The 72,089-nt window shown below is 37.6% G+C and overlaps 2 protein-coding genes across 7 annotated transcripts; one reads left to right on the forward strand and one right to left on the reverse strand.

Annotated features, from left to right (window-relative positions):
* Positions 1-34,687: 34,687 nt before the first annotated feature.
* LOC104243691 (uncharacterized) lies at positions 34,688-41,857 on the forward strand. 3 transcript variants are annotated; one of them, XM_070168277.1, is made up of 10 exons: positions 34,688-34,936; positions 37,847-38,462; positions 38,632-39,051; positions 39,205-39,450; positions 39,628-39,795; positions 39,918-40,085; positions 40,207-40,374; positions 40,498-40,929; positions 41,076-41,203; positions 41,371-41,857. In XM_070168277.1, exons 1-10 carry the CDS (start codon positions 34,847-34,849, stop codon positions 41,677-41,679), a joined length of 2,745 nt encoding a protein of 914 aa, XP_070024378.1. In that variant the 5' UTR covers positions 34,688-34,846; the 3' UTR covers positions 41,680-41,857. The 3 variants fall into 3 exon arrangements, with proteins under 3 accessions (XP_070024378.1, XP_070024379.1, XP_070024380.1); XM_070168278.1 differs by having other exon boundaries at positions 38,635-39,051; XM_070168279.1 differs by having other exon boundaries at positions 34,773-34,936; positions 37,706-38,462.
* Positions 41,858-42,806: 949 nt separating this feature from the next.
* Positions 42,807-51,855, reverse strand: LOC104243704 (protein WHAT'S THIS FACTOR 9, mitochondrial). Of its 4 annotated transcripts, none has more exons than XM_070168283.1 (4): positions 51,193-51,855; positions 44,816-46,590; positions 44,453-44,681; positions 42,807-43,334 (listed from the first exon to the last, which is right to left on the reverse strand). In XM_070168283.1, the coding sequence occupies exon 2, from the start codon at positions 46,189-46,191 to the stop codon at positions 45,049-45,051; it is 1,143 nt and encodes a 380-aa protein (XP_070024384.1). In that variant the 5' UTR covers positions 46,192-46,590; positions 51,193-51,855; the 3' UTR covers positions 42,807-43,334; positions 44,453-44,681; positions 44,816-45,048. The 4 variants fall into 4 exon arrangements, with proteins under 4 accessions (XP_070024384.1, XP_070024382.1, XP_070024383.1 ...); XM_070168281.1 differs by having other exon boundaries at positions 42,807-43,342; XM_070168282.1 differs by having other exon boundaries at positions 42,807-44,190.
* Between the last annotated feature and the right edge of the window lie 20,234 nt (positions 51,856-72,089).

The raw sequence follows: 72,089 nt of genomic DNA on the forward strand, positions 1-72,089 counted from the left end.
CAAAGCATCGATAAAATGACCATCTTGGCCATAGCCTCCTGAAACACTAGTGTGATAATAACTCTCTGGATGCTGAGCTGGCACTAGAGACTGAACATGATCATAAATAATATAATCCTCCTCCTGATTTTGCATGTGGGTGCACCGATACTCCGTTGGCGTGCCTACAACTACAGTAGGTAGTCTACCTCTTGTCACAATTGTGCATCCCCAGGTAGGAGCATTGGCCCTACCTCAGCCTTTGCCTTTGCAGGCTACAATCAGTGGTACTGCCTCTTTGTCACCAGCTGCTGATGCTAAAATACGAGTTCTCACCATCTGAGAGAGACTAGAAGAGAATGATTCAGATTTAGACAATAATCACCACACGATAAGGAAAGTCCAACCTTACAAAATCGCCTTTGTTTTAGAAATCACCTCCAACCAGCTCAAATTTAACCAAATAATACTCAATAATGCTAAATAACATCATAATAATCAATTCCAAAAATAAAACTTCAATCTTTAATCAATTCCCAAAACTTCAACAAAAGTCAATCAACGCTCATATGATCAAAACTCGAATCTACGGTTAGATACCGTTTAGCCATAACCCCACAAGTCCAAATATGTGTTTAGTTTTCAAATCCAAGTCCAAACCATAACTCAAAACCTCAATTTTCATTATCTCAAGTTGTAGACAAAAACCCCAAATTTTATCTCAAATTCTATATTTTAGGTGATAATAATCCATGTAAATTCATGAAATAATACCATAAAAAAGTATAAATCACTTACCCCTTAGTCTTGTGTGAAAATCTTCTTGAAAAATCGCCCATCTCCAAGTCTAGGGTCCAAAATATGAGAGAATGAACTAAAATCCCGAAATGACAACTTAATATACTCTGGCACTCTTCCCACATGCGGCCCATGCCTCGCATTCGCGAAGCACAAAATGCTTTTGTCAGAAATTCCTCATTTGCGATCGGGAAGTACCCTAGTGATCGTGATCCATTGCCTACCACACCTACGCGAACACTATATAACCCATGTTAGTGCAGTGCCTTCAACCCAGCCTCCTTCACGAACACAACACTGCCTTCACAAACGCGAAGGCCAAACTCCTAGCTCCCAGCTCCTTCTTCACGAGCACGACCACACCAGCACAAATATGAAGAGCAAATCTTCCTCAACTCCAAATAACACTCCGCAATCGTAATACCTACTCAGCGATCATGAAGCACACTAGACATTAACAAAATTTGCCCACTTCAAACATGTCAGGGTGACCTGAAACTCACCCGAGCCATACGGGACACCGTACAATCATATCAAGAATTCCATAAATATTATTCAGACCTATCTAAAGCTTCCAAATACATACGATATCATCATGTCTACGAATCAAGGATCAAACTACGAGTTGAACTTCTAAACAGTCAACCAAGTTTCTGGTTCATGCCTAAGTATTTCGGATCATAACCAAACTTTGAACACAACTTCCATAACATAAAGCAAAAATATTCCAAGTGTTGGACCAGCATTCAGAGCCCGGTATCATTAAAGCCAACTATCAACCAAACTTAAAAACTCATTAATTCTTCAAACTGACAACTTTCAGCAAATAGGCTCAAAATCCTCTAGGAACATCCAAAACTAAATTAGAATATGTGCATAAGCCCAAAATCACCATACGAACCTATTGGAACCATCAAATCACCAATCTAATATTGTTTACATAAAAGCCAAACCTTGGTTAACTCTTCCAACTTAAGGCTTTCAAAATGAACCTAAGTGTTTCCATTCATTTTCGAATCCTATAAAAAATCAAACCACCTATCCCTACAAATCTTAAAACATCAAATACATATACAGAAAGTATCAAATAGGAGAACGGGGTTCAAATAATCAAAACAGTCGGTGAATCATTACATAAATATTCCTACGTCTTTTGTAGCCATTAACTTTTAACTATCGTAGAGTCAGGTTACTAAAGAAAACAAAATTCATAAATAAAACCTAATAAATGTATGTTTAGATAAATAGTTAATGATACAGACCACACAATTACCTGCGAAAAGAGCGAATTAGATATTCAATAAGAAGAGCGCAAAAGGTCATCTCGGTATACTAAGCTTCCGCAATATGCGGGGTCCAGGGAAGAGCCGGACCATAATTGTCTATTGTACGCAACCTTACCCTGCATTTATACAAGAGGTTATTTTCACAGCTCGAACCCTTGAAGAAGAAGAGAGAGTTAATATATATATATATATATAGGACATCTCGATGAACTAAGCTTCCGCAATATGCGGGGTTTAGGGAAGGGCCGGACCACATTGTCTATTGTACGCAACCTTACCCTGCAGTTATACAAGAGGTTATTTTCACGGCTCGAACCCTTGAAGAAGAAGAAGAGAGAGTTATATATATATATATATATATATATATATATATATATATATATATATATATATATATGTGTGTGTGTGTGTGTGTGTGTGTGTGTGTGTGTGTGTGTGTGTGTGTATCGAAATGTCTTTCATCTTTTTTATCCTTTTAAAATTGATTTTACATGGCATAAAATTATAACTTAAATTATTTTCCTTACCACGACCCAAAATCCACAATAGGTCGTGATGGCGCCCAACGTCACCGTTAGGCCGGCCTGCGTCGTATAATGAGCTATATATATATATATATATATATATATATATATATACACGTGTGTGTGTGTGTGTGTTAAAAGCACGACGCATCTTAGCAAAATGTCTTTTATCTTTTTTATCCTTTTAAAATTGATTTTACATTGTATAAAATTATAACTTAAATTATTTTCCTTATCACGACCCAAAATCCACAATAGGTCGTGATGGCGCTCAACGTCACCGTTAGGCAAGCCAACTTGAACTATCAGCTTAATTATTTATTTTATTGTGTTTTGAAATTATGAATCTTATTGTCACGACCTAATTCCGTACTAGGTCGAGACTGCACCTAACGCCATCGTTAGGCAAGCCCACAAGTGAAACTACCCTTTATCTATCCTTTTTTAACATATTTTTAATTACACTAAATTTCATGCAACGGTGATAAGTCTTTTTTAAAGAAAATATCAACATAATAAGTACATAGTCTGTTGTGATAGAAGTGACAAGTACAACAGTACAAAAATGCTATGTATCTCTAAAACCAGCGTCACCAGTACATGAGCAATCTAGGGAATATACAAAACTACTAAGACTATTGTCTGAATATAATAGACAGAAATAGTAAATAAGATGGAAGGAGACTCCGGTGTTGGGGATCGTAGCAAGGCAAGCAGCTCACCCCTAAGTCTCCATAAAAGATCGACTATGTGCTCGCGTGACCACTGGTGGAACCTGTCACAGTACCTCACGATGAAAGTCAAAAACCCCGTCGAAGAGAGCTCCTCAATCGACCACTCCAAGTGAAAATTAGATAAAAACCCACCTAAGTCTGATATAAATGCACCTTACAGCCCCAGCGATTTTCGCACCTGCGACCAAAATAGTCACACTTGCGGCTCTGCTTCTGCGAAAATATCATTGCAGGTGCGGTCCTTGCCCAAGCCGTCTCTCTTTGCTTCTACGGACAGGATCTCGCTTCTACGGACCTGCTTCTACGAAAAGGTTATCACACTTGCGACCTAAGCCTAGTTGGCCTTCCTTCGCATCTGCGGCCCATTCCTCGCAGAAGCGAGTTCCCTTCTGTGGAACTTCTTCGCTTATGCGGACCACTGGCCACCCACTGCCAGGCCGCTTCTGCGATCACACGCTCGCTTCTGCAAGCTCAGACCTGCGGCCCAAAACCATGCAGAACGCACCATATAAAAAGCACCAGCAGTCCCCCAAGTCAAATTCCGAATCCTATTCCAATCCATCTTGCACCCGGGTCACCCAGGACCCCATCCAATTTCACTCACACATCCGACAGCATAATACGGACCCGCTCGTGCAATCAAAACACCGAAATAACATCTAGAATCATGAATCGGGCGCCAAAATGCATAAATCAAATCATGAAACTCAAAAACTTCTAAAACACTTCCGCGCGTCCGATTCCTATCAAATCAACTCGAGATGATGCCAAAATTTGCGTGCAAGTCTTAAATAACCATACAGAACTATTAACAGGCTGAGAATCCCAAGCGGATCTCAATAACACCAAAGGGTACTCCACACTAAACTTAAAGAACTTGAAAACCTTCAATGCACTAACTTCCAATATTAAACGTCGAAACGTTCCCGGGTCATTGTTGCACCCCCTTTTTCCCACTTTATGCAATCGGGAGATCGGGTTTGTGATATTTGGTATGGGACAACTCATTCCTTTTGGGAACTGGGTTTTGCATTTTTGAAGAGTCGCCACCAAATGATTTAAGGTGCATTTAGACACCTATAAGATCTACTCCTAAGCTTGTTTGATAACCAAAGATCGGGTAAGGGCTTGAAATTATCTTAAGGGGAAAGAGGCACCCCTCAGGATCCACTAGTGTGGTTCTCAGCCAGATAGTTTATCGTAAATTTGTACAATTTAGCAAATAGACAAATATAGGCTCAAATAGTAGGGGATTTAAGTTTAAACACATAAGAGTTTGAAAACAATTAAAGGTGAATTTTGAGAAGAAAGGGTTATAATTTCTACAAATACTTGAAGATATAAAAGAGGAAAAGGTGGGGTCCTAGGTTTATTTATAATATGGATCACATCAATGCGATACCCGGTATGACACTCCTCAGAAGAGGGGATACACATGGCATTAGCGTACCGGTCATCATATCCATATCTACCATTCCCGCCCCGTTAAGGTATTAAAGCCCGGATTGGTCTCGATGTCTATTGCATGATACTACCCGTCCCTTCCTATCAGTCCCGAAGGATTTTTAGGACTACTACTCCTAAAGGGGAGGGATATTAGGCTGATTTTAGGTTTTAAAGGTGAAAAAGCTAATGCGACATAAAAAACATATAAGGGCTGCACATTAGGGGAAACATATAACAAATAAGAGGCTCATGTATACCTCATCAAACAAAGCACATAAATAGCATGACTTAAACATACATCTAAGGTCTGACTTTAACATACTAAAGTAAGGGAAATTTCAATTGTTGAGGCAGACCAGTTTATTACATAACTCAGATAAGAAGTCCGAATCAGGTCTGCATGCTAGTTGTAGCAATTAACAAAGGCAGATTCAATTCATTGGTTGTTATCACCTAAGGCTTGCCTAAGCATTTAGGAGAGGTCCTATAGACATGGTATCTATTCAGAGTGAACCGAAACAGTAACAATTGAAGACGAACGATTTGGATCCTATAGCCATGCTTTCTAAACCGCGTTAAAGTAAAGAGTAAGGTTGTTTAAAACTAATTCAGAGTCAAACTGATCTTAAATTGGCTTCAGATCCTATAGGCAGGATATCTAGTGTTGCTCATTTTAATTCCTATAGACATGATATCTAGTCGAGCGTGAATTGAAGCATGCAGTATCCCTATAGGCATGATTTATACGAAAGGGGGTACTGAAAATGATATCTAATTTTTAGCCCGTTAGTTCCTAAGCATGGTGTTTAAGTTTGGTAATACAGAAATTAAGACAAGTCCTATAGACAGGTTCTCTAAATGCGGAATTCAATATGCAGAATTTAGGTCCTATAGGCATATTCTCTAAATGTAGAACATTCAGGAATTTAATGAAATTGGATCTTATAGGCATGGTATCTAGATGCAAAATTAAACATGCAGAACAACAGATGAATCTAAACTGAAGAATTGAACATGCGGAATTTTAGATCCTATAGACGTGATATCTACCCTTGAGCATGCATAATTACCCAGCCCCTTTCACTAGCCAAGCCCCCAAATATTTATTACAAAATTATTACAGACTAGATAATACATTATATTAAGGAAGCACAAAAGAAAAGTTACAACCAGAGGAAGCCTGATTCTTGACTTCCTCTCTAAGTTATGGAATAAACCACCTCAAATGCCATTGTTTCAAAGCCTTTCTCAGACTTGAGTGTGTCAAAGTTCTCTAAGGGTCTCAAGAGGACCCCGGACAGTGCTCACCCCAAGATGCATAACCAAATAGAGATGAGTGCAGTGTGGAAGGGCCAGCCATTATGTGTCCAAGTTTAGAGGGAGGCAAGGCTCACACAAGAGGGGCAGAACTTAAGTCTAAGAATATGGTGGAAGTGCAGGCATAGATATTTAGAATTGAGTGGAGAATGGAGAGAGGAAAGGGGTGAGTTGAAAACAATAGTAATAAAGGTAAAATCACAGAATCAGCAATTGCACAAAGGGGTCAGAGATTTGGGAAATACATTGCAAGGAGCATATATCCTTAGGCAAGGACTGGGTTTGGGCACGGACAACAATAGATGGTGTTTTCATGCCTATAAACCAACCATAACACACAACATATAGAGGGGATATGGAGGTTATGATCCTAGGGAATCAGGTTTGGGTCATGCATAGCAATGTTCAATGTTGTCATGCCCCAAACCAACCAAAGATACCAAACACATAGGGGGTGTGGAACATATGACCCAGGAAGGGTCAGGTTTAGGTCATGCACAATACTGTATGATGCTGACATGCCCTCAAACCAATACACAAACACATAGGGGATATGGGGAATTGGGGTTCATACATGAGAAAACATTATTTCAGAAAAAAGAAAGGCAGATCATAGCATGCTTGATAATGAAACTCAATTAAACATAAGTAGGAAACATGTAATAGTGAAGGAATTAGTAAAGAAACATGTTGTTGATGATGCTGGAAGAGTAATTAGGACATACTAGTAAATAAAGCAAATGTAGAAAGAAAAAGTAGGCAAGTTTCCCACAGCCTAGCATTGGATTTCAGTCGGCTAGACAAGGTAGCAACACAAGTAGTAACAGAGAAAAGAGAGAGAGATTGAGTGAAGTGTGTATTTTTGAACTCAGTTGGTTCGTGTCTTTAAAAGAAGGGGGTGCAGGGTATTTATAATTTTTTTTGAAAACGAGTGAAGGAAAAGTAATAAGATACAAACATGGAAACAATCATAGGTCACAATCAATTACATGGGTGATTCCCTTTAATTAAGGAATCACTGTTTAACAAATTCAAATAAGGAAAGAGATCAGTTTAGATACAAACTGATTATTGCCATAAAAGAAGTAGTACAAGCATTCATTAAGTAATCAAGTCTAAGTATAGAATATACTTATTTTGGAAATATATTCAGCAAGTTAAATATTACAATAAAGGGAAAAGAATCAATCAATTTTGAACGGGCGAGTGAAATCAGGGTTCATAAAAGGGAAAATTTAGAAATCAGACACAAGGTGAAGATTAATCAAGGAAAAAATTTCAGCATATAAATAAAGTGAAGAGGGTCATCAGACATGCGAGGCCAAACAAAAGAGATAACCACAAACATGCAATAGTGGCAGAAATAAGCTAGTAGTAAAGCAAACATTCGAAGCATATCAATCAAGTAGGTCAAGTCACATTGAATCGATAGTGAAGAAAAAAATAGAGTATCAGAAGCATGCAAAGGTCTCACAGTAACAGATGAGAAACCTTTTGAAAAGTTAGGGTTTCACGCATAGTCAAGTTTTAAAGATAGTGGAAACCCAGAGTCAAAGGAATCACATAAAGGAAAAGGGATTCTGAAACAAGGAACTTCAAATCAAGTTAGGCATTTAAACGAACAGTTTCAGACCTAAAGCCACAGGGTTTTCAACAATAGTCGAGCCCTAAAAATAGATCAAACAAAACTTAACCAAACAAACACTCATCTAACAAAGAGCTTTTAGAACCCGATTGAGACCCACAAGAATTTAGGGTTTTCAACAACGAGTTCAAAAGATGGTAAACATATGAGTCAAGCAAGATTTCAAACAAACAAACGCACATCTAAACATATTAAAAGTCAGAGAACAGATTTTGAAATAACTTAACAGGAAAAACCCTAATCGGGAAAAGACAAAGAGTCGTTTTTGAAAGCAAAATTGAAGAAACTTCGAGAAGATGCTTAAAAGTTCAGAGCAAGCATAGATCTAAAGTGGATCTGAAAAAAATCAAAAGATCTTAGAGATTAGGGTTTCAGAAAACCCAGAAAAGATGAGAAAGGCTTTGAAAGTTACCGATCTAACCAGAAGAGTCAAGGGTCTGACTCGAATGACCATGGTCGGCCGGAGAAAGGTCAAAAATGACCGGAGAAGGGCCATAAACTAAAATCGAACGAAGAGTGGACCGGAGCTCTTCATAGTCTAGCCTTGAAACCATAAGGACAAACACATAGGAGCCAGGGAAGGCTGGTACAGGTCTCCGATGACCTCGGTAGGCCATGGATTAAGGCGGATTAGGGTGGCGGCGGCTAAGATTTGACTGGTGTTGCAGAGAGTGTTTGAGAGGAAGGTAAGTGAGAAATGATAGGATTTTGGGTTCGTTTGGAATTAATTAAGGCAAGGGCGACTATTGGCCGTTGATCTGAGTGATCAATTGCCTGGATTAAAACGGGTAAGTGGGGCGGTTATGAAAATGGGTTTGGTCCTTGTCCGATGGGTTCAATTGGGTCGAGAATTGGGTTAAAATTGGGGTAGGATTTAGGCTATGATTGAAATGAATTTGGGCTATTATTTAAATAGTCAATTTCCACTTTTAAAATAATAAAAAATAATAAATTGATTTTTGAAAATAAATTAAAAGTAATAAAATGATTTATAACACATAATTATCAATTTAAAATTACTGGCTTACTTTTTATAAATGTAAACGCAATTAAATCTTAAAAGGGGCTAATATTGCAACTATATGCAATTTAGCTTTAAAAATGCTAAATAAATTTGTAAAAATATTCAAAAATATATTAGATATATTTTAGTACAAATATGAGAATCCAGTAAATGAATAACCAAAAAATAATAATTTTGGGAATTATTATTGGGTTTTTTATGAATAAAAATAGGGGAATAAATTGGTTAAAACCCTTTAAAAAATAAGAAAAAATAATAAAACATTTGGACACACTTATACATGCATACACATGCTGCTATGAAAGTATCTTGCATATTAAAAAATATATAGGGAAAAATTGGGTTTCAACAACTGCCCATCTTTACCCGGGAAGGATGAAAGAGTTGTCGGGTAAAGATATGATGGCCAATTTTGACCGAGCGGAACGGTTCGGAGAGGTTTAGGTCATGCCCTAGCTTCTGAGTTTCCTACATATCCTTGGTTTTACAGGAATCAGGCCAGATGTAGTTCAGGATCCGTTGGCGGAGTATGCCGATGGAGACTTTTTAAGAACGGACTCAATATCCAGGACGTGGTGAATGGTTAAGGTCTGATAGGGTTGCGGGAACTGGAGCGGGATCAGTCCTGCCGAGTTGGCCGTTGCTCGCTGGTTTACCTGCAAATAGGCAATACAAGCATATATTGTGCGTAAATTTAAACATGATGCACATTCCCGTCAGACCATGAATGTTGTCTTCGGATGATGAGAATGATGTCCTTAGACCATGATGTCCTGGGCCATGAAGTGTGCAATAAAGGATTCACATACCATGAAATGATGCTCTCGGGCTGTGAGGATGGTGCCTCCGAACCATGATGCCTTTGAATAATGATATGCAAAAAACTAAAAGGGATCCTCAGGCCATGACATGGTGTTCTCGGGCTATGAAAATGGTACCTCCGAACGATGACGCATTTGGATAATTTGGCGATCTTTCAGCCTATGAAGTGTAGTGTGTGGAGATCTTTCATCTCATGAGATGCAATAAGTGGCGATCTTTCAGCCATGCGGCGATCTTTTAGCCATGCAATACGGTAGGTAGCGATCTTTCAGCCCATGAGATGTAGATATAGCAATCTTTCAACCATGCAATGCAGTTGGTGGCGATCTTTCAGCCATGTAGATGCAGATTGAGTTAGAGCTTAACCTCGGAAGGTATAATAGTAGCCTTATGTAATGTGAAAATGCAGATGGAGACAGCGTTTAGTCTCGGAAGGTAGAATAGTAGCCTTATGCAATGCGAAAATGCATATGGAGACAGCGTTTAGTCTCGGAAGGCAGAATAGTAGCCTTATGCAATGCGGAAATGCAGATGGAGACAGCATTTAGTCTCGGAAGGCAGAATAGTAGCCTTATGCAATGCGAAAATGCAGATGGAGACATCGTTTAATCTTGGAAGGCAGAATAGTAGCCTTATGCAAGAAATAAAATGGCAAATGGTAATAAGCTTTCTTAGCTGATAGCAAATTGCAATATTGTGACTGCTGGGGACATTGTTCCTGCTGGGGACACTATTGTGTGTGGATAGCAAATGTGAATAAATGCAACGGTTCTAAGAGTTGTATTCCTGAACAACGTTTATCTCGTGAGTGTATAGTATGTTTGATGGTTTTGCAATCCAAGTGCCTGCATCCAAAGAAAAATTGTGAGTTTTGCAAAAGGATGGAGTTAGTTCGTATCCCCGTTGGCTTTGCTTGACCTGTTTGGCTTTGATCCGGTGATACTGCATGTATCGTTGGGGTAGCGTTGCTAAACAAAGCAATTTCAATAATAAACATGCATGATTTTGTGAAAGTATGACATAAGTGTATAATTAAAATAATTTTTAGATGAACCGACGACTGCGACGTAGTTCAGGACATTGAAACCTCTCCTGCTACGGAATTTTGAGGGTCCTCCTCAAAATTCTGCCCCAGTTTGATGAGTTGACACTTCTGACGGTTGCTTGTGGCGATTGGCCCCCTCAAAATTCTGCCCCAGTTTCCAATTGTGGGGGGGGGGAATGAACTTTTTATTGAATTGTGACCGAACCAATAGGGTTGCCTACGTATCCCCTCTTAAACGGGAATCAGGTCAAGCACTAGCTCAATTACATCGATGAGGAAAGCATGAAAATTACACATAGTAATGCTTGACTGCATCTGAATTGATCGATTTTGGCCAAACTTCTCCGTCTATTTCTGCGAGTATGAGGGCTTCTCCTGTCAGAACCCAGTGAACCATGTATGGACCCTGCCAGTTGGGAGAGAACTTCCCTTTGGCTTCATCTTGATGCGGGAAAATTTTCTTTAACACCAGTTGCCCCGGTGCGAACCGTCTCGGCTTGACTCTTTTGTTGAAGGCTCTGGACATTCTATTCTGATAAAGTTGACCATGGCAAACTGCATTTATTCTTTTTCCGTCTATAAGGGCTAGTTGTTCATTACGACTTTTTACCCATTCTGCGTCGTCGAGCTCGGCTTCTTGTATAATCCTTAGGGAAGGGATTTCTATGACAGCCTCTGTACCATAAACCAACATATAGGGGGTTGCCCCGGTTGATGTGCGGACTGTGGTGCGATACCCCAATACTGCAAATGATAACTTCTCGTGCCAATGTTTGTGCTTCTCTATCATTTTCCTCTAAATCCATGTCTGTTTGTTGCGCTGTCTCATTGCATGTCATAGTCATTGGTTCATCAAGATAAGTAATAGTAATGCTGTATAAGTAAAGTAATGAGAGAAAATGATAATGAGTGTTAATTTATAAGAAAAGTCAAAATGCTTTGATAAATTGCATAACTGTTTTGAACATTTGGAGATCTTATTGCGGAAATTGAGAGAATGCTAAAAGAAAATCATTTAGTAAATAAAATAGTGCATGATGCTTGTTTAGCCTTGCTACCTCGAGGCTCACTGGGCTCTAGTTGTCCTGATGGTCCAGTTATTAAGGCGTGCCCCTCTGCTCATAGTCTGTATGGAAGGGCCTTCCTCCTCCTCCTCCTCGAGAACAACACAACAGTCCTTGTTATTGTCTTCTAGGAAAAAGTTCTTCACCGTTGCCAGTGCTTCTTCTTCGTCTGATCCATAAATGATGTCAGCCTGTTGGAAGGTCTGCTCCAAATGCGGTATTGGCTGCTCTAGTGGATAGTAAGGACCGCGCCATGGTGGCGACCAGTTGTTGAATTCTTCCCAGGTGTAATCATATGCTAGACCGAAAGTAGTGCCATACTTCTTGAGTTTTATGGGCTTAGCAATTCCTTGGAGGTTCTTGCCGAGCCCCTTTCCAGGTTCGTACCTACTCCAATTCAGTATACTCTCGATCTTGTTATCCCACCACATGTCTTTGTCAACAGCATTTACCCGTTCAATGTGATGGTAAGTCTCTCCGTCTAGCTTCATTCTCCCTTCGATTGTCGGAATGGTCTGGCAACTGTTGGGTTACTCTTGTCGCCGTGAATGATCACCTCTTGATGATTCCATTAGAATTTTACTACCTGATGCAGTGTCGATGCTACGTCCCTAGTGCCATGGATCCATAGCCGACCCAACAGCAAATTGTAAGATGATGGCACATCTATCACCTGGAAATCAACGTCGAACCATGTTGGCCCCATTTGCAAGCATAGACTAATCTCCCCAATGGTGGACCTTTGAGAACTATCGAAAGCTTTCACATTGATGGCTCCGTCCTTTATCTCGTGCAGTCCCTTACCCAACTTATTGAGTGTTACCAGTGGACAAATGTTAAGACTGGAACCCCCGTCGATCAGGATCCTGGTGATGAAGTAGTCCTCGCATTGCATAGTGATGTGCAGTGCTTTGTTGTGTCCCGACCCTTCAGGTGGTAGCTCATCCTCGTGAAAAGTGATCTTATGGCTCTCCAACACTTGTCTTACCATGTTAGCCATTTCTCCTCCAGTGATGTTTCTTGGTACGTATTCCTCACTTAGTACATTTAGCAGAGCATTTGTGTGTGCCTCGGAGTTTTATAGTAAAGCAAGAATAGAGATTTGCGTCCGCGTTTTGTTCAATTGGTCAATGACAGAGTATTCTTTGGCTTGTATCTTTCTCCAAAGATCGTCTGAACCTGTCTCAATAATGGATGGCCAATTGGAGGCCTGCTTGCTTGACTCGGCTAGGTGTTCCGAGGTATAAACCCCACCAGTTCTCATCATACCCTATGCGATAATAATCTCTTCGAACCTGACCTTGCCTTTCCTCCTTGCCTCAACTATATAGTACCAGGGTACAACCTTTGTATGGAATGGTATCATGGTTGACATCGCCACTGGGATCAGCGTGGCTATCCTTACTCTGAACGGAGCATATGCCTTGGGCGGCAAGACTGCAACTTCAAACGGTGTAGGTGCATTTGCCAGAGATACGAATTCAACCTCAATTGGCATTAGTGTCTTTGTGGATGACGTTGCTTCAAATTCAAGCAACACAGACATATTTACCTTAGCGTCCCCAGATGGCTGAATCTGGATTATGATCGGATTAAGAGTAACTATTGGCTTCTTTGGGTCATCTTCTTCAGCGATCAACCTGATTGATCCCTCGGGATCCCAATAATCCTCTATTTCAATCATGTGAATACCTCCACCCTTATGGTCTGGTAGAGGGTTATTGCGGACATTTGGAGTGGGTTCTTTTGCCACAATAATCTTGTTATAGATCAAAGGCTGGATCTTATCTTTTAGAGAACGACATTTATTGATGGTGTGCCCCTTCATGCCAGAGTGGTAGGCATATGATTTGTTTGGGTTAACCCACTGGGAAGGGTTCTTAGGGGTTGCAACAAGGATGGGGGTAACATAACCAGCAACTTTAAGTCTCTCGTATAACTGGTCAATAGGTTCAGCAATGGCTCTATATTGTTTTGGGGGTCTGCGATCAAAATTTGGTCGATGTTTAGGGAAATTTTGGCGTGCAAGAGGTGATTGATAGTGGGATGGTTAAGTATTGTAGGTTTGGTTGACATGTGCGGGCTGGGAATATCTGGGCCAAAAGTGGGCTGGTATGTGGGAGGCAGAGGTGATTGATAAGTGGGTGGTGGATCTTGGTATGCGGGTGATGGTGCTTGGTAGTTTGGAGTTGGTTGATATGTGAGTGGAGGTATTGGGTAAGTTTGGTATTTGATAGGAGATTTGGTTCTCTATGCAACCATTACGGCCCCTACGTCCCTTTTCTTGGACACACCATCGAACTGTAAGACTTATTTGTAGCTTGCAAGGCCTCGAAGTTTGTAACCATACCGCTTTTTAAGCCCTCTTCGATCATTTCTCCCAGTTTGATAATGTCGGAAAATTTGTGGCTCTCAATCATCATTAATCTTTCATAATATTGCGGGTCCTGAGCCCGGACAAAGAATTTGTTCATCTATTCCTCTTCTAAGGCAGGTCTGACCTTAGAAGCTTCGGACCTCCAGCGAGTAGCATACTCGCGAAATGTTTCTGTGGGCTTCTTCTTTAGATTTTGAATATAGAACACGTCAAGAGCATTCTCTGTATTAAACTTGAACCTGTTCATAAAGTCGGATGTCATGCCTACCCAGTTTGACCACTTCTTTGGATCTTGGCTAATGTACCAAGATAAAGCATCTCCCTTTAAACTCCTCATGAAAAGCTTCATGCAGATTCGCTCGTCTTTCCCTACTCCAACCAGCTTGTCACAGTACATTCTCAAATGGACCCTTGGATCCCATGTACCATCAAACATTTCGAACTTCGAAGGTTTGTACCCCTCGGGAAGTTCGACGCCGGGCTGTATGCAAAGATCTTCATAGTTTAGCCCTTTAATTCTCTTACTTCCTTCGACGCCTTGAATCTAGCTAGTCAATTTCTTAAGTTCTTCGACCAGGTTCCTGATGAGCAAGTCCTTATCATCAGACTCGGGTGTGCTTGAGATGGGTTGGGTGGAGTGTCGCATGGTCTCCACGTAGATAGGGGTGTTATTGTGGGTGTGAAAGTGGTCATTTGTGGAGTTTTGGAGTTCTGGTATGAGTAACGGGGTATTGTTTGAGGTATGGCAGGTGTTGTAGTGATGGTGAGGAGTAGGATGGTTCTGTTGCTTTGGGATATTCTGTGGAGGTATAGGGTTCTGAGCATTTGGAAAATTGATATCTGGAGTGGTAAGGGAAAATCACAGACTTGCCAGATTCCGAACCTGATCAAGTTCTTCTTGGAATTTCAACAGTTTTTGTTCAAGTTGGGATGCATTTTCCTTAGGAACCTGAGTACCATGACCATTGGTGGCCTCTACCCATTTAGTTGCATTCTCCCTTCTGACGTTGTTCAAATCTTCCATCTTCCCTTTGTTCTTATTTGTGACAGGACTAAGAGAAGGAGTGGGTGGAGGGCCCTTGGATCTCGTGGAATAGGATAATGTTGCCAGAGGGCACGAACTAACCTTTGGGGAGGGGAATAATAAAACAAAGAGTAAAAAAAAAAAGGTAACAAGTTAATGAGGATCATAATAAGGGTTGCAATATTTAAACACATAGTGCGGAATGTAAGACGTGTCCTAATTTGGGAATCTCTTTGTGCCCGAGGTAAGCCTAGCGACAAATTGATTTGGAGAATTTAGGATGCTAAATGTCTCATTTCATTGGTAAAAAGTAGACGAATCCCAAATTGACACTAAATAAATAGGAAATGAAAATCACTAATGGTCATTGGCCTTAGTACAATTTATAAAGCGAAAAGATAAACTCCTATCTATTTCGTCCCATAAGGACCTTCCTCAGGTTGAATGCTCTCGTTAATCAAATCCTCCAGATCCCGTAGGTTCACCAGTAAAAATGCCTTTTCCAGGTGTTCTCCTTTGTTTCCCTTAGTGTTTTGGCAGTCGATAACTCTCTTCCTCACTTTTCCTTCCAACTCAGCAGACTGTATTCCAGATATTCCAACTTTTCGCTAGCTTTGGCGGCCCTCTCCTTCCACTCATTGATTTTGTCATTCGATGGAAGACTCTTCCACCATTTTATCAAGAGTGAGGGTGTGCTAACCATACCGATGTTGGGGACCTCGTTCATTTTCTACAAAACAAAAGGGTTAAGACCATACCCCTACCGGACTCGACTATTTAATATCAACAATTAGCATGAAGCATTTAGTTCTCCAAATAAATGCACAGAACGTGGTGATGTCCGTTTGGGTTTAGGAAACCCAGTGGACTTTGGTCAAGGCTATCCTAAAGGGTCATTATGTGTACAATATAACTGACCCGGCTAGGTTTGACCATGATGCATGCATAACTTGAATAGAGTAAGGTTTCTATGGGGTTTTAGACTGGTACCCTTGAGTGGACAACTCAAAGGGGGAAAGGCACGGAACCGTCGACTACACTGTTGATCGACTGGTTTTACCGCAAATATGCCTTTTCCAGATTTAGGGGTAATAATATAGGAAGAGCGCAACCACTCATTATAAGCGTGGCTATGGTATTTTGTTTGGCACGAGTGGAGTGTGATGTTGAGCATGGTTATGCAATAATTAAAAGCATGTTGACATGTATTTGCACATTAAGAAAGCAGTAAATACAACAGTTTCATAATTTAAAGCAATAGTAAAGGAAAGAAACAAAGAAGACAAGTCGGTTTTGCAGTTGAAAAGGAAATTGAATGCTTAAAGCAATTAAACAAGTAATTGCACATAAAGAGGAATAAATTCACAATAACAGCCTGAAATGGTAAAAGCCTAAATATCCCCGGCAAAGTCGCCATGTTGTCGCACCCCCTTTTTTCCTTCTTTATGCAATCAGGAGATCGGGTTTATGACATTTGGTCTGGGACAACTCATTCCTTTTGGGAACTGGGTTTTGCATTTTTGAAGAGTCGACACCTAATGATTTAAGGTGCATTAGGACACCTATAAGATCTACTCCTAAGATTGTTTGATAACTAGAGATCAGGTAAGGGCTTGAAATTATCCTAAGGGGAAGGTGTTAGGCACCCCTCAGGATCCACTAGTGTGGTTCCCGACCAGATAGTTTATTATGAATTTGTACAATTTAGCAAATTGACAAATATAGGCTCAAATAGTAGCGGATTTAAGTTTAAACACATAAGAGTTTGAAAACAATTAAAGGCGAATTTTGAGAAGAAAGGGTTATAATTTCTACAAATACTTGAAGATATAAAAGAGGAAAAGGGGGGGTCCTAGGTTTATTTATAATATGGATCACATCAATGCGATACTCGGTATGACACTCCTCAGAAGAGGGGATACACGTGGCATTGGCGCACCTGTCATCATATCCATATCTACCCTTCCCACCCCGTTAAGGTATTAAAGCGCAGATTGATCTCGATGTCTATTGCATGCTACTACCCGTCCTTTCCTATTAGTCCCGGAGGATTTTTAGGACTACTACTCCTAAAGGGGAGGGATTTAGGCTGATTTTAGGTTTTAAAGGTGAAAAAGCTAAGGTGACATACAAAACATATAGGGGCTGCACATTAGGGGAAACATATAACAAATAAGAGGCTCATTTATACCTCCTCAAACAAAGCACATAAATAGCATGACTTAAACATACATCTAAGGTCTGACTTAACATACTAAAGTAAGGGAAATTTCAATTGTTGAGGAAGACCAATTTATTAAATAACTCAGATAAGAAGTCTGAATCAGGCCTGCCTACTGGTTGTAGCAATTAACAAAGATGGATTCAATTCTTTGGTTGTTATCACCTAAGGTTTGCCTAAGCGTTTAGGAGAGGTCCTATAGACATGGTATCTATTCAGAGTGAAGAGAAATAGTAACAATTGAAGACGAACGATTTGGATCTTATAGGCATGCTTTCTAAATCGCGTTAAAGTAAAGAGTAAGGTTGTTTAAAACTTATTCAGAGTCAAACTGATCTTAAATTGGTTTCAGATCCTATAGGCAGGATATCTAGTGTTGCTCATTTTAATTCCTATAGACATGATATCTAGTCGAGCGTGAATTGAAGCATGCAGTATCCCTATAGGCATGATTTCTACGAAATGGGGTACTGAAAATGATATCTGATTTTTAGCCCGTTAGTTCCTAAGCATGGTGTTCAAGTGTGGTAATGCAGAAATTAAGACAAGTCCTATAGACAGGTTCTCTAAATACGGAATTCAATTTGTAGAATTTAGGTCCTATAGGCATATTCTCTAAATGTAGAACATTCGGGAATTTAATGAAATTGGATCTTATAGTCATGGTATCTAGATGCACAATTAAACATGCAGAACAACAGATGATATCTAAATTACAGAATTGAACATGCGGAATTTTAGATCTTATAGACGTGATATCTACCCTTGAGCATGCATAATTACCCATCCCCTTTCACTAGCCAAGCTCCCAAATGTTTATTACAAAATTATTATAGACTAGATAATGCATTACATCAAGGAAGCACAAAAGAAAAGTTACAACCAGAGGAAACGTGATTCTTGACTTCCTCTCTGAGTTATGGAATAAACCACCTCAAATGTCATTGTTTCAGAACCTTTCTCAAACTTGAGTGTGTTAAAGTTCCCTAAGGGTCTCAAGAGGACCCCGGGCAGTGCTCACACCCAAGTTGCATAACCAACTAGAGATGAGTGCAGTGTAGAAAGGCCAGCCCTTATGTGTCCAAGTTTAGAGGGAGGCAAGGCTCACACAAGAGGGGCAGAACTTAAGTCTAAGAATATGGTGGAAGTGCAGGAATCGAGATTTAGAACTGAGTGGAGAATGGAGAGGAGAGAGGGGAGAGGGGTGAGTTGAAAACAGTAGCAGTAAAGGTAAAATTACAGAATCAACAATTGCACAAAGGGGTCAGGGGTTTGGGAAATACATTGCAAGAAGCATATGTCCTTAGGCAGGGACCGGGTTTGGGCACACACAGTAATAGATGGTGTTGTCATGCCTATAAACCAACCAGAACACAAAACATATAGAGGGGATATGGAGGTTATGATCCCAGGGAATCATGTTTGGGTCATGCACAACAATGTTCAATATTGCCATGCCCCAAACCAACCAAAGATACCAAACACATAGGGGATGTGGAACATATGACCCAGAGAGGGTCAGGTTTAGGTCATGCACAACACTGTATGATGCTGACATGCCCTCAAACCAATATACAAACACATAGGGGATATGGGTATTGGGGTTCATACATGAGAAAACATTATTTCAGAAAAAAGAAAGGCAGATCATAGCATGTTTGATAATGAAATTCGATTAAACATAAGCAAAAAACAGGTAAGAGTAAAGGAATTAGTAAAGAAATATGTTGTTGTTGATGCTGGAAGAGTAATTAGGACATACCAGTAAAGAAAGAAAATGCAGAAAGAAAAAGTAGGCAAGTTTCCCACAGCCTAGCCTTGGCTTTTAGCCGGCTAGACAAGGTAGCAACACAAGTAGTAACAGAGAAAAGAGAGAGAGTTTGAGTGAAGTGTGTGTTTTTGAACTCAATTGGTTCGTGTCTTTGAAAGAAAGGGGTGCAGGGTATTTATAGTTTTTTTTTGGAAAACGAGTGAAGGAAAAGTAATAAGATACAAACATGGAAACAATCATAGGTCAGAGTTAATTACACGGGTGATTCCCTTTAATTAAGGAATCATTATTTAATAGATTCAAATAAGGAAAGAGGTCAATTTAGATACAGACTGATTATTGCCATAAAAGAAGTAGTACAAGCATTCAGTAAGTAATCAAGTCTAAGTACAGAATATACTTATTTTGGAAATAGATTCAGCAAGATAAATATTACAATAAAGGGAAAAGAATCAATCAATTTTGAACGGGCGAGTGAAATCAGGGTTCATAAAAGGGAAACTTTAGAAATCAGACACAAGGTGAAGATTAATCAAGGAAGAAATTTTAGCATATAAATAAAGTGAAGAGGGTCATTAGACATGCGAGGCCAAACAAAAGAGATAATCACAAACATGCAACAGTGGCAGAAATAAGCTAGTAGTAAAGCAAACATTCGAAGCATATCAATCAAGTAGGCCAAGTCCCATTGAATCAATAGTGAAGAAAAAAATAGAGTATCAGAAGCATGCAAAGGTCTCACAATAACAAATGAGAAACTTTTGAAAAGTTAGGGTTTCAGGCATAGTCAAGTTTTAAAGATAGTAGAAACCCAGAGTCAGAGGAATCACATAAAGGAAAAGGGATTCTGAAACAAGGAACTTCAAATCGAGTTAGGCATTTAAACGAATAGTTTCAGACCGAAAGCCACAGGGTTTTCAACAATAGTTGAGCCCTAAAAATAGATCAAACAAAACTTAACCAAACAAACACCCATCTAACAAACAACTTTTAGAACCCGACTGAGACCCACAAGAATTTAGGGTTTTCAACAACAACGAGTTCGAAAGATGGTAAACAGACGGGTCAAGCAAGATTTTAAACAAACAAACGCACATATTAAACATATTAAAAGTCAGAGAGGAGATTTTGAAATAACTTAACAGGAAAAACCCTAATCAGAAAAAGACAAAGAGTCGTTTTTGAAAACAAAATTGAAGAAACTTCGAGAAGATGCTTAAAAGTTCAGAGCAAGCATAGATCTAAAGTGGATCTAAAAGAAATCGAAAGACCTTAGAGATTAGGGTTTCATAAAACCCAAAAAAGATGAGAAAGGCTTCGAAAGTTACTAATCTAACCAGGAGAGTCAAGGGTCTAACTCGAATGAACATGGTCGGCCGGAGAAAGGTCAAAGATGACCGGAGAAGGGACATGAACTAAAATCGAATGAATACTGGACCAGAGCTCTTCATAGTCTGGCCTTGAAACCATAAGGACAAACACATAGGAGTCAGTGAAGGCCGGTACAGGTCTCCGAGAACCTCGGAAGGCCATGGATTAGGGCGGATTAGGGTGGCGGCGGTTAGGGTTTGAGTGGTGTTGCAGAGAGTGTTTGAGAGGAAGGGGATTCTAAGGCAGAAGTAAGTGAGAAATGATAGGGTTTTGGGGTCGTTTGGAATTAATTAAGGCAAGGGCGACTATTGGCCGTTGATCTGAGTGATCAACGGCCTGGATTAAAACGAGTAAGTGGGGCAGTTTATGAAACTGGGTTTGGGCCTTGTCCAATGGGTTCAATTGGGTTGAGAATTGGGTTAAAATTGGGGTAGGATTTAGGCTATGATTGAAATGAATTTGGGCTATTATTTAAATAGCCAATTTCCCCTTTTAAAATTATAAAAAATAGCAAATTGATTTTTGGAAATAAATTAAAGGTACTAAAATGATTTATAACACATAATTATCAATTTAAAAATACTGGACTTAATTTTTATAAATGTAAACGTAATTAAATCTTAAAAGGGGCTAATATTGCAATTATATGCAATTTAGCTTTAAAAAATGCTAAATAAATTTGTAAAAATATGCAAAAATATATTAGCTATATTTTAGTACAAATATGAGAATCCAATAAATGAATCACCAAAAATGATAATTTTGGGAATTATTATTGTTTTTTTATGAATAAAAATAGGGAAATAAATTGGATAAAAACCCTTTAAAAAAATAAGTAAAAATAATAAAACATTTGGACACTTTTATACATGCATACACATGTTGTTTTGAAAGTATCTTGCATATTAAAAAATATATAGGAAAAAATTGGGTATCAACAGTCATCCGAAACCTAAGCATACCTCCAAGTCCAAAATTATCGTACGAACTTATTGGGACCGTCAAATCCCGGTTCTGAGATCGTTTACTCAAAATATTGACTCAAGTCCTAACCATTTTAAGCTATTATTAAGGAACTAAGTGTTCCGATTTCAACCCGAACCCTTCCAAACCCGGACTAACCATCCCCGCAAATCATAAAATAGCAAAAGCATATACGGAAAGTCTTAATTAGGAGAACGGGGATTTAGAAAGCAAAATAACCAGTCGGTTTGTTATACTTATTAGATAGGAAGATCAATGCATTAAAAAATACTTGTAGGTATGTATAATTTAAATGAAATATAAAATAAAAATGTGTCAATGTAAAGCAACTATACACAAATTTTAGAACACCCCAAAATCCGATATCACAAGTACATGATCATCTACTAGGAAGTACAATAACAATACATCATCTGTCTGGAATACAAGGTATACATGATAAAGTAAATAATTATGATGGAAACTATGTGTGCTGCAAATCGTAGCATGGAATACAGCTCACCATAGAGTCCCCTCAGCAGTTGTGTCTACGTGACCAAATGACCACCAAATAAATCTGTTAAATCCTGCATATTTAGTGCATAAGTACAGTATGAGTACGTAAATTAACACATACCCGATAAGTATCTAGCCCAGCCCCGAAGAGGTAGTGATGAGGGGTTGACATTGACACTTACAAGAGGTCCAGCAAATCAAATATAATAAAGTAAGCAAGTATGAAACATGATAAGTAAGCAATGAGTACAAATTTAGGAAAATATTATGCTCTACAGCTAAACATTGAACACAAATTCCTCAATTATCGGATATGTCCTCAAATGGAATAAGTAACGGTCAATACCAAATCAATGGTCACATCTCAAGTCAGGAAAATTCATGAGTATGTGGATTCCTTATCAAGTATTTTGCACGATTCTGCTGAGGCGAGCGGCCCGATCCCATAAAAATGTGCTACAATATCCTATCGAGGCAAACGACCCGATCACATAAGAGTGTGATACATAATCCTGCGAGGCGAACGGCCCAATTCCATTAGAATAAGAAGCTTTAATGTGTCTGTGACCCCACTACTTGATACTACCGAGGCGAACAACCCGATCCCATAAGAGTGTGTTACAATATCCTACCGAGGCGAATGGACGGATCCTATAAGAGTGTGATATATAATCCTGCCGAGGCGAATATTCCGATCCCATTAGAATAAGAAGCTTTAACGGGTCCTTGACCCTACTCATAAATATACGTGTGAGTTATGAAATTTAAGGAAATGTTTCGATGAATAAGCACTACGTGAAAGAAATTCGTAAGGGAAGCACAACTTCTACGGCTAATCAAGTAGCCCGTCAAATTTCTAAAATAACGAGTCCATTACTCTACGCAAGTCTAGTCTCAGGTCGTAACGAGAAATAAAGTAATTAAGCTGGCAAGAATAACTCAATTAGTACAATTAAAGCATGGCATGAATCTAAGTCGACCCGGACATAATCAGGAACTCTAGTATACACACGGAAACTTGTCACCTCATACATGTGTAGCTCTCATGACATGTAGCATATAATAAGTATAGCACCTACGGGTAAATTCCCCCTCACAATGTTAGACAAGAGACTTACCTCGCTCTGAAGTTCCATAACCGGCTCTAACACCTCAAACCGATGCCCACTGATGCGAAACTAGTCAAACAATGTGCAAACCAATAAAAATATACTCTAATACTCGTAATTAATCAATTTATAATAATTCCCAACTTTGCTCGAAAAGTCAACAAAGTCAACCCTCAGGTCAACGTGATCGGATTCCAAAAAATTTCGAAGATAAACATTACTCATAATATCACGAGCTCAAATATATAATTTATTACAAATTCCATATGCAATTTCATGGTCAAAATTCAAAAATACCAATTATAGGTTTTTCTTCCAAATCCCAAAATTTCCACCAATTTTCATGTTAAAATTCCATATGTGTTCTTGAAATGTAATCAAAAGTGGTTTAGAAATACTTACCCCAAGAGGTGGATGAAATAACTCTCTAACATCGCCTCAAAGTCGGTTCCAAGAGATAAAAATGAGATGAATTGAGCAAACCTCATTTAGGATAGCATATATACTACCTAGTCGATTTTTTAGCACCTGCGGAACTCCTTGCACTTCTGCGGAAGCTACCTCGCAGATGTGACTTCCTCTCAGGGGCCAGCTTTCCATTTCTGTGGACATTCACCGCAGATGCACATCTGCTTCTGTAGAAATCACCCACTTCTGCGGACTCCTAGCTCGAGCAGAATTCCGCACCTACGCGCCCATGATAGCACTTGCGGCTCCGTAGGTGCACTACAACCCCTGCACCTTCGATCTTCCAGCCCCAGACCAATTCCGCTTCTGCGCTCCTCCGCCTGCATTTGCGAGCCTGCATGTGCGGTAAATTCCTCACACCTGCGAATCCAACTAGCCTCAATCCCAATTGATTCTACGACCCTTGGGCCGCTTCTGTGGTCTCGCACCTGCGGCCATAACCTCACAGGTGCGATCACACCAGAAGCCTTAGGCATCAGCAATTCCTTAAGTACAAAACTCGATCAGATTCCAATTTGATTTGCACCTGAGGCCCCCGAGACCCTATCCAGCCATACCAATAAGTCCTAAAATACGATACGGACTTAGTCGAAGCCTCAAATCACGTCAAACAACATCAAAACTACGAATCAACAGTCAAAACCTTTCTTTAAACTTTCAAACTTCGACGAACGTGTCTGATTCATACTTAAACATCCTGGAATGATGCCAAACTTTACGCACAAGTCATAAATCACTATATGAACCTATTCCAAGTCTTGGAATCCCAAATGGACACCGATAACACCAAAGTCCACTTCAAGTCAAATTTAGGAATTTCTGAAACTTTCAAAATGCCAACTTTCCAAAATAAGCGCTGAAATGCTCCCGGACCACCCGATACTCAAATCGAACATACACCCAAGTCCGAAATCATCATATGAACCTATTGGAACCTTCAAATCCTGATTCCGAGGTCGTTTATTCAAAAGTCAAACCCTAATCAACTCTTCCAACTTAACGCTTTCGAATTGATAATTTCCTTCCGAATCAACTCTGAACTTCCTAGAATTCAATTCCAACCACACGTACAAGTCATAATATATGAAGTGAAGCTACTCAAGGCCTCAAACCGGCGAACGGCGTGCTAGAGCTCAAAATAACTAGTTGGGTCGTTACATTCTCCTCTACTTAAACATACGTTCGTCTTCAAATGTGCCTAGAACCATTCTGGAGTTGACCAAATCACTGTTTAAGACCTCGCGCACCTACTCGTGCCACCACAACCCACGTGAGCACATTAGCTCGAGCCAGACTGAAGATCCTCCCTTTTATTCTAACATCTGAAATTCTCTATAAGACCTGATTCCAATGTACGAACACCGTAACAATCTCAGCCCACTGTACCAAATATGATCATGCACCCATGCTGAGATCACATAATGCCGCACACAGTTCATATGTCCATAATAACATCCTCCGACTATAATAGCTGCAAATTCACAAACCAGATGCCCGTTGTATACCTCATGACTTATATAAGCCCGATCTCAACCCTCACAATACTGCAGCGATGAAAGAGATGTGCAGGAGCCCATAACCACCCGTCAAATCAATAACTCATGGAGTTTCTCTGCTTGATATGAACCGTTACCTCATTCTGAACTGAATAGTGACATTTTCTCTTTAATATACCGTGCATAAATCTGATCCCACTGATTTCAAGTCCAATAACCTCATCTCACCTAGTACAAGCTGCTCAGGCAATAAGTCACCGCAAATATTGATTTAGATCTCATATGTCGCCATCAATGCGTTAACAAGCTACAACTTGAATATGACACATAAGGAAGAATGAACTTTGGCAAAGAACTACCCAACCCGCATAATGAATAAAACGACCAACAGATGCTATGAACCTTTCTCAGAGATGAGAAACAAAACATACAAAAATAAGTACAGGGAAATGTACTCAACATCTCACTGCTGCGGCGTGCAACCTGATCCACACATGGAAATACCCATCGAGTCACAATGCTTATACCTACGACATGCTCGAATATCGACCACAAGCATGCCAAGTGCATAAATACGACCTAGGGAGACGGATAGCGCCAGGCGCTTCAAAAACTCAAGCACGACTAAGGTGCAATAAATGACCTGTATCGAGAGAGCCATCTTGCTCATATAACACCACAATCTACACGGGATCACAACACATGTGCAAATAATCAAGTCATCTTCTCACAACCTACATGGCATAATAGAGTATTACAGAGAATAGATGACCACATGAATAATATCCAACACCCGAAGACTTCTCAATAAGCAATGATATGCTGAATGAACACATCCGACCTGATGTAGAGCATACATTTACATTAGATCTACTAGCGGACCTCAAGCCGATTTCGATCATCCTGTAGTGGGCCAATAACCTTTCAAGGGTCCACAATGACCATATTCATGACACATATGAGCAATCGTCAAATCCGGAACAAACTCCCACCGTCCACAACCAAAGGAATAGAGCTCTTCTCAGTCATCACCTCTCCCATTGGCGATAGTACCAAAATCTCCATACCTGATTTCAATATTTAACAATCGAATGACTAACACGTCACACCTGTACGATCTTCCCATGGGATATACTCCCACTACCATCCGCACCAGGTAGTAAAATCTGAGCATTAATGGCCACCGACCATGCTATTTCTATAGTGCTAGTCAAGCATCCGCATTTCAATATCCAACACTTCTTCCATAAAACAAACCATCCTCAGGCTGCCCGAAAACAGTGCTAGCATACTCTGAACATCTGAAATCTTCCACCACTCCTCCGAGATCATGATATTCTTACCAAAATTGAACCGCAACTTTGATCCTCAACTCCCAATTTCCATATCGCTCACTTCACCTATCATGCTGCAATGCAAGAGTCCAAGAATTTCATCATAACCACTGAACCACTAGTAGAATAAATACTCCATCGGCTTGAACCCCTTTCACTCCACTTATTTCAGAAGAACAATTGCAACACGCAACCAAATTCCCATAACCGCAGAAAATCAAACCTCAAGTTATGGTCTAAACCACCATAACTCTTCCGGGATCCATTTACAGATAACAAGCCATCTTAATCAAATACCTCCAAATCAATCAAATTACGGGGGTTGTCATGACTGTACGCACAATCGTGAATCACATGTATAGCCCTAACGCAACGAAAGTACTGATCATTTCCACAACTGTGCTGATTCAAACCATTACGAATTGACTCAACTTCTCCAACTTACTCTTGACTTGCCTTTGAAATAATAGTTCTATTCAAACACATAATGGACCTCAAATAATACTCATCCCGAGTGACCCAAATCACGAGACCACATCCTCTCAATATCCATCAGCCATCTCATACCCTCCATATGCACTCAATAGTATCTCCAACCGATACACCCATTCTGAAAGACCTCCTCCGAATCCGAAGTTTTTTCTCCCATTTCTCTAACACTACACCATATACCCGATGATAACATAGAAATTCCCTAAGTATTCTTCATACTCTGTTGCAAAACCCAGTTCTCAGCCACATAACGAATCCCAAAATCTGTAAATGCCGCACTATAATTCTTCAACCCACTAGAACCATTATTGAGAGTCGCCCACTCTGACCTGGTCCCGAACATATAACCAAACTCTAGTGCTCTGCTAGCACATGATCATTTCCAAAGAAGCAACCAGATGAATTCTTTTCCTTGCACATCACATCCACAAGAAGCATAAATTCTGAGTCATTCCCAGCACATGTATGTGAATCGATACGGGGAAATGTAACATATATACGTCAAATTCCTTGTCCAAAATACCTTGTCCTCTTGGTCATTACTAATCCACCAATGCACAGATAACCAGAAACTATACAAGAACACAACCATGTGACTCAATCATAGACGGTGGGCTCCCCCACTTAGCTTTACGCTACAACCATATAGATCCAGACCCCACAACGACATCTTCTTCCCAGTTACCATGATCCCACACTGTTGCTCAGCCAAATTTCTCAAAAGTTCTTGTTGGATTAATCATAACACATCCTGAATTATTAGCCACAATTGCACACTCGAACTCCTAACAGTCGTACCATCTTCATCAAGCGATCCAAGCTCACATCCGCAGTACATGCATCCCATGTTAGGCAGAAAGTAGAACTCTTCGTAGGAACCCCATCAAAACCACGCAACCGCTAACTTTCTCATAGGAGATAGCCCACCCGTGTAACCTCATATAGACCTCCTCCAACGCCATTGATATAGTTATATCCATTATGAAATCAACTAACCTCCCTGGGTCCACACTGATTCGCCAGCCATAAGAATCCCTTCATTCATTAACATCACCTGAAGGTCTAACAACGTGTTTGAAACTCAAAGTCGTATTGTATCCAAGACAATGATCGAATACTTCACTTTTTCCTACATTCCAATCAAGCCCTTCTCGTCACATTCAAAATTCATAAGCATAGAAACCACCTTAGAGATCATCTCCAACCATCGACACTGGAAATGCCAATTTGATCCTGAAGTCGTAAAACACAACCATCCATGATAACTTCCTCTTAGGTTCCATCTCACAACACCATGCCTAGAGGCAAAAAAATCAAGACCAACATGCCGATGAGCCTCAATGTATTCAATCAAGGACGGTGATACCTCAATATTAACAAGAATTCCACCAAATTAAAAAAAACAAATCTCGACCGTAGGCAACACCAACACTAGGTTGAAATGACAGAACACTTCTCCATAAGGCGACGGTAATAGCCCACTCAAATACGCAGGGAGAAACATCTTGCACCATATCTGCAGTACCATTACAACTCCTTGATGACCAATTGATAACAAGCGCTCAACACCGTATAAGAATGAGTAGGGAGGAAATGAAGGCATAAGCTTCAATGGAATAAAATTACACGATGGGGAATCAAGAAGGGAAGTGCTCCTAACAGCCCTATAGCCTCTCGAAGATAAGTAGAGACATCTCCATACCGATCCATAAGACTCTACTAGACTTGCTCATGACTCGTGAGACCTAAGTGAACCTAGTGCTCTAATACCAAGCTGTCACGACCCAAAATCCACAATAGGTTGTGATGGCGCCCAACGTCGCCGTTAGGCAAGCCAACTGTGAACTATCAGTTAATTATTCATTTTAGTATTTTTAAAATCATGAATCTTATTAGATGTTGAGTACGGTTCCCGATAATCTTAACGGGTCCTTGACCCCACTACATGATACTGTCAAAGCGAACGGCCAGATCCCATAAGAGTGTGATACATAATCCTACCGAGGCGAACGACCCAATCCCGTAAGAATAAAAAGCTGTAACGGGTACTTGAACCCACTCACGAATATACATGTGAGTTATGAAATTTAAGAAAACTTTTCGATGAATACACTCAACGCAAAAGAAATTCTTAAGGGAAGCACAACTTCTACGGCTAATCAAGTAGCTCATCAAATTTATAAAATAGCAAGTCCATTACTCTACACAAGTCTAGTCTCAGGTCGTAATGCGAAATAAAGTAATTAAACCGGCAAGAATAACTCAATTAGTACAATTAAAGCATGGCCTGAATTTAAATCTACCCAAACATAATCAGGAACTCTATCCTACGCACGAACACGTCACCTCATACGTGCGTAGCTCCCATAACATATAGCATATGATAAGTATATCACATATGGGTTAAATTACCCCTCAGAAAGTTAGATAAGAGACTTACCTCGCTTCAAAGTTCCATAACCGGCTCCAACGCCTCTCTAACACCTCAAACCGATGTTCATCGATTTGAAACTAGTCAAATAATATGCAAACCAATAAAAATATACTCTAATACTCATAATTAATCAATTTATGATAATTCTCAACTTCGCTTGAAAAGTCAACCCTCAATCCCACGTGCTCGGATTTCAAAAAAATTCAAATATACACATTATCCTCAATACCACGAACTCAAATATATAATTTATTACTAATTCCAAGTCAAATTTCGTTGTCAAAATGCAAAAATAGCAAATGCCAAAATTTCCACCAACTTTCGTGTTAAAATTCCACATGTGATCATCAAATGTAATCAAAAGTGATTTAGAAACACTTACCCCCAAGACGTGGATGAAATAGCTCTCAAAAATCACCTAAAGTCGGCTCCAAGAGAGAGAAATGAGATTGAAATGAGCAAACCCCATTTTGGCTAGCATATATTTTGCCCAGTCAATTTTTCCGCACCTGCAGAACTCCTTGCGCTTCTGCGGAAGCTACCTCGCAGATGTGACTTCCTCTCAGGGGCCAACTTTCTGTTTCTACGGACATTCAACCGCAGATGCACATCTACTTCTGCGAAAATCACCCACTTTTGCAGACTCCCAGCTCGAGCAAAACTCCGTACCTACGTGCCTATGACAGCACCTGCGGCTCCGTAGGTGCACTACAACCTCTGCACCTTCGATCTTCCAGCCCCAGACTAATTTCGCTTCTGCGCTCCTCCGCCTGCATTTGCGAGCCCGCATGTGCGGTAAATTCCTCGCACCTGCGAATCCAACCAGTCTCAATCCCAATTGCTTCTACGACCCTTGGGCCGCTTCTGTGGTCTCGCACATGCGGCCATAACCTCACAGGTGCGATCACACCAGAAGCCTTAGGCATCAACAATTCCTTAAGTACAAAACTCGATCTGATTCACACCCGAGATTCCCGGGACCCCATCCATCCATACCAATAAGTCCTAAAATACGATACGGACTTAGTCATTGCCTCAAATCACATCTAACAATATCAAAACTATGAATCGACAATTAAAACTTTTCTTTAAACTTTCAAACTTTGACGAACGTGTCAGATTCATACTTAAACATCCCAGAATGACGTCAGACTTTACGCACAAGTCATAAAACACAATACAAACCTATTCCAAGGCTTGAAATCCCAAACAGACATCGATAACATCAAAGTCCACTTCAAGTCAAACATAGGAATTTCTAAAACTTTCAAAATGACAACTTTCCGAAATAAGCGCCGAAATGCTCCCGGACCACCGATACTCAACACGAACATATGTCCAAGTCCGAAATCATCGTACGAGCCTATTGGAACCTTCAAATCTCGATTCCGATATCGTTTATTCAAAAGTCAAACCCTAGTCAATTCTTCCAACTTAAAAGCTTCCGAATTGAGAATTTCCTTATGAATCAACTCTGAACTTCCTAGAATTCAATTTCGACCACACGTACAAGTCATAATACATGAAGTGAAGCTACTCAGGGCCTCAAATCGCTGAACAACATGTTAGAGCTCAAAACGACCGGTCGGGTCGTTATATTCCTAATATTTAGGATTTTAAATTTAAGTCAAATTTTATTTACGACATGCTTCGCGATTTGAATTAAATAAGAATTCCTAAAACTTTCCTAAATTTTTATGACCTTTTCAATTTATAAAAGAATAATGTTACTATATCAATTTATGGTACACGTTAGGAATAGTTATTAAAAGGAATTTTTACATTCCTATGCCATATAGTAAACTGTATTATCCTCCATGCTTAATTTTTAATATAATTACCTTCTATATACCTAATTACCATTTATGTACCATTTTAGGATTTTAATGGTATTAATAAGTCTCCTAATTTTACTCAACCGTATATTCTCACTCCCCCAAGTTTCTCTCTCCAAATCTCACCACCTCACTCACGTATCAAACCACACCCCACGATTTCCTCTTCAATCACCCACGATTTCCTCTTCTAAAACCAGCAAAAATCTATAACCATCCACCATTGACAACCATTAAAAAGTTTTGAAGCTTTAAATTCAAATTTGGGCTTTCAAAAGACATTGTTTGTTTGGATTGGATGTTGTTGCAAAAAATTGAGAATTCTCTATGCGTCTCTCTCTATCTCTCAATCCCAAATTTCAGTAATATAAGAGGAAAGGAAAAGAGAACAACAATTCTACCATTGACAGCCATTAAAAAGCTTTGAAGCTTTGAATTCGAATTTGGGTTTTCAAAAATTATTATTTGTTTGGATTGGGTGTTGTTGCAAATAATTGGGAATATGGTTTGGAGTTTATATCTCAATTTTGAGGGGTTTTGGTGAAGATTAGACTTGGTTTTAGCTGAACTTCAGTTGAAACTCGAAGAAGAAGAAGAAGAAGAAGACATGACATGCATTATATTGCAGAAATTGTAAAAAAATTGTATTCTGTTGTTTATTTATTTTTCTTTTATTCATTTAACTATTGTATGAAAGTTGAACAACATTGTAAAAAAATTGTATTTAAGTGGTATTATATTGTAGTTGTATATAACTTAGTAGAAATAATGTACGAAAATTATAGATAATTTGTAGATAAGTTGTATAATATATAATTAGTTGTATGAAATTTATTTTTACTATGTATAAATCAGATACAAAATATACAAAAGACATATTGTATAAAATTTGTATTTTAAGTTGTATGTTATTGTAATTGTATTTAACTGGGTAGAATAATGTGTGAAAATTGTAGAAAATTGTAGATAAGTTATATTCCTCTATAACGGGAGATCTTGGCATATCAAGTAACTTTAGTGTTCCAGACGAACATGTATGAAAATAAAGATAAATTCTGTTATAAACAGTTTGTAGAAATTTTGTAGCTAATTTGTAGAAACATTGAATTTCTGTATTTTCATATTAATTTTTCAAATGATATGTAGTTTTATTGTATTCTAAATGTAGAAATTTTGTAGATATTGTGAAAATCCATACTGATATATATATTTACTCTAACATGTAGTTTATTTGTAGATAAAATGTAGGACATTTATATACAACCAAAATTTGATATAAAATGTAACAGCACAAACATGCAATTGTGTTCTCATTGGTGATACTCAATTCCATATTGAAATCGCGAACACTTATACACAGCAGATATGAACCTAAGTTTTTGTTTTCCTTTTTCGTCTCCATGTATACATGAACACCCATATCATTCCTAATTCCCATTGGAGGACAATGCTCGTTGACAATGTATTTGATTTCTATAATTTTTTCGGATATATACAACTATAATATAATACCACTTAAATAAAAAAAATTACAATGTTGTTCAACTTTCATACAATAGTTAAATGAATAAAATAAAAATAAATAAACAACAGAATACAATTTTTCTGCAGTTTCTGCAATATAATGTTTGTCATGTCTTCTTCTTCGAGTTTCAATATGAAATTCAGCCAAAATCAAGTCTAATCTTCACCAAAACCCCTCAAAATATAAACTCCAAACCATAATCTCAATTATTTGCAACAACATCCAATCCAAACAAATAATGATTTTTGAAAATTCAAATTCGAATTCAAAACTTCAAAGCTTTTTAATGGCTGTCAATGGTGGAATTTCTGCTCTCTTTTCCTTTCCTCTTATATTACTGAAATTTGGGATTGAGAGATAGAGAGAGACGTAGAGAGAATTCTCAATTCTTTGCAACAACATCCAATCCAAACAAACAATGTCTTTTGAAAACCCAAATTCAAATTCAAAGCTTCAAAACTTTTTAATGGTTGTCAATGGTGGAGGGGTTACAGATTTTCGCTGGTTTTAGAAGAGAAAATCGTGGGTGAATGAAGAGGAAATCGTGGGGTGTGGTTTGATACGTGAGTGAGGTGGTGGGATTTTGAGAGAGAAACTTGGGAGAGTGGGAATATTTAATTCTTCAATATTAGCGCGCCTAAATAAGGAAGCTTACAACTACAATGATTCCTTATTTAATGAATTGTCTATATTTTATAAAAATACTATTAGCATAGCGGGTAATATGCAAACTATAAACATATTTGGTAATATAGTTTCCTATATGGTATATGAACGAAAATTTCCCTTATTAAAACTCTTTTCAAGTTTTCTCCATATGTACACGTTAGGTTTGTCTATTTCTTTTATTTTTTCTTAAATATAATTAATACTTTAAATTAGATTAAAATAAATTTATTAGTGGTAAAATATTTAAAATTATGAGAAATAATATATATATATATATATATATATATATATATTCCATGTTAGATATAATGATAACTACCAATGATATTTTATATGTTAGATATTACAATTGATTTTCTAAATTTTCATTGAGCTAATATCTTAATACTATATAATTTAAGTATCTTAATAAAAATAAAAAATAAAAACAGAAAAAGAATATGTATGAAATTATAACTAAAGTCGATAATGTTGACCAACACTTCTTCGATCTTCTTTATTTTTAATTATTGATTTATAATCGATTATAAAATTGAGAAAGGCTTTTTGTGAAAAAAATATGTTTTAATCCTCTAGGTATGTATAATAATATGTCCATTGCCCTTTAGTCAAACACTCATTTCATTAAATTTATGTACCAAAATTTACACATTGTAATTAACACCATGATTATGCATAAATTATTTTAATATTCATAATTGTTATAATATTTTGCTCAATATCAAATTCTAAAAATACTTTTAACATAATAATTAACAATTGCATATCAAATATGTATAATTTAATAATATTTTTATAATTTTTAGGGGTCGTTTGGCAGGAGGTATTAGAAAAAATAATGCAAGCATTAGCTCTATGCATTACTAATACCTTGTTTGATACATTTTTTCGACATGTGTATAACTAATATACATCATATTTGGTATTATCCTATGCATTAGTAATGCATAGAAAACCATGACATTAGTAATACCATGGTTGTTAATGCATGCATTAATATGTTTAAAGATAAACTTGTCCTTAAAGTCCTTTAAAGTTAGAGAATATGGAGAGCATTTTTGTAAACAACTATTTTTCTTAAAAATTATGCAATGCATTATAATTTTAATACACCACACCAAACAGTAAATAAGAAAAAATATATGCACAACTAATAAATACTTGCATTACTAACACATACAATACTAATACACCTTATTCCGCATTATTGTTATACATCCTAACAAACCACCCTTGAAGTTTTATATGTATTGATGAGGTACACGGACTATAGAACTAGTTCAAGAAAAGACAGTGGGAACAAGAAGAAGAAAGCAATAAAGGAATAAAAATAGACCTAATTAAAAAAATAAATAAATACCTTCAGGTGGATTGCATATTCATTGTTTTAGTTTTTCTAGGAATAATAAAAGACCGCTTTAGGAGCTGAATAGTGACGGAACTGATTATTAATGTTAAATTAATACTGCGGTGGGCAGAAGAGGGGATTTTCAGTTCCAATTATTTTTTAAAGCTTGGCGTTGCTTTACCCAACAAGAGGAAGAGTTGGTGGCGGAGATGGTAAAGAGACGGCGACAAGCGGTGAATGTGGCGGAGATAACCCCTCAGTTCTTCAAGATTATTCTCTTTCCTCATGCCTCTAAATTAGTATGTTCTTTCTGCAATTGAGTTTATGATTTCCTTTTTCTGTTTCTATTTGTTTGGTTTCTCTTCCCTTCACTTTTTGATTTAGTTATGCTTTCTCTTTATAACTTTGTGAAGATTTTTTTTTAGTTTTTAAATTTCCCATTTTGGTTTGTAAAAATCGTTTCTTGCCACAAATAGGAGCATCCAGTTTGAGTATGACGTTGATATCAATGTTGATGATTTGCACTTAGTCCTAGTCAACATCTTGTATGTGGATGGATGATGCTATTTTTGAGGATTCCATTTCCATTTAAGTTCCAATACTAAATTTGGACCAACACATTGTTGTATTACTTGAATGTCTCTATAAATGACACCAAACTAAGGGAGTAAAAAATTGTAATTTCAAATGGCATAAGAGGGAGATGTAGTAGGGAGCTCTCTTTGATTATATTATGAGTTTGTTATGTCAAATTGTAATGGTCCAACCAACTAGTGATATTGTCCGCTTTGGGCCTAGGCCCGCACGGCTTTAAAACATATCACTAGGGTCTAAGGCTTGTTTACTTATATACCCAACATCTCTCCCGTGTTTTGTCGATGTGAGATTCGTCTAGGGTGTCACACAAACTAGGGAGGTTAAGCCAAGCACATTTCTTGTTTCGAATGGTAAAGCTAAATAATTAGCCAACTTTTGATATTAGAACAATTCCTCTCAAACTAGTATAGTTTTTTAAATTTAGCTGATTTTGGAGTGTCTCTACATTTTAGACATCCCATCAGAAGCAAAGTTTTGATAGACTTAAATGATCAACTTTCAAAAACACAAGATTGAAATATTTCTACTTGTAGAGTTAATCTGACACTTTGCAGCAAATAATTTACTACAGTATATCTTTTCATATTACTCAGTCTTTGCTTTTAAGTAATGTAACAGTGCGAAAATTATTGTAATATTTACTAATAGTATAATAAGTTTTGAGAGAGCTTGTTTCCAGGATTTTCAAGATACAAATGAGATTGAACTGAGGAAGTGTAAATAATAGTCTTGATGACAAAAATCCAAATTCAACCTTAATCTGTACCCCATCTGAAAGGCCAATCTAATCAGTCACTTTGATGCTGCAACATTTAGAAGGAAGTCATGTAATGTATCTTTGGTCTTTCAACTAGGTCTTTAAATGTGCGCCAGTGGATGTACGGCGTGGCAATTTTTTTAGCATAATCCATAAAAGAGTTATGATTCTCTGTGTCCAATTAAATGGGGTTAGATACAAGAGTGTTCTTGAGGGAATGGGAAGCTTGAGGATCACAAGTTTTTTGGCAAACCTTAATGTAAATATAAACCAGTCTCAACTAAGTAATGTATTGTATCGTATTGTTACTTTAAATATAATGTTTGTTTGCTTTTTACTTAAATTTTACTGTATCATACCGTAAATTCCGTCGTTACGTAACGACGAAAAATGTCACTTTATGTAACAACCGGTTTGGTGTAGTCGCGACGTTACCTTGTCTTTTCCTCTTATCTTGCCCTTTATTATTATTAAATAATCCTTTATTCTACCTTTTTATATAATAATTCTACTTTGTACCATAAATTTTATTTGTAATACCGCAAGTTTGTCCTTCATATTGCTGATACGTGACATCATGAAACAATAGCAAACGATACAATTTATCCAAATATTGTATTCATCAAACGATACAATACACTATAATACAATACACTATAATACAATACAATACGATACATTATAAAACGATATGTAACAACCATCCAAACAAGTTGGTCTGCTTCTTGATCATTCAGATCTCAGTCGTTAAGTGCGTTTATTGTTTAGATCTTAATCTTTATCATTCAGATCTTAACCATTAAGTCTATTTGTTTTTTTAATTTTACAACCACTTAATAAGTCTATACTATAACAGTGTCTTAATAATACATTCAAGAATTTATTTACAAACATTTCACTATTATTCCTACACTTTCACCATTAACCACCACCTCCATTGCTATTGGTGTCCTCCACATCGTAGACGACCACCCACTACCCACTATTCATTACCACCATCCTCGGCCATAACTACCATTGTTATCAAGCACGAATGTTAGTCGTTACTACCATTAGCCATCATTTACAACCATCACCAATAACCACAATTACTACAATAATCGGTAATCACCACTATCAACCACCACTATATATCACTCATCACCATTATCAGTCACCACCACCATCAACCACCACAGTGTACTACTACTGTCATCCACCGTCTACTGCCCATAATCACCACCATCAACCAATATCACTACCAGACATTACCCGGTTGGCACCCACAACCGTTACTATTAGCCATCACCACCACCAACAACAATGTAATTTTTAATAGCATTTTATTAATATAGTATTAGATTAATTAGTACTATTTGATTTGAATTTATACTTATTAATTTTTAAATAAATATAAGTTTTATACATTCAGCGGTAGAGAAAACAAACAGTCTTAATTATTCAATATTCAGATCTTAATACAACATCTTAATATTCATATGTGTATCAAGATTCAAGCGTTTTAATCTTAATACATGTTAATATTCAGATATTTATTCCGATTTAGATGTCTTAATCTTAAAAGAAACAAATGAGTGAAATCTTCTGTCTTGTGGAGCTTGATTGACAGATCTAAGACCTGAGCTTAACTAATCACTTCAGTATTTGTTGTTTGTCTGTACATGATTTTCCTACTTAGCATCTAGCTATCGCTTTTTCTTTCTCCTTTTTCCAGTGGCAATATGTGATTGAAAACTTGACTACAGTCTCTTCAGCTACCTGACCCCAGATATTGGTCTTAAAGTTCTCTTCTCTTTCCTTTTGGTTTCTTCTCTCTTTTTTTTGTCCATTTCTTTCCGATTTTGGTATCATACAGCACATTCCAGATGAATTTGTAATGAAGTATGGGGCCAACATGCGAGATCTTGTGTCCCTTGAGGTCCCAAGTGGTGCGCTATGGAAAGTAAAATTGCAAAACTCTAATGGCATGGCATGGCTGAAGGAGGGTTGGGACCAGTTCAAGGAGTACTATTCAATTGGTTGTGGTTACTTTTTACTCTTCCAATATAATGGAAACTCTCATTTCTCTGTCTCCATATTTGATTTAAGTGCTTCCGAGATTGAATATCCTTCTGGCCCAAGTGAAGATATGACACCAGAGAATTTTGTAAAGATAGTGGGTGATGCTAGTCATATAAAGAAGGAAGTTGGGCCTGAGACAAACAATAATGCATGTGATGACATCGTGGACGATCTTCTTAGAAAGAAGACTGCAAAAGTTACAAAAGTAGCAGATCATTCATATCCAAGAAGACAAAGGTCTGGTGTTCCAGAATGGCAGGATCCTATCAGGGTAAACCTTGAGAAACCAGACGTGGAGGAGGATTTGTATTGTGCAACAGATAAAGAAAAAAGGAAGGAGATTAAGAAGGAGAAACTTGAAAAACAAAACATGGAGAAGAATTTGTACCATGCAGCAGATAAAGGAAAAGGTATATTGATTAAATGTTTGTACCTATTTTCATGGATTCTTCTTGTTCAATAACATGAGAATCTTCCCTTGTGGTACACATTCTGGTTGAATTATGCTGGTGCCAATAACATTCTCCTTTCTCTCTTTTTGTGTCCTCCTGCTCCCCCTTCCCCGGTCGCTTTTTTTAGCAGAGCACTGCAAAGAAGTACTAGATCCCCCAGCCTCTAAGATGACAAATACTAGCAGATGCAATAAAAGGAAATATTCTACGAGTTTGGAAGCACCACATTGTAGGCATCCTCTACGAAGTAAAAGTAAACCGGTGGAAGTGGTGAAGCTTGACCAATCAAAAACAGAAGGGACTATGCACTGTGTAAAACCAAAGAACACAGTAGTTGCAGATTCTTCACATTCTGGAAGACAAAAAACTGCCGCTCCAATATCCTGTCCAGAAACAATAGAGCCTAAGACAAAGCCTGAAAAAGTGAACTTGGAAGAGGATTTCCATTGTGCAGCACCAAAAGCAAGAAGGGGGGAGACTAACATGGAGAAACTTGAAAAGCAAGTTGTGCAACAGAATGTGTATGCTGAAGCATATAAATTTAAAGGTATTTGGCTTTAATATTTGAGGCTACTCTCATTGATGCTGCTGGTCAGTAACAAGAAAATTTTCCTTTGTGAGTCTCATTATGTTCAATATTATGTTGCGAGGCATGACATTCTTCTTCGTTCCCCCCACCGCACCAAATCTTTTTTGGCAGAGCACTGCAATGAAGTACCAGTAGTGGATTCCTCAGCATCTAAGATGACAACCACTAATCAACAAAGTGAAAAGAAAACTACTATCAATTTGGATGCGTCATGTTGTAGGTATCCACTGCGAAGTAAGCAACTGAAAGAGGTAAAGCTTGAAAAACGAGACACGGAAGAGGACTTGTTTTGTGCAGCACAAAAAGCAAAAAAGACAGAGACTAACAGAGTGAAGCTTGACAAAGGAGATGCTGAAGGTATTTGGTTTTAATATTTGTGCCTACTCTCATTAATGCTGCTAGTTCAGTAACGAGACAATTTTTCCTCTGAGAGACTCATTACGTGGAATTGTGTTATGATGGATGACATTCTTCTTCCTTTCTCCTCCGTTCCTCTTACCCCCCCCCCCACACCCCACATCATCTTTTTGGCAGAGCACTGCATTGAAGTACCAGTGGTGGATCCCTCAGCACCTAAGATGACAACCACTAATCAACATACTGAAAAGAAAACTGCTATGAGTTCGGATGTGTTACATTGTAGGTATCCACTGCGAAGTAAGCAACTGAAAGATGTGATGATTGAAAAAAGAGATTTGAAAGGTATTTGGTTCAGTCACAAGACAATGTTCCTTGTGAGTCTCATTACGATGAATTATGTTATGACGGATGACAATGTTTTTCTCCTCCCTTCCTTCCCCCCTCCCGCGTCATCTTTTTGGCAGAGCACTGCAATGAAGTATCAGTGGTGGATCTCTCAGCATCTAAGATGATTACCACTAATCGACATACTGAAAAGAAAACTGCTACCAGTTTGGATGCATCATGGTGTAGGTATCCACTGCGAAGTAAGCAACTGAAAGATGTGAAGATTGAAAAAAGAGATTTGAAAGGTACTTGGTTCAGTAACAAGACAATGTTCCTTGTGAGTCTCATTACGTTGAATTATGTTATGACGGATGACAATGTTTTTCTCCCCCCCCCCCCCCCCCGCGCACGTCATGTTTTTGGCAGAGCACTGCAATGAAGTGTCAGTGGTGGATCTCTCAGCATCTAAGATGACTACCACTAATCGACATACTGAAAAGAAAACTGCTACCAGTTTGGATGCATCATGGTGTAGGTATCCACTGCGAAGTAAGCAACTGAAAGATGTGAAGATTGAAAAAAGAGATGTGGAAGGTATTTTGTTCAGTAACAAAACAATTTTCCCTTGTGAGATTCATTACATTGAATTATTTTATGATGGATGACATTCTTCTTTTCCTCCCTTCCTTCCCTTCTTCCACGTCATCTTTTTGGCAGAGCACTGCAACAAATTACCAGTAATGGATCCCTCAGCATCTGAGATGACAACCACAAATCAACATAGTGGAAAGAAAACTGCTACCAGTTTGGATGTGTCACGTTGTAGGTATCCACTACGAAGTAAGCAACTGAAAGAGGTCAAGCTTGAACAATGGGGAGGAGAGAAGAATATGCATAATCTAAAGCCAAAAAATAAAGTAGTCGCAGATTCTCCATATTGTGAAAGGCAAAATTCTGGCCTTCCAGCATCCTCTCCAAGTTTTCACCCAGAAAAAAAGGAGCCTATCAGGGTGAAGCTTGAAAAGCCAGACGTGGAAGAGGATTTGTTTTGTGCAGCTCAAAAAGCAAAAATGAAGGTGATTAACAATGTGAAACTTGAAATAGGAGACGTGGAAGGTAATTTGAATAGTGCAGCTTATAAAGTAAAAGGTATGTCATTCTACTTTTTATGGCTACTCTCACGGATACTGCTTGTTTGATAACATGAGGATCTTCCTTTGTGGTGGCCATTTTATTGAATTATATTGTTAAACATGACATTCTTTGGTCTTTCTTCTGTCTCTCCGGTTTCACAGCTTCTGAGATGACAAATACTTGGCAAGAAAAAGGCTATACCCTCATAGATGCACAATGTTCCAAATTGGGGAATCCATACTTCATTGTTTCTATGCAGCCGACTCATGTCTCAAGAAATTTCCTCTTGGTAAGCTGTCAGTCAAGAGATGGTCAGTTCATTGCCTTTTGATAGATGTCGAGTCCAGCTGTCCTTGGGGCAAGTGTTCTTTGTTTTTAGTCTGTTAAAGGGGAAGGGGGTAAAAGAACTCAGAATCTCTAAAAAGAGTAACTCTTACAACAATTTTTTTTTTCCAGAATATACCTGGTAACTTCTTCAGGAGATATTTCAAAGAGGAGGAAGCCTTTGTCATTCTGCGAGCTTCTGATGGGAGAACTTGGCGTGCAAGGTGCTCTTTCCAATCAAATTGTGCGAGGATCCACTCACCAGGTTGGAGAGAATTTGCACTAGACAACGGTTTAAAAGTGCATGACACTTGTGTCTTTGAGCTGATGGAAGGTATCGAGCTAGTGTTAAATATAACAATTTTCCGAGCTGACTCCTGTTTCCTGAAAGACAATCTCCCACTTTGCGGGCAAGGTAGGGATAGTGTCACTGTACTTTAGCTTTATCCATCTTCTGTTGATCTTGAACTCTTCTTGAAGGAGTTAAATCTATTACAGATGAACACTGAGCTCAAGGATATTACATGTATTTCCTTAATTCTAGTTACTTTCTTATGATTGAGCTCACCTGTATTATGTGAACTTAAGTATCCTGAGATGATAATTTGTTTTTGGTTTATATTTCTCCTTACATCTATTTAGCAATTGAGGTCCTCTCCATTTTCTTAGTTTCTGTTTCCTGTGACAAGGTTTTCGTGCTTGCACAGGTACTAGCAATTCTCAGGCACTATGAGAAACTTTACAATGATAGCAGCTTTTATGCTATACTAGATTTACCTCGTCTTTGGTCATCCCTTCCTCTAGTATTTTTTATTCCATGTTTACTTCTTGTTTTTTGGTTCATGCTAAAATCATGTTTTTACATTCTCAAACGGAAATAATTTTAAAGGGTTTCAGTAACCAACAGTGATATCCTTGCTTTTAATTTCATTGATTGTCCTTCAATTACTCTTCCCAACCTTATTGTTGGAGGGACAGTTCGTTCATTGAGCCAATTGGCCTCATATTAAGTCGTCTAACTCTACATTGAGCCAAACTATTCTCCTCCATCTTCCTTTCTCATAATATACCACTCTTTCTGGAAAAAGAAAAAGACAAAAAAAGAGAGAAGATATTTTACCATTCGTTGCTATTATTCGTAGCTATATTTGAATTTTATAGCAAATTCATGAAAAAATATTTTAATTGTTTTGAATTGAAATAAGAGAGTCACAACCTCTGGTTAGAGCATCCGCTTAGTTAACGGAGGTCTTGAGTTTGACACTCAACAAAGTCATTTAATTTTTTTGTATTTCTATATTCGCCTTGGTTGTATTCGTTACGCATTTGAATACAGTCAATATGAATACAGTTGATATAGGTGGTATCATTTACATATACCCCCGTATATAGCCGCTACATGTTGTATCATTTGTATACAATTGAGGTTGTATTCGTTGCAAGAACAAATATAATCAACACATGCTATATTCGTTGCGTGTTTGAATACAAGTGATACAAGCTGGTAACAATTGAACAGTGAATGTTAATTAGGCAAACTATAATTACTAGGCTCTAAACTATAGTGCTTTATGAAAAATCCTCATGTAACAGTCAGTCTTGGCCTTATTCACAAATCAACACATACTTTAACGAGATACTGTTCATTCCACCATGGAAATAAAACAAATCAAACTGCAAAGTTGATGCCTTTTGCAAATGTACATTTTCAAGCCTAATATCGAAGTTAGAGAAAATAGACCCACAACTGAGAGAAGATAAAACCTGGTGTGACAATTTTACTTCAGTAGCATAGAGGCTTATCAGAGAAAATGTAGCTCACTTGAAAAGAAAAAGCAAACACCTAAAGCAATGGAAATGTTGAGTGCTAGGAAAATGGAATAGTGAGTTGAGAAAGCTGCCAGAAACTGAACGAACAGCCAGATTGTGAGTTCCGACTCATGAAAACTCATGATTCAACGTTGAATGCAGCTCTCTCTGTTTTAAATGGTATCCAGAAATGTCCTTGGCATAAATATGGGTGGATACGAATGCCATCGACATGTCACCCAGGGGAGGAGCACCGGCATGGGCAAGGCTATCTGCTATCCTCTGGCCTGCAAAACTAATAAGGAATATAGTGTTTGTAATCTGCAACTAGCCTCTTGTCTTGGTTGTTAGAAATGCACGGAACAATAAAGTGATGGTAATCTAGTCCCTCTCATTTCTGATTACAGATGGTAATCCAAAGATGATACAATATCTAACCTATCTAGTCTTTAAGCAGCTGGAAAAGCTAACACGTAAAAGCCAGATACAATAACTCATACATACAAGTGAAACAATACTTAAGCATCAAAACTCAATCCATGTTCTCTAGTTACTCATTTTTAAAATGAGTGCCAAAAGGAAATGCGCTCCTCTTCTTCTTGCTCCTCTACTCCCTTGAGGTAATCAGAAATGATACAACCAGATTGCAGAATTATGACAATCTCCAAAATCAGAATTGTAAAGTAAGAAGCATCCATAGTTTCAGAGGAACACTTGTGCAGTTATTTAAGATTTTGAAATCAACCAGATCATTGAGAGTTCTTAAATCAGTTTACAGTAACCATCAGATAAGTAGTTTTTCCAACACTGCTATTACACTTTAAAGTGTAAGGTACACTATTTGTAAAGCGCTTCAATTGTCTAAGGAGGAAAGATTTTTGAAACTTGTGTCTAAAACAATTCACAAATATTTGTGTGGCTGGGTAAAATGAAATTTTTTAAAGTTAAATTGTTTCTAAATACAAAAATGTATCATTCTTTTTGTAACAAACTAAAATGGATAGTGCATCACATAAATTGAGACAGGCAGTATTTCATTTTGGTTGCCAAAATAATTGTCTCACACATTCTAATTTTGATTGTGTCCATTTCAGGGACATCTTAAAAGTTCTTTTTCCACATGTGCCCAGATTCATTCATGACCTGAAAGTTAAAATTAATGAGAAACAGATAAATGATATATCATGGAGACAACTTGATGACAACACAGAAAAAAATAAATGATTATCATGGAGAGAACTTGATGACAACATTGACATAAACTATCTATCACATACACTGTCTCATAGCATTCTCAAAGAACAGTATGAACATAGTATCTAACAGAATCTCAAAGCCTTCATCCAGCCTTTAGAAACTAAAATCTGATAAATCAACTTACTCGTTAAAGGTAAACAATCCTTACCATTATATTATAACACCACAGGGTCAGTCGCTGCAAGAGTTCCAGCTGAATTCTTCTTAGAGAACAAAAGACTGTCAATCATATCTTTGAGACACACCCAAGGGCACTCCACAGGTGCTTCTCCGAAACGATGCTCATGAAGGGAGTAATCCACACTCTCACCTCAACTTCCAATTGCATTAGTTAATTGTCTTTCATCTTGATCTAAAACGGCTGAGTCTTCTTTGACCTGTTCATTGTAACGAAGATGAGGAGTGAGGACCATATCATAAGCAAGACTAGGGAGAACTTCCTCAACGTTATAAAGAACTTCTACGCAAATTCAGATCAGAAAATGAGAATCGCAAAGTTACACATAATCACCTCTCAGCTTGTAATTACAGAACTTCTTAAAGACCTCTATCTGATCTGATTCGTATTCTGAAAGCATATCCAATCCAGTTCCACAGGTTTCTGAGAACTTCAAATAGTACAGCCAATCACATCTCAGCTTGTAACATTAAATTCTTGAAGGACCTTAATCTACTTTGCTTCATGTTCTAAAAGCATATCAGAATCTTAGTCTCTATACCAGAGTAATATCTAGTTCCACAGGTTTAACCAACAAAACTACTTGTCAGTGACTCCTCTTCTGCACCTTGGTTAGTATCTCTATATAACCCCCTACTACGATCTAGAAAACCTTGCTTCATCATGTTCGCAAATTTCTCCCTTATGTGAACAAGGGGATGCTTCTCAATCAGTTGATTGCGATTATAAGCCTCTCTAAGGACGACAGTCTGAGTGTCACCCTTCATAGAAATGTAAAAAATCCCAGGATGCCGCTCAAAGACCTTTGTGAACTTCTGAGGCAATGCAAATGGCTTGCGGAGATTGCTAACGTTTCTCCTCTCTATTTTCTTTTGTAAGGTGAGGTGCAAAAGCTCATGAAACACTCCAACAATCCTCTTCTCTGACACATCTGTCCTTGGGTCCAAATGAGAGGCATCCACATAAGGAGAAGTATAAGGCAGCTTTTGCCATTCCTCCAACCATTCCATGCATTTTCTCTTTAACCCGAAACCCCGGGTGAATCCAATAGGAAACATCAAGGTCCCATTTCCCCTTGTAGAATTTGCCTCCAAATGGGAAACAGCTAATTTGTGATCCCATGCTAAAAGCTTAAGACCAACACGACCATCGGGAAGGTCCACCAAATTAAACAGCTCAGGGTGTTTTATAACCAATGAACTACCACAATCATGTGGCAAGCCTAAATCCCATTTTAGTTGATCAACTGTCTGAAGAGGAAGCATCCTCTCCTTGGTCATCATCAAAAGCTTTCTCAGCCTACTAACAATATCCGTGCTGCACTCGCAGAGAACAGTAACTTCTTCATGATGAAACTCTAGGGTTTCAGGAGTTAATTTGAACCACGGAACAGGAGTGCCAGCACTATCACAACAAGAAAATTCCTCAAAAATATTTGGGTATCGCCTAAGGAAAGTGGAGACTTTCAATTCATGAGGGAGCCCAAGCTGCCCACGCTTGGTTGTGAGATGGTAAATAGGAAGACCAGAACTGGATTGTGAGGCAATGATGGAAACTAGTGTAGATCCCGCCTTCAGTTCTCTGCCTCCAGCTACTACACTGTCCAAGACACTATCTTTAACCCATTTTAGCTTTACATTCACAAGAGTACGCTTCTGATGGTAATTCAATATCGAGACAATGCAACCTTCTTCTACCCTCCTCAGCATTTCAGCAAAGGCTAACTTTCTCTTATCCACTCAAGTTACGCGTAAATCCTGTATATAAATGTAGAAGATTCTACCATCTGGAGAACAGATTAAAGATTCTTATCCAATTAAGAATGAAACTAAGGTCCAAAACCCAGAATGAAACAAAGGCCCTTAAAGAATACAGATTTGCCTCTCATCAGTCTGGAAAAGATCAAAGGCTTATTTTCAAGTCCGATTGCTCCTCCTCACCTTTCTTTGGAGTGCTTAGACAATTTCTGGGTATGGAGTTGCCAGACGCTGGAAGTAGTACAATCAGATGACTGACCACTCAACCACGAAATAACCTGGAAGGCTGGAACTTTCCAAGCGAAAGAAAAGATTTTGCTCTATAGCCTTTTTTCCCCTCCAAAAGTAAATCTGAAGTGAAGACAAAACAAGTAACACTTAGTCAAATATTAATTATGTGTAATAATTCTGAACTTGAAAAAGAAGAATAAAAGAAGCAGACTAAACTAACAAAATTCCACCAAATTGAAAGAAACAACCAAATGTCATTTTCTCGTTAATATCAATGCTAATTAATGCCACTAACAATTTTTCTCAGGCATCTTGGCGTTAGTGAGAACGATACTATGCTGAGATCAGTGTTATTAAAAGCAAGCGCTTCTCGCTTAAAGCGCAGAAGCGAGGGGAGGGGTCTACGCTTTTCTACCCTGAAGCGCGACTTCTGTAAATAAGCGCACGCTTCAGGCAAAAAAGTGAGGAGCGAGGCGATGGAAAAAAGTGAGAAGCTCGCTTAAGCGAGATCCAGCGGCTGCCTAGGGTTTTTAAAAAAAAAAATTGCAAATACGCTTACGACATTTCTTTCAAACACATCTGCTTCTCTGCTGCGACGACTCTCTTCTTCTCTCAATTGTTGCAAGCCTTTGAGTTCTTGTCTTCTCTCAGGTAAGTTTATCTTCTTCTCCTTCTTCTCTTTCTTCTCTTCTCTTCCTCTTCTGATTTTCTCTGCTACTGTTCGACTCCTCTCATCTTTTCTCTTCTTCTCTCTCTCTTCTTCCATTCTATTTTTTTTCAGTTCTTCTTTTCTATCCTGCCTTGTTTTCTATTTTAGGGTTCTGCTCTGACTCTTTTTTTTTAATTTCTGATGCTCACTGTTGACTCCTCTCCTCTTTTTTCTTCTCTTTCTCTTCTTCTTTTCTAATTTTTTTAGTTCTTTGTTCTGCCCTGTTTTCTATTAAAAGCGAGGGCTCTGTTTTTTTTTTTAATTTCTGCTGTTCACTATTCTTCTGCTCTGTTTTTCTGCTGTTCCCTGTTCTGCCCTGTTTTAACATTTCTGTTTTTTTTTTTTGGTTGAAGAATAGGATGTTGCTTCTTTTGTGATTTGGTTTTGCATTTGTTTAATATGTTATGACTTTTGAGGATTATTGACTATCTAGTTTTAGTATCTATCAATTGCTTCTTAAGTTAAGAATTGAAACATTTTCTTAATATGTTATTTTTATTGAGTTTTTGGTCATGTATCTTTGCCTATTTAATATTTTTTATTTATGTATTAAATTGCGCTTCACATGAAAAAAGCGCAGCACTTCGCTTCACGCTTCTCACTTCGATGAAGCGAGGCCTCCTCGCTTTTTTCCGCTTCTCGCTCTCCAAAACACTGGTTGAGATTGTGCAAACTGGATATGACCTACTAGGAAAACCAGATAGTTGTCTGCTTGTACTACTTCCGGCATCTTAAGAGGTGTAAATATTTTTAGAAAAAATAAGGATAACAATATTATATTTATGAGTTTCGAAAAATAAAATATTGTGTCAAATGCGCAAAACTTTTAGTCATCTCACTAAATAATTAGTGTTCATTTCCTATTTAAGAGTTTCTCACCAAATAAATACTTCAAAGATATTTATTCTCTTTTTTAATCAAAGGTTTGAATAAAGATTTCAACAAAAATAATTATACTCTTTTTTAAAATTCATAAAAAACAAATACATAATAACTTTTCATTTATAGTTTTAATTTATCTTATAATAATTATACTTTAATATGGGATATACTTCATATTTATAATCATTATATTTTAATATGGGAATTATTTCATATGGTATATTGTATAGGATTTTCATAGTATAAGGGAAGTGTTTGACATAAATATGCTACCCAAAATGAGTTCACCTTGAAGAGCCAAGTCAAGAGTATTACCTTTAGGGGTCGTTTGGTTGGAATACGATTTATACCGGTATAAGCTATATTGGGATTAGTTATGCTGGGATTGTTGTTTATTCATTGTTTGGTATGTTGTATTAAGAATGACAATTGCATAATTTCTAAGAAGAAGGTATAAGTTATACCGGTGCTAATTACCCCACCTTCTATAAGGTATAAGTTATCCCAGTGTTAAAATTAACACCGGGATAATTTATACCTGGTTTGCTAACCAAACAGAGTATTAAGATGGTATTAAATTTTTATACCACCATCATACCTTATTATACCTCATACCAAACGACCCCTTAGTACTCCCTCTGTTACCACTTGTATCAATGTATGGCATAGTTTGCTTGACACGAAATTTAACAAAAGAAAACTTTTGTAACTTGTGGTTTTAAATATACCATAACACTTGGGCATCTATAAAAACTTCTTGTTAAGGGTAAAACGAGAAATTTTAAATTAGTTATTTCTAGATATAAAAAGGTGTCATTCTTTTCGGACCACCCTAATATAGAAAAGGTGCCACCAAGACTTAAAGGTAAGTTCTGCAGAGTGATGGTTAGACTGTCTATGTTGTATGCAACAGAGTGTTGGCCAATTAAGAACTCTCATGTCTAGAAGTTGAAAGTAGTGCAAATGGGGATGTTGAGGTGAATGTGTTGGCATACTAGGAGAGACAGGATCATGAATAAAGATATTCGGGACAAGGTGGGGGTTACTCTTGTGGAGGATAAGCTGCGGGACGTGAGGTTGCGATGGTAGGGGTACGTGAGGAAGAGATGTCTGAATGCCCCAGTAAGGAGGTGCAAGAGATTGCACATGGTGAGTCCAAGGAGGGGAAGAGGAAGGCCTTAGGGAGAGGTGATTCGGCATGATATGACACATCTTCAGCTTACTAATGACACGACCCTTAATAACAGGTTGTGGAGGTCGAAGATTATGGTAGAAGGTTAGTAGGTAGTAAAGCGTATTTCCCTTATATATTGATGAGGATGTCACACACCGTATCGGAGCAGGGTGGATGAAGTGGAGGCTCGCGTCCGGTGTCTTTTGCGATAAGAATGTACCGTTGAGACTTAAGGGTAAGTTCTACGAGGTAGTGGTTAGACCACCTATGTTGTATGGGGCAGAGTGTTGGCCAGTCAAGAACTCACACGTCCAACAGATGAAAGTAGCTGAAATGAGAATGTTAGAGATGGATGTGTAGGCATATTAGGTTGGATAAAATTAGGAATGAAGTTATTCGGGACAATGTGGGAGTGGCCCCTGTGGAGGAAAAGATGTGTGAGGCGAGACTGAGATGGTTCGAACATGTTAAGAGGGGAAGCACATATGCTCCAATCAGGAGGTGTGAGGCGTTTGGGGGGAGGAGGGTAAGAGGAGGGTTAAGGGTAGGCCAAAGAAGTCTTGGGGAGAGGTGATCAAGCGGGAGCGGTACATGGCACAGCTTGAGCTAACCGAGGACATTACCCTAGATAGAAAGGTGTGGAGGTTGAAGATTAGGGTAGAAGGTTAGTAAGTAATCGTGCGTTTCCCTTTGGCTTCCCTAGTTCGATAGTAGTAGTGTTAGTACTGTACCCTATTATCCTTAGTTTGCTATTATCGCATTTCTTGTTCTGTTATTACTAGGCATCGGTACTTATGTAGTTTGCTAGCAGTACTTCGTTCATATTCTCGTTTGTTACTTTGGATTTAGTTCTCTAAATATATTGTCTTCCTATTACTTGCTACCGGTACCTCTTTCATGTTCTTTGTTGCTATCTTCGATTTAGTTTTCTAATTATATTGTCTTGCTATTACTTGCTATCAGAGCTTCTTTCACCTTCTTTAGCCGAGGGTCTGTCGGAAACAATCTCTCTGCCCTTCCAGGGTGGGGTAAGGTTGAGTACATCCTACCCTTCCCAGACCCCACTTGTGGGATTACACTGGTTTGTTGTTGTTGTTGTTATGGAATTTATCTTGATCAAGTCACGTTGGCGCGCACTTGTTTGTACGCGTCGAAAATCATGCCGCACGTACATACCCATGATTTAACGACTCATTTATTGTTATTTGAAATTGAAAGATCAAGTCGCATAAACGAACACTTGAATTTTGGAATTAAGTATCACAGTTACGCCACGAGAACCGTACCCATAACCATGATGATTGATTATTTTACGTGCCTAAAAGCATGCTAACGTTATGAGTTATTTTTCTTAACTAATTTGAGATTGTTATGAGGTAATAAATTGTGGAATTTGTTGTGGAGAAATGATGTGACTTAATTATTATTAAGCTAATGGACCAAGATATGGAGGTGACTGGCATTATTCAATATGAAAGAAGTGAGCCTGCTTGTGCTTATTCTACTTAAGGAAAAGGGCCAGGCATAATCCTTTTGGGCCAAATTTTATTTTATCTTCTCGTTGAAAATTATTTCAAGCAGCTCCCATTACTAAACTAACTTAGGCCCAAAATCCCTTGAACACTATAATATTACTCTTAAAGCCTAAGCATTCACCTCAATAAAGCCTACTGCAGGATATCAAAGTAGTCTAACCAGTAAACTTATTGCAACATGATTTCAACTAAACTATACTCAAGCAACAATCAAAAGAGTAAATCTCCTCAAATAAAATTTCTACAAAGAAAACAGAAAAGACTTAAGACTTTTACAGCAAAGCATTAATTCATTAACATGTAGTATTCAAAACAAAGAACATCCAAAAATATATTCAACAGAATCATCTCACGAAGAATAACATGAATTCATTTGAGCAATGCACAAAATAAGATTAAAATGCTAGGATTAGAAAATGAACCTTCCTTTACATTGGTGGAATCCAAAATTTAAACTTCTATAACTCAATAATAGAGTCAAGGACAAGGACCACGCCTGAAAACCAATGACGACGACCTCAAACGAAAGCTAACACGCCAAACTCAAAAGGAATCGTGAACGATCGAGCTAGCGAAGAACAGAGAAATAGATTATGCCCGTTTGTGGTTCTTTCTTGTGGTATTTTCAGGTTGATTTATAGCTGGGTCTTGGGGCTGTTTTTGGTTGCATTTTGTGACTGATTTTGCTGAGTTTTGGGGCTGTTTTTCAGCAGTCTCGCAGCTAGTTTTGCTGCTCTTTGGGGCTGGATTTTGGTTCCCTTTTCAGCTCGTTTTTGGTCTGATTTCGCAGCTGGTTTTGCTGCAGTTTTGGGGGTTCTTTTAAGGTGGAAGGGAGCTGGTTTTGGGGGTGATTTGAGGTCGTTTTTGGGAGAAAACAGTGGTGTTTTGGGTGGAGGGGGGATAGTGTTGGGGCTGGTTTAACAGGGGAAGAATGTGGTCTTTTACATTTGCTTATTTTGGTGGTTTGGTGGAGCTTTTATGGCTGAAGCAATGGTGGAAACAGCTAATGCATTTTTGGTCGGAGAAGAAGGAGATAGCTGTGCCTTCTTTTTTTTTTGCCAACTACTGCGGCTCTTTTCTTTTTTAAGTCTGCTAGGGTTTCTATCTTTTTTCCTCCCTTTCTTTTACTACTACATAATATGTGTCCTGATTATTAAAAATAATTATCTCAAATTATTTATTATTTTAGAAATTAAAGATAAAATTAATTATATTTTTCTTTTCTTACTCTTAATAATTAATTGCATTCACATTTAGTAAAAATGTGAACAATATCATTGATAGAGATGATACATAAATTAAAAAAAATATTTAATAAATGTAAAGTAGTCAAAAATTATTCTTTCTTAAGAGGCGTACAAAATAGAATCACGACACATATTATGAGACGGAGGAAGTACCTCAGACTAGTGAAACTCCACCACGCTTGGCGCAGTCGTAAAAAATCTCATACAATTTATAAAATAATTACATTAGTTTTTAAATACGTATTAAAAATAACCAAAGTAGGCTTTTGCAAAAATTAATTATGAGTATATCTTTAAATTATTTTTCAAAAATAATGTAAACCTTTTGTTTCCTGGAACGTACTGGAAATGTTTATAGACATTTACACCTGAAAGTTCCTTTTCTTGATGTTATTAGAGTTGCATTCTTCTAACTTGCATTTCATGTTACCAGCATTTTGAACTTGGGAAGTTGGGAAGGTATGTAATACTACTTAATTTATTGAGAATGTAATAATTTTTTGAATTGGTCCTTGAGTTGATGAGTTACAAGTTTACTAAATTGCTGCTTACTTTCTGTTTTAATGTTTAATTACTTTCTGTTTTAAAGAAACCCTTAGCGTTATAGTGTAAGCATGAAAATGCAATACACTTTAGCACTCAAAACAGTCAGGGCCGGATTTAGGGACGAACACCCTTTGCCGAAAAATTATATTGTATATGTAAGGTAAAATCTGGTTTATACCTCTATATATCATGTTTTGAATCCCCTTGACATAGCCCAAAAGCATAGCTTAGCAAGAGGGTTCAAAATCTTTGTAAAGTCATTGGTTTTATTCCCACCAGCTATAACCTTTTTAACTTTTTCCTTCTTTTTAACCCCTTTGGCAATAACCCTGCAAATCTAACAAAAAATGGAGCCTAGAGTAGGATCTCTTTTGGATTAGCCTTATGCTTGGCTTAGTTTTGAACAAGCTAATTTTGCGTGAATTTATTTAAATTTTGGTGACTGAGTTATCGGGATCAACCTCGCTCAATATTAAGCATTAAAAGATGGACCGCCTGTGATTTTCATGCTCAGTTGACTTAACAGTTTATCTAATAATCTGGTCAAGCTTTGAATCTCCAAGCCTAACTCCAGCAGGACCTGGTAGCATTAGATGTCAAACACGCCCCACACACAAAAAGGAAGCATCAGTGTTGAATCAAGATACTTAAACACTCATTTCTTGTATGATTTGCTCGCTATAAAAATCATACAAGGACTGATATACATCTTTCGAAAAACTTTCTATAGGGACAAATAAATTCGATTATAGAGACAAAATCAATATTTGAATTCTCCAATTTACATGTGGCAGTTAAGTTCCTCTTGCCAATTACAATGGACAGTTATGGGCTAAGGTCAACATTTATATAATAGTCACTCATTAATTGAAAGCGGGTAATATGACAATGAATTGTGATTATTTTTTATCAGTCTAATTTATTTTGCACCTTCAGTTCAATGAGAAAATAAGTCAAAGACTACGTGATCTAACCTACGGCTGCTTCATCTTAAAGAAAGAATCATAGATATGTGTCATTAGATGGTTCCTCGTATATCATCTCTAATAAAACTATGTAAGACTTTCGGCACTGCAAGATGTATATAACATGCTTCTAAGAAAATTTGTGTGTTACACCATCAAAAATCATTAGGAAAAAAATGAATCGGGATTTATATAGGAACAATTAAGATATATGACAAAAATAAAGTTTCCAAACTACTCCATCGACGTTATGCGAAATAAATTAGTGCTACAATCTGAGGAGAAAGAAAGTAAAAAATATTTAGAAGCACGATAAACGACAATTATTTAGTACCAAACTAAATAATACAAAGTAAAGCAAAAAATTATTACATCTCAAATAAATGAACAATAAGTTGATGAATAAGAAAGGAACTTCCTTCGCTTTTGGATCTGGCTACCAAGGAAGAGAAAAAGTTGAATGTGATAATATCAAGCTAAAAGAAAATGCCCGGTTTATAAGGGTGACAAACGGGTGGGTTGGGTCGGATATGAGAGGGTCAAACGGGTAATTTAGAAAAACGGATAAATTATCCGACCCGGCCCGTATTTGAGACGGATAAAAATGGGTTTATCTGGCGGATAACATGAATATCCATATTATCCATGGCTTCTTAAATATGATCACTTATGAGAAAATTCCTAGTCTTCCAAACTTGAGAAACTCCAATTTGAGGCTTTACAAATATAAAAGTTAGTTATCCATTGGTTATCCATTTGGTTAACCATTTTCTAAGTGGATAATATGGTTCTTTATCCATATTCGACCCATTTTTAAATGGTTCATTATCCAACCCATTTTTTGATGGATAATATGGGTGTATAACTGTTTTCTTTTAACCGTTTTGCCACCTCTACCTGTTTTTAACCTTTTTAAAGACAACTATCCAACAAATCTTTGTAAACTGTAATAATCATGGATATCTGCAGAATTTCAAAGAAGTTTAAATGTTTATTCACATATTTACACCATTTTCAATGAAAAATGGATATATATAAAAGCTCATGCACGCTTCTTCACACAGTAATAGAAAGAAAGCGTGAGAGTTTATTGTCAGACAACGAGGAGAAGAGCAAGTTAATTAGCAACTAAACACACACCTGATTTAGCTATGAAATCGTACTATGATCAAATACCTTTGTTGAAAAGATAGAAGTCTGCATCCTCCTCCCTCACGACTTCCTGTCTTCCACAAGGATTCCTCAATTTCTCCTTTGATTTGATTTGATGATCAAATTAGTTTTGGACTATCTAATAAGATAAATAATAAGTTTTAACTGTTATTCAGAAAGCTGTTTATTTTTTCATTTGACTATCAGAATTATTTTCATTAACTATGGAAACCGTTACATTCCTTCTTGGACGTTAAACAATTGCAGTTAGTTGTCGCTTTCCTTTATTGATATTTAAGTTGAAGAAAGCAAATCTTAAATGGTGGAAAAAGAGAAAAAAGGCAAAAACCCAGAAAAAGATAAATATGAAAGCGCTCTCTATATATTTCAAACCTCTCCAGAAACTTTTTTTTTCGAGCTTTGTCGGGTACTTCACTGGACCCCATCGTCACAAGGCTTGAGCAGAAATTTCTTCTTTTGTTTGTCATTTTATGTAATTAGTTTTTCCACTCAAAGACTTAAAGTCCTTTCAGTACTACTTTATGTCATTCTATTTGTCTTTTTCTTCTTTTTTCACGTGTCTATTGTACTAGTACTACTTTTCTCATGTCCCTTCCTTCGTCTTTTTCTTCCTAATTATTTTTGACTGGGGTCCTGCTTGTCTGCTCCTACGTGTCAAGATTGTGTAGAGCTATTGAATCGAAACTCATTTCTCAATCATCATGTATATCTTGAGCATCTTGATAATTTAGATGGTTTTTACCATCATGGCTATCATCTTTGGCATCAGAGCCATATATATAGAGTGAGATAGAGAGAGGGGGAGGGTTGGGGTCAGAATTAGGGAAGTTTCTTGGAAGTCAATCTTTGCTAGCTATCATATGAGGGTTACATTGTGTGTTTGTGTTTTGAGTGATTACTGTGGGATGTGCATTTGTAACGTAAGGTTTGCTATAATTGTGCGAAAATGAATACAATAAAATAAAGGAAAAATATTTATATGCCTAGCATCTCACGTGAGAATTAGGAGGAATTAGAAAGAATCCCAAATGAGTGGAAGAGCGGATCCATCATGTAAGGTTGTAGGGACAAAGAAAAATCTTTTGGCAAGTGACGAATTTGATTTGCTCTTTTTCTTTCTTTTTGTTTTCTTTTTAGAAACAGATAAAATAAGTACTACTCCTAAATCAGCAATAGCAAGACAAAAGCACTAATTACTCAATTTTTATTTGTTGAAAGCCTCTAACATAAAAATTGCACTAAGCTAAATAAAATAATATTTTTTAAAAACTTATATTTCTTTGTAAATAAAAAATAAAACTTATACTAAAAATGAGACTCTTTTTATCATTTTCAATTTTCTTACGTAAAATCTATAAATTTAAAAAAAGGTCAAATAAAAGTTAAAAATATGCAGATTAAACTTAAAAACTATTTACACACTAAAAAGTGATAAAAAATTAAATATAATAAAAACTTAGGTGCTCACAATTTTTTTATACTTCGATGATTATACATATCTATTGATGAGATGGCACTTAACCAACATTTTTTAAAACAGAACATTAAAAGAAAAAGTAACTCTGTAAGTTAAAAAACTCGAGTAAGGTAGTTCAAAGATGTCCTCGATGAACACTTGAATAATTACTGAGATAAGCTAAAAACACTGATTCACCAACTTCTCCAATCCCACATTCGAAATTTACATATATGAATACTGTGGCAATATTTTAATGCCCTTTGGACAAGTGTTTTAGCCTTTCTAGAAGGTTATGATTCGTGGCAAAAGAAGTCTAAAAAATGATAAATATTCAGCTACATTTTTGTCATGCAAAAGCCAAGTTTCATGCAATTACAACTATAAATAGGTTCTCATTTGACAAGGAAATCATCATCAGCAAAAACATCATTCCTCTCCTTTCCTTTCACGCCTCACTTCTTCTTTTGTTGTCCAATATTAAATATTAGTTGTTTCCTTTCTTATTTACTTTTCCTACTAGCTAGCTCGGTTTGTAATTTAATATTTTGTTGATTCATGTATCCTCTAAATAAATTAGAGATGGGCTTGTGTAATCCTGGGGAAACATTTCACATTGCTGAAATAGTTTCTTAGGACAGTTTCCAGCACGACTCAAGTCAATCCGTGTATCCTCTTACAAATAATATTGAAGCAGTATTATTATTGTTATTTTTTCGGTGTTATTTCCTTATAATCTAAGAAACTATGGCAAGTAATACTACTACAGAAATTTTTGATGGTGCTACCAATTTTGGTGTTATCTCCGCTGCTACTGTTCCGTCTGTCCTGCCAGATATCCATGGTGTTGCAAATACGTTATTGCATCCACAACTTTGGCAGACACTAATGTCAAAACACAGGTATGTGAATAGACATGGTTACATATCTAATGCTAATATTAAATCCTTCAAGAAAAGTGCACCTCAATGCAAAAAGAAGAGTTGGGATAAATGATAATCTCGGTAAGTCAAAATTAAATTTGACTAAAGCGGATAATATAATTATAGCGGTCATTTCCCAAATAAATAATGTGGCCAATGTGAGAGATTGAGTGATAGACTCTGGTGCAACTAGGCACATTTGTGCAGACAAAAATAAATTTTTATCTTACACCCAAATTGAGGACGGAGAAGAAACTATTTATCTTGGTGACTCAAGAACAACTCGCATTCTTGGGAAAGGAAAAATTCTTCTCAAACTCACATCTGGTAAAACTCTAGCATTGAGTGGTGTATTGTATGTTTCTAATATCCAAACCAATTTGGTGTCTGTGAGATTATTAGGAAAAGTTGGAGTAAAGGTTTCTTTCGAGAATGATGAGGTCGTATTGACCAAAAATAATAATTTTGTGGGCAATAGATATTATAACCATGGTTTATTTATGCTTAATATTTCTGATACTAGCAATAAAATTGTATCTTCTTCTGCTTATATGGTTGAGTCTATATCTTTGTGGCATGCTAGACTAGGACATGTTAATGTAGCGTATATAAAGAAAATGCAGTCGCTAGGATTAATATCTAGTTGGACACAAATAATATTGACAAGTGTGAAATATGTGCTGAAGCCAAAAGTACTAGAAAAACCTATTTTTCCGTAAATAGAGAACTGAATTGTTATCTTTAATTTATATTAATTTAGGCGACTTGAAGCAGACTATGACTAGAGGTGGTAAAAGATATTATGTGACTTTTATTGATGATTTTCTAGATATACTAAGTTGTATTTGCTTAGAAATAAAGATGATGCTTTTAATGTTTTTATTTCTTATAAAACCGAGGTTGAAAATCAACTTAGTAGAAAAATCAAGAGAATCAGATCTGATAGAGGTGGAGAATATTTGTCTTTGAATGATTTTTGTGAAAAAGAAGAAATAATTCATGAAGTAACCCCGCCTTATTCACTTGAGTCAAATGGAGTAGCTAAAAGGAAAAATAGAACACTAAAAGAAATAATGAACTCTATGTTAGTTAGTTCTAATGCTCCTGATAATTTGTGGGGTAAAACTATATTATCTGCATGTCACTTACAAAATAGAATACCACATAGAAGAACTGACAAAACTTCTTATGAATTACTGAAAGGTTATAAACCTAACTTGAAATATTTAAAAGTGTGGGGTGTCTTGCTAAAGTTCTTTTGCCTGAACCTAAAAAGAGAAAAATAGGTTCTAAAACTACTGATTGCATTCTAATTCAATATGCTGAACATAGTGCTGCATATAGATTTCTTATTTTAAAAATTGATGTGCTTGATTGCAATACTATAATTGAGACAAAGAATGCTGAGTTCTTTGAATATATTTATTCACTGTCTGCAAAAATTACTCATACACCTGTTGAAACAAATAATAAAATTACCTCTAATGAGGAACTGAGAAGGAGCTAAAGACCTAGGAAAGAATATTTTTCATATGAAAATGATTTTCAAACTTTTCTTGTCAATAATGAACTATCAAATTATTTTGAAGCTATATCTTCTTCAGATACTAAATATTAGAAAGAGGCAATAAAAGTTGAAATTGATTCTATTATGAAAAATAATACATGGATTTTAACTGACTTATCTCCTAGTGCAAAACCTATTGGTTGTAAATGAATTTTCAAAAAGAAATTTAATCCTGATGGATCTTTAGATAAATATAAAGCTCGATTAATAGCAAATGGATTTTCTGAAAAACAAAATATAGATTATTTTGATACATTTGCACTAGTGACAAGAATTTCTTCTATTCGAGTTTAACTGCCTTAGCTTCAATTCATAAGCTTTTTATCCACCAAATGGATGTCAAAACTGCTTTTCTAAATGGTGATTTAAAAGAAGAAATTTATGTGGTTCAACCTGAAGGTTGTGTCATTCCTAAACAAGAAAATAAAGTTTGTAAATTAATTAAATCTCTTTATGGCCTTAAATAAGCTTCTAAGCAGTGGTATGAGAAATTTGAACAAGTCTTAATAAGAGACGGTTTTTCTTTAGTTGAGGTGGATAAATGTGTCTATACTAAAGTGGTAGACAATGATAATGTGATACTGTATTTGTATGTTGATGACATACTTATATTTGGTACAAATTTAAATATTGTGCAAAATACTAAATTATTTTTATCTGCTAATTTTGATATGAAAGATCTGGGTGAAATAAATATAATATTGGGAGTTAAAGTTATAAGGAGTGAAGATGGAATAATGTTGTCTCAAGAACATTATGTTGAGAGAATTCTTAAGAAGTTTGAATATTTTAATGTCACATCTGTGAGCACTCCCTTTGATGTTAACTCTCAATTAAAAAAGAATAATGGTGACACAGTTGCTCAGTCTAAATATGCTTAGATTATTGGGAGTCTGATGCATTTAATGAATTTTACAAGGCCTGATATAGCCTATGCTGTGTGTAGACTGAGCAGATATACTCATAATCCCAATAGAGAGCATTGGTCTACATTAGATAGACTAATGAAATATTTGAGAGGAACCATGAATTATGGTATCCTATATAGTGGATTTCTTTCTAGTTTAGAAGGGTACATCGATGCAAACTGGATCTCTAATTCAGATGAGACAAAATTCATTAGTGATTATGTATTCACTCTTCGTGGTGGTGCAATATTGTGAAAATCAGCTAAACAGACGATCATTGCTAGATCGACTATAGAATCAGAGTTTGTAGGAGTTAGCTGGCTCTGAGGCTGAGTGACTAAGAAACTTCTTATCTAATATCCCTTTAACAAAGGACGTATTGCATTTTGTGTCTATACACTGTGATTGCCAAGCGACAATAGCTATAGCGAAGAATAAATCTTATAATTGTAAAAGTAGACACATGAAACTGAGACATGATGTCATAAAACAGCTGTTGAGAGATGGAATAATTTTCATTGACTATGTGAAGTCAGAGATAAATTTGGTCGATCCTCTAACTAAACCCGTGGGAAGAAAATTAATTCTTCAAACCTCAAAAGAGATGGGGTTAAGGCCGACATGTTGCCAATAGAGATGGTAACCCAACCTATGTGATTGGAGATCCCATGAAGTAGGTTCATATGGGTAATAATAAGTCAATATTGGCACCTATGCACTAAAAGAGAGTGCTTGACTGTTACTAATTGAGAGATTGAGTTATAACTCTTAATGAAATTTATTGTCCTTATGGATGATGTATTTAAAAGCAGTATACACTTGATGAATTCACCTATATGAGAGTGGAGTGGGCCGCTCCTTTGAGATTTTGGCCTAGTCTCTAGAGCTCTCATGAATAACTAGACCCGTGGGAAGAAAATTAATTCTTCAAACCTCAAAAGAGATGGGGTTAAGACCGACATGTTGCCAATATATATATATATGATAACCCAACCTATGTGATTGGAGATCCCATGAAATATGTTCATATGGGTAATAACAAGTCAATATTGGCACTGATGCACTAAAAGAGAGTGCTTGACTACTACTAATTGAGAGACAGAGTTATAACTCTTAATGAAATTTATAGTCCTTATGGATGGTGTATTTAAAAGCAGGATACACTTGATGAATTCACCTATATGAGAGTGGAGTGGGCCGCTCCTATGAGATTTTGGCCTAGTCTCTAGAGCTCTCATGAATAACCAGGCACGCGCATGGCCTATTGGGCGCAAAACTACGTTGAACAGCAAAATTACCGAGGGTCAAAATGTGATTGATGAAATCTCTGACTTACAATAAGAGTTATTGGTTCATAGAAATATTATATCTCACCAGTAATTCTGTGAGTTAAATTTTATTGATCTAAGTTTGGTTCATAGTTCAGAAGACACCAAACCTATTACATTTAGACTATACAAATCCAACAAGTTTATTCCAAAAGGTTTTTAGAATAGTGGGGGACTGTGACAATATTTTAATGCCCTTTGGACAAGTGTTTTAGCCCTTCTAGAAGGTTATGATTAGTGGCAAAAGAAGTCTAAAAAGTGGCAAATGTTCAGCTACGTTTTTGCCCTGCAAAAGCCAAGTTTCATTCAATTACAACTATAAATAGGCTCTCACTTGACAAGGAAATCATCATCAGCAAAAACATCATTCCTCTCCTTTCCTTTCACGCCCCACTTCTTCTTTTGTTGTCCAATATTAACTATTAGTTGTTTCCTTTCTTATTTACTTTTCCTACTAGCTAGCTGGCTTTGTAATTTAATATTTTGTTGATTCCTGTATCCTCTAAATAAATTAGAGATAAACTTGTTTAATCCTGGGGAAACATTTCACATTGCTGAATTAGTTTCTTAGGACAGTGCCCAGCACGACTCAAGTTAATCCGTATATCCTCTTACAAATAATATTGAAGCAATATTATTATTGTTATTTTTTCGATGTCATTTCCCTACAAATACTCCTTTTAGGAGATTCGAATTAAAACAACAATCCTCCATGGTATGTCACCAATAACATCATCCTCTTCATTTTTGCATTGCTGCAGAAGTTCCATGTAAGACTAGGGGCGGAGCTAGAGCTTCAATAACAGGTTCGGCCAAATCTAGTAACTTTAGTATAAACTCTATATTTGTCTTAAGAAATTCATTAAATAAGTATAAATTCTTACTTTAGAACCCAGTAACATAAAAAGCTAGAATCCTGTACCGAGTAACTTTAAATTCTGGCTCCGCCTTGTGTAAGACTCTATCATAAGCAGTAGCCATTTGCAGATGCTTAATTGCATCATTATTGCAACCAACATTGACTAACCCACTGTAAAATCATGTACCAGGTTAATCAATTCAAGAATTGAAATAAACACGAGCTCTTTTAGAACTTGCTTTTCTAGGTGGAACTAATTGGAGATCATAAACCACGTATCAAGAATTAAAAGAAAACCTTTACCTTGACATCAGTACTAATCCGTCACAGTAATGATCCTTGCTATTTGGGTCCTCTGGTTCATTCAAAGCAGCTATTCGTTCCAGGTGTACAAGTCCCTGCCCCATATTACCCTATAAGAAAAAATATAAGGTGCAATACCATAGTGAGAAACCTACTGCCATGGTATATCACTTAGATATGTCTTCACAAACAAGTTGTACTGGTCACATTATCCAACAGCTTAGGCTTCATTCAATAAAGAGAAGTCGTGAGACAGATCTGACTTTGACTTGGCCCAAAAATATGGCAAGTCAAGCTCAAAACACCAGATTGAAGACTACATTGAGAACCATTCTTGAGATGTCAACATTCTTATAGTTGACTCGCCTATGTCACGGGGCGTTTTTGGTCAGTCCAAAGTCACACCCGCGCGGCAGTCAAGTTGCGCACTTGACTCAGCCTTTTCCAACACTTAGCCAAATTTTCAGCAAGTTTGACCTTAAACGAATTTTAGCGGCAAATTGAAAAGAACATAATCAAATACGGGAAAATTCCAACCTTTGTATTAATTCAAAAATCTATAAAGGAAACCCTCACTTTGCTATGAATACAAGTCATTTACAACCCACTTCGTCTAGCCAAGATCACAAGTCGATCTTGTGAGCGTTACTGTGTTAAATCAAAAATCAGAAAACTGTTAAAAGAATAAAGAAATGTATAAAATAGTAAAGAATCAGAAATATTCCGAGTCCACAATTTTTTTGTGCGTCCTTAAGGAATTTTAACCCCCTCACATGTTGCCAAGGTAATGGATTAAATCCTCCCAGGATAAAACGGAATAAACCTTCCTGCAACAGTGGCAATACAAACTGCAGGATACCAACGAACTCAAAGTACGGAGCAAAATCACACTTACGAATTTGAGAGAGAGAGACTGCGAATTAGGATGCAGTATATTCATAAAGAAAGAAGTTCTAGAGTGTTTTTCGTATATGGAAGATGCAGCCTTGCCTCAGAATTTATAGGCAAATATCAGAAGAGGTGTCTGGAAAGGTGCCTTTTCAGAAAATACGCGGACTGCCGCGATTTTACCGCGATCGCGGCAGAACCGCGGCCAGAGAGGCTCTCTGAATCTGACTGCCGCGATTCTACCGCGGTCGCGGCAGAACCGCGACCAGCGAGGCCCTCTGAACTTTCAGCAGGGTTCTGGCGTAGTTTCAGCAGTTATTTGACATTTAATTAATTATTAAATAATTAAATAAATTTTGTCCAAAAAATAATCTTATCGATCATTTGACAAATCCAAATCCAAATCCAAATCCAAATCCAAATCCGAATCCGAATCTGAAGCCGAAGCCGAGCCGAGCGAGTGACGACGACGGCGCGAGGATTCATTCTCTTCAACTCCTTTTAAGAGCTTTAAGAAGTGAATATATATATAAGCACACAAATGTGATTGTCCCTCACCAATGAGGGACAAAGTGCAAGACAAAAGTTCACTTCTTCAAATTTTCACTCCTTTTAAGAGCTTTAAGAAGTGAATCTATATATAAGCACACAAATGTGATTGTCCCTCACCAATGAGGGACAAAGTGCAAGACAAAAGTTCGCTTCTTCAAATTTTCATTTTCCCTCCATTTTATTTCCCTCCATTTCCAATTCACACTTCTTCTACTTTAAAGCCCAATGTCTTAAAGTCTAACAATCCCCCACATGAATGGGAATGGCTGTATCAAGAAAGATCATAGATGAAAGCTATGTGATTTTGCAAGTAAGGATTAATTGCATCTGGATAAGTAGGTTTCCCTTTGAACTTTCTGCAGTGAACATATGTCGGATATACTCGGTCAATCGGTAGATTTGATATCTTTGAACCGTCGAACTTTAGTGTATACCTAGACAACCATATGTCACACAACCAACCCTTAACCGTCTTTTGGTTCTCATTGTTGTGTTCGTTTTAGCCATGAACACCGCCTGGTCTCATAAGTGCGTAGAGAATTGGCCTTACAGAATTCTCCTTGAAGCGGCTTACACTTCACACTTACGTAGGTGATTCCTAAATGTGTAATCCTTTAGATTGACACTATTTGATAGATACCTCATCAAACTTTGGTAATCATTAAAGAACGTGTAAAGTTCTATCCTTGTTACTGAACATTGTCTTCATCACGAGAATGGACCAAAGATTTTATTTTGACAATGTTGAACCGGTCAATCACAACTTTGTTTGAGCTCCTTGAACCTAGATCTCGGAACATCCAAAATTCTAGGTAGAGTTACCGCCATGTTGACTTGTCCTCGGCCATAGTCCCATTCCCTTAGATGATATCTCAACTCCCTCTCTAGATAAGCCTTTTGTAAGCGGATCCGCCACATTATCCTTTGATCTTACATAATCAATGGTGATAATTCCACTAGAAAGTAGTTGTCTAACGGTGTTATGTCTTCGTCGTATATGACGAGACTTTCCGTTGTACATAACGCTCCCTGCCCATCCTATGGCAGCCTCACTATCACAATGTATGCAAATAGGAGCCAAAGGCTTTGGCCAGAACGGAATGTCTTCTAAGAAATTTTGAAGTCATTCAGCTTCTTCACCGGCTTTATCTAAAGCTATAAACTCTGATTCCATTGTAGAACGAGCGATACACGTCTGTTTGGAAGATTTCCAAGATACTGCTCCTCCACCAATAGTAAAAACATATCCACTTGTGGACTTTGTTTCTGTTGAGCCGGTTATCCAATTTGCATCACTATATCCTTCGATAACTACAGGATATTTATTGTAGTGCAAAGTGTAGTCTTGGGTATACTCCAAGTATCCCATAACTCGTTTCATTGCCACCCAGTGATGTTTGTTGGGATTACTTGTGAATCGACTAAGTTTACTTATTGCACAAGCTATATCAGGTCGTGTACAGTTCATGATGTACATTAAGCTTCCCAACACACGAGCATACTCCAATTGAGACGTACTTTCGCCTTTATTCTTCATAAGATGATGGTTTAAGTCAATTGGAGTCCTTGCACTTCTAAATTCCAAGTGTTTGAATTTTTCAAGTACCATTTTCACGTAATGTGATTGAGACAAAGCTAGACCTTGAGGAGTCCTCTGGATTTTAATTCCTAGAATTACATCGGCAACTCCTAAGTCTTTCATATCAAACTTACTAGCAAGCATACGCTTAGTAGCTTGAATGTCGGCAATGTCTTTGCTCATTATTAGCATATCATCAACATATAAGCAAACAATGACTACATGATTTTGAACGTTCTTAATGTAAACACATTTATCACATTCATTAATCTTAAAACCATTTGACAACATTGTTTGGTCAAATTTCGCATGCCATTGTTTGGGTGCTTGTTTTAGTCCATAAAGAGACTTAACAAGTCTACACACCTTCTTTTCTTTTCCCGGAACCACAAACCCTTCAGGTTGGTTCATGTAAATTTCTTCCTCAAGATCACCATTTAAGAAGGCTGTTTTTACATCCATTTGATGGATTTGAAGACCATACAAGGCGGCTAACGCTATTAGCATCCGAATAGATGTAATTCTTGTTACCGGCGAGTATGTATCAAAATAGTCAAGACCTTCTCGTTGTCTAAATCCTTTGACAATAAGTCTTGCCTTGTATTTGTCAATAGTACCATCGTCTTTCATTTTCTTCTTGAAAATCCATTTAGAACCCAACGTTTTGTTACCCGGAGGAAGATCAACCAATTCCCAAATATGGTTGCTCAATATGGATTCTATTTCACTATTGACAGCTTCTTTCCAATATTGTGCCTCTGAGGAAGACATTGCTTCCTTGAAGGTACGAGGCTCATTTTCTAACAAGAAAGTCAGAAAATCTGGACCGAATGAAGTAGATGTCTTTTGACGTTTACTTCTTCTTGGATTTTCTTCATTAGGCATACCATCTGTTATTTCCTCCCGAGGTCGTTTTGACTTTTGGCAGGTCACTTCACTTTCCTTTTTATACGGATAAATAGTTTCAAAGAATTCAGCATTATCTGATTCTATTATCGTATTAATGTGAATCTCAGGATTTTCTGATTTATGAACCAGAAAACGATATGCCTTGCTATTGGTTACATATCCAATAAACACACAATCAACCGTTTTTGGACCTATCTTAACCCTTTTAGGTTTAGGAACTTGTACCTTAGCTAAACACCCCCACACTTTGAAGTATTTCAAGCTAGGCTTCCTTCCTTTCCACTTTTCATAAGGAATGGACTGTGTTTTACTATGAGGTACACGATTGATTATCCGGTTAGCTGTAAGTATAGCTTCCCCCCACAAGTTCGGTGGTAAGCCAGAACTTATTAGCAATGCATTCATCATCTCCTTCAATGTTCGATTCTTCCTCTCCGCAATTCCATTAGATTGTGGAGAGTAAGGGGCAGTTGTTTGGTGAATAATGCCATTTTCCAAACAAATTTCTTCAAAAGGAGATTCATATTCGCCACCCCTATCACTTCTTATCATTTTGATCTTTTTGTTTAGTTGCGTTTCAACTTCACTCTTGTATTGCTTGAAAGCATCAATTGCCTCATCTTTACTATTAAGTAAATAAACATAGCAGTATCTCGTGCTATCGTCAATAAAAGTAATAAAATACTTTTTCCCACCGCGAGATGGTGTTGACTTCATGTCGCAAATATCTGTGTGAATTAAGTCTAAAGGACTTGAATTCCTTTCAACGGACTTATAAGGATGCTTAGCATACTTTGATTCCACACATATTTGACATTTGGAATTAATGCAATCAAATTTTGGCAATACTTCTAGATTTATCATCTTCCGCAATGTTTTGAAGTTTACGTGACCTAAACGCGAATGCCATAAAGTGTTTGACTCAAGTAAGTAAGAAGAAACATTCACTTTATTGATAGGAACTGCTATTACATTTAGCTTAAAAAGGCCCTCATTTAGGTAACCTTTTCCTACATATACATCGTTCTTACTAAGTACAACACTATTAGAAACAAAAATACATTTGAATCCATTCTTGACAAGAAGTGAGGTAGACACAAGATTCTTGCGAATTTCTGGAACATGGAGGACTTGATTTAGCGTCACTATTTTTCCCGACGTCATCTTCAACGCAATCTTGCCAACTCCTTCAATTTTGGCCGTAGATGAATTTCCCATGAAGATTGTCTCGTTGGGTCCTGCGGGGGCATAAGAAGAAAATAACTCCTTGTTAGCACAAACATGGCGGGTGGCTCCAGAATCTATCCACCATTCTTTTGGATTTCCTACCAAATTGCATTCAGACAAAATGACACATAAGTCCTCCATTTCATCTTCAACCATGTTAGCTTGATTCTTTTTCTTCTTATCATTCTTGGGCGCACGACAATCCACGGCCTTATGCCCAGATCTTCCACAGTTGTGGCAATTACCCTTGAACTTTTCTTGCTTGGGTAATTCTTTGGTCCGGAATCCTTCTTCCTCTTCTTATTTTGTGGCGCCTCCTCAACAACGTTTGCCCCCATTATTGTCGAGTTTTCACGTGACTTCTTTTCAACATTTTTGTTGTCTTCTTCTATCCTCAGACGAACAATCAAGTCTTCTAGTGTCATCTCCTTCCGCTTGTGTTTAAGATAGTTCTTAAAATCCTTCCACAACGGAGGTAACTTTTCAATGAAAGCAGCGACTTGAAAGGCCTCATTTATGACCATACCTTCAATAACAAATTCATAATTAATAATAAGATAAATCTTATTAATAAAATTATTGATTCGGGTCATACCTTCAGCAAGGAGGTCATGCACAATGACTTGTAATTCTTGGACTTGAGTTATGACTGACCTAGTGTCAATCATCTTGAAATCCAAAAACCTTGCAGCCATGAACTTCTTAAGTCCGGCATCCTCAGTCTTGTACTTCTTCTCAAGCGCATTCCATAACGCTTTTGAAGTTTCCATGACACTATAGACATTGTACAAGCCATCTTCCAAATAACTCAATATGTAGTTTTTGCACAAGAAATCAGAATGTTTCCATGCTTCAGTTACAACAAGTCGTTCATCATCCTGAGTATTTTCAGCCATGACCGGAGGATCCTCCTTGATGAAACATTGCAAACTCAACGTAGTAAGATAGAAGAGCATCTTCATTTGCCAGCGCTTGAAGTCAATACCGGAAAACTTTCCGGATTTTTCTGCCGGTGCCATAGCATGAGCAGGAGTAGAACGGCTTGACGAGGCAGCAACACTCGTAACAGTAGCACCTATTCCCGCAACACTTCCATTAGTTTGGTTTTCATTCGTCATATTTCTGTAAAGTTGAAAACAATACAGAACTTGTTAAATCAGTGAAGTTTTGATATCTTCAAACTGAATACCAAACCAAACATAGAACACATAATAATGGTGAAGTTTTTATATACTTCAAATCCGTACGTTTATTATTCCGGCAAAGTTTTTATGTACTTTAAACCGGACAGAAACAATTATAGGAGTAGAAAGCAACAAGGCTTTAGTCTCCAACAAAGTATATAGAAAACAGTTTAATAATCAACACAGAAACGTTAGTAAATATTAAAACTCCTTAAGCTTGTGAGCGTTACTGTGTTAAATCAAAAATCAGAAAACTGTTAGAAGAATAAAGAAATGTATAAAATAGTAAAGAATCAGAAATATTCCGAGTCCACAATTTTCTTGTGCGTCCTTAAGGAATTTTAACCCCCTCACATGTTGCCAAGGTAATGGATTAAATCCTCCCAGGATAAAACGGAATAAACCTTCCTGCAACAGTGGCAATACAAACTGCAGGATACCAACGAACTCAAAGTACGGAGCAAAATCACACTTACGAATTTGAGAGAGAGAGACTGCGAATTAGGATGCAGTATATTCAGAAAGAAAGAAGTTCTAGAGTGTTTTTCGTATATGGAAGATGCAGCCTTGCCTCAGAATTTATAGGCAAATATCAGAAGAGGTGTCTGGAAAGGTGCCTTTTCAGAAAATACGCAGCCAGAGAGGCTCTCTGAATCTGACTGCCGTGATTTTACCGCGGTCGCGGCAGAACCGCGGCCAGTGAGGCCCTCTGAACTTTCAGCAGGGTTCTAGCGTAGTTTCAGCAGTGATTTGGCATTTAATTAATTATTAAATAATTAAATAAATTTTGTCCAAAAAATAATCTTATCGATCGATCATTTGACAAATCCAAATCCAAATCCGAAGCCGAGCCGAGCGAGCGACGACGACGGCGCGAGGGTTCATTCTCTTCAACTCCTTTTAAGAGCTTTAAGAAGTGAATATATATATAAGCACATAAATGTGATTGTCCCTCACCAATGAGGGACAAAGTGCAAGACAAAAGTTCACTTCTTCAAATTTTCAACTCCTTTTAAGAGCTTTAAGAAGTGAATCTATATATAAGCACACAAATGTGATTGTCCCTCACCAATGAGGGACAAAGTGCAAGACAAAAGTTCACTTCTTCAAATTTTCATTTTCCCTCCATTTTATTTCCCTCCATTTCCAATTCACACTTCTTCTACTTTAAAGCCCAGTGTCTTAAAGTCCAACAGATCTTGCCCACTAAGACCTGCCCAATGCCTAGTCTTAGTCCCTTTTTGAAACACTTAGGAAGACTTACGTTTCTCTCTTGTTTCCCTTATTTAATTTCACATGAAATTCCCACCCTAAATCTGAGTAAATCTAAACGCACCAATTTATAGCACATAAGCAGCCTTTGGGACTTGACAACATATGGACACTTGTTGTCTACAGCTTTTGTCAGTTGTCGGGTTAGACTAAGTCTGTTTCTATATTGTAGTTGACATCCCCAACTGTATAGGTCATGTTCTACACGAAATGATAGTGGATACAAGTATAAATTAGATATGGGTACAATTGGTTATAAAATGGTAACCACCCACTTTGGCATGTGCACTGCATGTGCCCTTTAACCTGGTCAGCTGCTGCATGCCCAAGGCTGGCATTGTGCCCAGCCTTGGCTCATTTTGACATTGCTCCACACCAATGCCTTGCCCGCAATCTGTTGCCCATGATTTTGCCGCACACGCCCGACGCCACTGCCCCCGCACATGCCTTGGCCGAGCTTCTGCCTTGCCCATGTCAACCCTTGTTTCACCCGTGCCATTGCTTGTATTTTCCTTCACATAGACTTGCCTTAGCTATTGAAAACATTTGCCATCATCCCGCACTGCCGTGCTTTAGCTTAGCCCACACTTGGCGCTGCCACAACCCGAAGTGCCCGTGCCACTGACTTTGGCGCGCATGTCGTGCCATGCCGCCCTAACTTTACCCGCACTGCCTTGTCAAACCTTTTCCAAGCATGTCTTGCCTACCTTAAGACCTCTGCCAATACTTGCCCGCAACAGTCCACATGACATTATCTTGTTCATTGACCGCATGATCGTTATGCCCGCACATAGGCCAATGGCAAGGCCATCGTGCCCAACCCTTGCCACAGCCACGCTACGCCCGATTTCAAAGAGTCAGGCCCCTAACAAACCACTCGTACCCTTTGAAATCGGCGTCCTTGTCGAGCCAACTCAATTAATCAGCCCCAAGGGGTTGTTGACATACAACGCCTATGTTGCTCCATTCATATATGCCACAATAGCATTTGCCTCAGCCACTTGTTCCTATTTTCCCGTAGCCAGCATAGCATTCACCCTAGCATGCACCGGACAGTCCTTCTTCAAGTACGGTCCACCACAAGTAAAGCAGCCTTTGAACTTGCCGCTTCTTTCCTTGCCATTGAAAGTCTCCGCCTGTGTCCCATTCTTGGCAAATCCTTCATCTTCGGTAGCTTGGCCTTTCCCACTTTTCTTCCATTCCTTTGCTCTGTCTTTCCTTCCGTCGGACATTGAATGCGAAGATTCAGCAGGGTCATCACCTATATTGAAGTCAGTCGCCGCATCTGCCACCGCAATAGCAGTAGAGAGGCTTTGAACATTCTTAGGGATAGCAATGGGGAGGGGCGAGTTTTGTTTGATGCGGGGCGAGGTAGGTTTAATCTTATGCGGGTGCGAAACGGGGCGGGGTGGGGCAAGTTAAAACAATTTTTAAAATTTTTAAAGCGGGGCAGGGTGGGTTGCGGGTCAATGCGGGGCAACTTTGAATTTTATATTTTTTTGAAACAAAGCAATCATTTCAACTGCAATTTCACATTCTTCTTCACTAGCACGAATACTATTTTGATTTATAATTAAAATAGTAATTATAAATTCCTATTTTAATAAGATTGACATCGAACATGTGGCGAAAGACGATTCCAAGAAAGGGAAGAATGTGCTAGAGAATGCTCATTTGGCAAAGGTGTGTTTGGATGTGAAGCAGCAACTGGAGACACTACAGGTTGAAAATGGATTATTAAGAAATGCTTTGAATGATTTAAGATCTGAAATATCTTCAAGAAAATTTAATTTTTCTACTAATGAATCGAATGGGAAAGGAACTGAAGATACTGCTAATGAGGAGCTGAAGAAGAAGAAGGCATTGGTGGGAGCTACTGGAGCTTAAATTAGGTGACATTGCTTCATGTTTAAATGTTTTGATCCTATGTTTTTGTTAAAAAGTTTTCTGTTGTTTATGGTGGGATAGAGTAATATTGGATCTTGTTAAAAGAGTTTTAAAGGATTTAAGGTGAAGTAAATCAGTAATAATAGAAAAACAGCTTGTCTATTATCCAATTTTAGTATATTGTCTATTTATTTCTGTTATATAACGTCTAAATCTAATATCATTATGTATCTCTATGGGGGAAAAAGCTAGAGGAAAAAAAAATTAAGCAGGGTGGGGTGGGTCCAAGCGGGCGGGACAGGGCGGGGCAGGTTGAAAACTGAAAAAATAACTATGCGGGGCAGGGCGGGACGGGTTGAAATTTTTGTGGGTTTTGCTAAACCTGCCCCGCACCCGCCCCATTACCATCCCTAAACATTCTGCCTTCTCAACTCCAATAGCGCCCAGCCCTTCAACCGCTCATGAAGTAATGCATCTTGACTTCCTCTGCCATATTACTTACATTCACCATCAAGGATGAGAATTCCTTGACAAACTCCCTCACCG

Source organism: Nicotiana sylvestris, chromosome 2 (genome assembly GCF_000393655.2).
Source record: "Nicotiana sylvestris chromosome 2, ASM39365v2, whole genome shotgun sequence".
In the NCBI taxonomy this organism is placed as follows: Eukaryota; Viridiplantae; Streptophyta; class Magnoliopsida; order Solanales; family Solanaceae; genus Nicotiana; species Nicotiana sylvestris.

What these genes read in the sequence shown, in the direction of transcription:
- LOC104243691 (XM_070168277.1), top strand. Translation starts at nt 34,847, where the DNA reads ATGGTAAAGAGACGGCGACAAGCGGTGAATGTGGCGGAGATAACCCCT. An exon ending in TGACAAAGGAGATGCTGAAG is followed by an intron (nt 39,451 to 39,627) that starts GTATTTGGTTTT and finishes TCTTTTTGGCAG; the next exon opens with AGCACTGCATTGAAGTACCA. An exon ending in TGAAAAAAGAGATGTGGAAG is followed by an intron (nt 40,375 to 40,497) that starts GTATTTTGTTCA and finishes TCTTTTTGGCAG; the next exon opens with AGCACTGCAACAAATTACCA.
- LOC104243704 (XM_070168283.1), bottom strand. Translation starts at nt 46,191, where the DNA reads ATGCTGAGGAGGGTAGAAGAAGGTTGCATTGTCTCGATATTGAATTAC.